Raw genomic sequence first — 72089 nt, 5'->3', positions numbered from 1 at the left:
GCAAAAAGAACATTGCTGGGAGAGACAGAAGGAGGGACAAAGAGGAAGAGAGAGGAATTCCATTGGGAGCAAGGAAAATTGCAGAGAGAGAGGGAAAATAAGCCCAGGGAGAAGGAGACAGAGAAGGGCAGTGAGAGCACAATCCCAAGTAGAGAATGGGGGAGGAGACAAACATTGCTGCCTCACAGCGCCAGGGACATGGGTTCAAATCCAGCCTTGGGTCACTGTCTGTGTAGAATTTGTCCATTCTCCCCGTGTCTGCGTGGGTTTTCTCCCAAATTCCCAAGGCGTGCATTTTCAGGGGCACTTGCCATGCTGAAATATCCCCCAGTGTCCAGAGATGAGCAGCCCAGGTGGATTAGCCATTCACAAAGCAGGGTTACAGGGATAGGGTGGGTGGATGGGCTTGGGTGGGATGCTCTTCAGGAAGATGAGGGGTTGAATAGCTTGCTTCAATGCTGTGGGGATTCCATGGATTATACAAAAAGCCAAGGAGAGAATTAGGAATGGAGAGGTGGGGAGAGACAGAAGGACAGAGAGAAATCAAGGAAGAGAACGTCAGACATAGAGATACCATCGAGAGTGAGTGACGGACAGGCAGGGTAGGGGGGTGATGGGGATAGAATGACGCACAGCCAGGAACAGGAAGATCCCAAACCAGGGAGGGGGAGAGAAAGTTGTGGACAGAGGTGAGCAAGGATGGTTGGAGATCGCAAAGGCTGACCGATAAAACAGCTTGTGATAAACCTGAGGAGGGGGAGAGTGAATGGGTAGAGGGAGGGGGAGAGATTTTAAGGAAGTGGGAGTGACAGGCAACTGGAAATATAGACAGTGAGGGAGATCGTGGGAGAGAGACTGTGCAGAACACCCCTTTCGCCACTTTGCCTCCCTCAACGCAGAACTCATCCTCTTATTGTACAAACCCCAGAAAATGCCTGAGCCCCACAATTTTTCTCCCCCATGAGCATGTGAGTGTGAAAATGAACGACAAGGAGATGGGTTGGTTTATTATGAGAGACAACAAGGTGTAGAGCTGGATGAACACAGCAGGTCAAACAGCATCAGTGTAGCAGAAAAGTTGATGTGTCGGGTCTGGATGGTTTATTATAATGCTTTCTTTCTCTCTCTCTCCATCTCGGGTTCCAGCTCCGGTTTGAGGATTCCTCACTCCAGAATGATTTGATTCCCTCTCTGTCTCTGCATCATCCCGCGTTTCAGCTCCCGGATCAAATCTCCTCGGGGACAATGGCTACGATTAAGACTGAGAGAGAAATGAAATTTGATTAAAATTGTACAAAAAAGCACTGAATGCACAACAGGATCCCACCCCTGGCTGCCTTGTACAATCTGACACTCCCTCCAGCAGCACAGCAAGATCCCACCACTCACTGACTACCAAAATCTGTCACTTTGTCACCCTGCACAACACAATCCCACCACATTCTGGAACAAAATGGGACATCTCAAGGTTTGCAGATGAAACCAATTGGATGAGAGGGTGAGCTGTGATGAGGATGCAGAGATGGATGCAGCATGACCTGGACAGGTCGTGTGAGTGGGTAAATCAATCGCAGATGCAATCCAAATTCGTAAATGTGAGGTTATTCACTTTGGAAGCAGAAACCAGAAGCAGATTACTACCTGAATGGCTATAAATTGGGAGGGGGGAGTGTGCAGTAGGACCTGGGTGTCCCTGTGCACCAGTTGCTGAAGATAAGCATGCAGGTGAAGCAGGCGGTAAAGAAGGTAAATGATATGTTGGCCTTCATTGTGAGAGGCTTTGAGTACAGAAGTTAGACAGAGCTTGGTGAGGCTTCACCTCGCATATTGTGTGTGGTTTTGTTCTCCTTTTCTGATGAATGATGCTCTTGCCCTCGAGGGAGCCCAGCAAAAGCTTACCAGGCTGATTCCAGGGATGGCAGCACTGAGGAGAGATTGACTAGGTTAGGATTGATTTCGATAGAGTTCAGATAAATGAGGAGGGATAGCATAGACAGTTATAAAATTCTGATAAGACTGGACAGGGAAGATGCAGGGAGGATGTTCCCGATGGTGAATGTGTCCGGAACCAGGGGTCACAGTCTGAGGGTTTGGGTAGACCATTTAAGACGGAGATGAGGAGACATTTCTTCACCCAAACAGGAGTGAGCCTGTGGGATTCATTACCACAGGAAGGAGTTGATGCTAAAACATTGAATGTATTCAAGAGGCGATCAGATACAGCATGTGGGGTGAATGGGATTAAAGGTGATGGGGCGAAAGCAGGATTAGGTTATAGAGTTGAATGATCAGCAGGGATCACGATGAATGGTGGAACAGGCTTGAAAGGCTGATTGTTTCCTTAGTCTGACACTTGCCCCCAGCAGCACTGCAAGATCCCACCAATCGCTGCCTTCCACAATTTGACACTTCAACTGCCCAGCCCACTACGGCCCAGAGAATGGAGAATGGGAAGGTTCCTCCAACTGCCCCAGGACTGTCCCAGTGCTTCTCTTTGAGGAGGAGGGCAAGAGAGATATTTAGTCCAGAGGCAGGGATTCATGCCCACAACCCCCCAATCCCCAGAGTTTATTTTCTGGGAGACAATGACTCAGTGGTAGGGAGTCACTCCCCGGAGCCTGCGTCTCTCCTTCTCTCTCTTCTTCACTTTTCTCTTTTTCTCTCCCTCCGTGTTTAACCTGCCTTCTCCAGCTGGTTCTCTGACATTAGAGGGTGAGGGTGAAAAACAAGACCAATGACCTCCTGTGTCCCACTTCCATTCATTGGGCACAGGCCCCGTGCCCACTATGCCTGGGATCGGAGCGGTTTTGCATGAAGTAGTAATATCGAGCCTTCCACTGCTACAGCCACCTCTCTCTGTGTCTCTCCGCCTCCTCTCTCTTTCACACCTTTCTTCCTGTATCTCCCTCCCTGTTCCTATCCAAATCTCCAGCTCAGCTCAGCTGTCTCCTGCTCTGGAGAATTGATAGGTGTCCCTCTCTCTCTCACATTCTCTATATTTCCTGTTTTGGTCGAAATGCCCTCTCCTGCCTCACGTTTGCATGTGTTCCTAATTCACCCCTGTGTCTCAGACATTTGCAATGTCTCTGTCACATTTTGGAGGGTGAGGAGGTGATGAGAGTTGATGGGGGATGCCTGAGCTGGGGAGGGGAAAGACGGTATGATACACGCCACCCACTATCAGACCATCAGCTAACTCAGCCCAGTGTCCCGTAGACAGTGTAGACCTAAGGTGATTCACAGCAAGATCCCACAGGCAGCTTTATGCAAGATTGTGGAGAGATTCTCTCAAAACCCTGTCAGGGCCCATCCCTTACCATCCCAATGACACACAGAGGGGTTGACATTGGAATAAAGGACATACTGCGCAGCAGGATCCCACATGCTGTCCCCAGCCCCTCACACCAAAGGGGACTGAAGTTTTCTGCACATTCACTGCACACGTTCAGAAATATTCACCCCATCCCTCCATTCCTCCCTCAAAGCCCGCTCCACATCAAACCAACATGGTCTGAATTTGGGAAGTGTAGGCCTCTGCTATTATGAAGGAAATGCTGCAGGCTGTACCCGCACAGCAAGATCCCACAGTCTGCAATGTGAAAACATGCCTCTCCCCCATTCAGCCCGCCAGCAAATACGAAACTTTTCCATTTCCAGATGGGAGCTAGTCTTGGACTGAACACTAGAGTGAACACCCCCCTTCCCCCTACATCTATTCATACGCCCGCCCCCTTCCTTTTTCAGCTGTCTGCCTTTTCCCACAAGCAGCTAAATGTACAAATGCTCACTCATTGATGGAGGATGTCAATCTCATCCTGAACATTCACCTAGAGGGAGTGGGGAGCGATTCAGATCTTGCACTTTCTGCCTGTGTGAAATGCTGAGCCCCCTCCCCCCTCCCCTGCCTGAACTGACACCCCATTCCCTCACGCCCAGAGACAAGATCAAGGTCCCAGTCAACGCAACCAATTCCTTCCATCACCCCCAAAGCTCACAGACAGACCGACAGCGGTGGGAGGATGGAATGGGACATGGGGGGGTGTTGTCCCACTCCCTTCCTATATCCTGACTCCCCACCCCACCCTTCAACACCCGCGCCCCCATGAAAATGGCAACACATCCCAGCAGAGTTTCTCCCAGATACTCTGAAGTGAAATACTGAAAAGGAAATAGCTGGATCGAGAGACGGGGAACACAGCCCTCCCCTCCCCTCCCACAGAGCCCTCAGCTCACTAATAAACAAAATTTGAGAGGTGCCTGAACCTTCCATTTGCCCCTTGCCTCCTCGTGGCCCTGAAACACAGACCCTGAGGCACAATGATTCACAAAGCGACACATAGGCTCAGGAGTCATGGCACCCCCCTCCTCACTCCAAACACACACACACACACACACACACACACACACACACACACACACACACACACACAACACACACACACACACGTGCATGCACATATGCATGCACACAATCACGCTCACACATACACACAACAGACACCAACATAAACCCACACACACACACACACACACACACACACACACACACACACACACACACACACACACACACACACACACACACACACACACACACATCCCACCCCACCTTACGCACACACCCCAGGCATTCACATACACCGACACACATCCACATACACCCCACACCCTCACCCACACCCCAACACAGCCCTCACTCCCCCTCACTCACATATATACACATACACACATCCACACTCACACACACACCCATTTGCAATTTTACACTCATACATATTAATTCATAAAATATTATTTTCTGGATCCTTGTGCACAAAACACAGAGAGCTAATGTGGTAGTGACACCAACTATTAGGAGAACAACTGCTGCATTGCCACTTATCACCATGGGGTGGGACCAGGGAAGTGACGAAGTCTTGGTCGACAAAATGAGCTGATGTCTGGTGAAGAGTCCCGAGCTGAAATGTCGTCTTTCCTGCTCCTCCAATGCTGCCTGACCTGCTGTGCTTCTCCAGCTTCACATCTTAATGACTCTGGCCTCCAGCATCTACAGTCCTCACTATTTTCAAGTGAGGTGGTCTTGCTGTGATCGTACAGGGGATATGGACACCATGAACCAACCCAAAAAAGTTAATGGATGAATGTGGCAATATACAGAGGAGAGAGAAACTGGCAGATATGCACTTACCAAGGACCAGAGAGTAACAGGAGGATATTTGGATTTCCTTCAGCTATCAGGTCAGGTCAGCCTTTGAGTTGAAAAAAGAACTTGATCTCGGTGACAATAGTTTGGAAGGTAAATTATGAAGAGAATGTAAGGGATATCCAAACTGAGCGATGTAGAGATGTAAGTGACTGGGTAAAACAGTGTGTGATGCAGTATACAGGAGAGAGTGTGATGTTGGTCAGGAAGAGACTTTAACTGGAGCTGCAGAGGAATCTGGGTGTCCTGGAAAATCAAACACTTTGAGTCAATCTGCAGGGCTGCAAGTGAAGAGGAAATCAAAAGAGTTTTTTTTTATTATTCACTCATATTGCAGGACGTGAGAATCACTGGCAGACTCAGCATTCATCCCCCATTCATACCAACCCATGTAAAGGCGATTGTGAGCTGCCTTATTGAACCAGTGCACTGTATAAAACTACTATTTTTTCTGGAGAAACAGAATTTGGAGAAACAGACGGTTTGGCGTAGTTTATATCTAGAATAGCAGGTAGCCGTGAACGAGTGATAGGTAGGAGTGTGGTCACGGGGTACGATGTGGTTCACATATAAAATAACCAATACATGGTAGTGAGTTACAGACCAGGATATAATTAAGGAGATCAGGAATCTTTTACATACAGAATAACAGATACCCAGGAGTGCATTACAGCCTGAAATCTAATTAAGGGGTTAATGGTAGTTTATCTTATACGATAACATATCCACGTGAGTTACAGATTAGAATCTGATCAAGGGATTGGGGTGATTTGTATACAGAATAACAGATACATATGGGGTAAGTTGCAGACTGGAATGTAATTGAGGAGTTCGGGGTGGTTTGTGTAGAGAATAACAGATGCCCGGGAGTGGCTTTTGAGTTGAATCTAATCCTTGTTTTCAAGGTGGATTATATAAAGAATAACAGATGCCCAGGAGTGAGTTACAGGTTAAAATCAAACCAAGGGGCTCAACGTAATTTGCATCCAAAGTAAAATGTACCACGGAATGAGTAAGAATTAGGAGTAGAGTCGGGGGTCTCAGTTCTCATATAAATAACTCGGACTGAAGAGTGTATTACGGACTGGAATATAATTGAAGAGTTTGGGCTCGTTATTTATGCAATAATGGATACACAGGAATGAGTTACAGAATGGAATCTGATCAGCATGTTCAGGTTGGTTTATATACAGAGTTTCAGATACATGGGAGTGAGGTACTGATTGAAATCTAATTGAAATGTTTGGATGCTCATGTTTGGCTTGCACATACAATAACAGATACCCAGGAATGATTTACAGGATGAAATCTAATTGAGGGGAGTGGACAATTTCTGAACAAAACAACCAAATAGGAGAGGGGAGATAACAGGACAAAGTACCCACGATGGACCAACTCAAAAATGACCAACAGCTCTAGGTGGAGTTTTCCATGTGATCTGAATGATGGCAGAGAAACACACAGACACTTACACAGCGACTAACAGTCTGTGAGGAACAGAAGGATATTTGGATTTCCAAATGGCATCAGATCAAGACAGTTTTAGGTTTAAAACGTGTCTCAGCAGGAACAGATCAGAATGTAAGTTGGGAAGAGGACACCAGGAATTTAACCTATTTGCTCAGCCAACAGTTCAGAGGACAAATGATGTGTTGCCAGATATCATCACAGTTTGGAGTGGGATAGTGAGGCAAAGTTATAAGAATTATCTATATGTTTACAGAGAAAATAAAATTGACCTGGGATCATCACAACTCTGATCTTCTAACAATGGCCCTGTGAACACATGCCCACTCTTTTGCAGCAATACCCTGTGAACTCATCCCCTCTCTGTTACCCTCTCGAAGGCCTGTGAACGCAACCCCACTCTATTCCCCTCAGCAACAGGCTCTTACACATTCCCCTTTCTTCTGATAGGAATTGCCTGTGACCACATCTGCCCTGTACCACAAAAAGCAACAGCCTGCGAAAAATTGCAAGCTGTTCTGATCGCAACAACGTGTGAACTCATCCTTCCTCGGTTCTCTTCGTATCGGCCTGTGAAATCATTCCCACTCTCCTCTCCTAGCAACGACCTGAGAAAAAGTCCCTAATCTGTTCCCCTAACAACGGCCTATGAACCCATCCGTAATCTGCTCCCCAATCAATGCACTGTGAACCCATCCCTCCTCTGTTAATTCAGTAACGGCCTGTGGCCACGTCCCCACAATGTTCCCTGAAGAACAACCTGCAAACCAATCCTCAGACTGTTCTCCTCGCAAGAACCTATGAACGCATCCCTACTCTGCTCCCCTAGCAACAGCCTGTGAACCCATCCCCACTTTCTTTTTGCCCCAGCAAAGGACGGTGATCTCTTTGTAAGTCTGTTCCTCCAGCAACACAGTATTAAAGTGTCCCCATTCTGTTCTCTCAGCAACGACCTATAAATCTATCTCCGCTCTGATTCCTTCAAAGGGGCCTGTGAACACATTCTTAATCTGGCCTGCCACTGGCCTGTGAACCCAACGCCACCCTGTCACCCTAGCAGTGGCCTGTGAGCTCATCCACCCTCTGTATCTCCAGCAATGGGCTGTGAGCCTATCTCGGCTATTACCCCAACACTAACCTGTGAAACCGACTGCGCACTGATCCCCTAGCAATGACTTGCTAACCCATGCTCACTCCAGTCCCCTAGCAATGACCTGTGAACACATCTGTGACCTGTTCTCATTGCAACAGCCTGTTAACCCATTCCCACCCTTTTGCCCCAGGAATGGCATGTGAACCTATCCCAATTCTGCTCGCTCAGCAAAGGACTATGAGGCCATCCTCGCTCTGTTCCCCGAGCAACAGGCTATTACACATTCCCAACTTTTTCTCGTAGCAACTGCCCGTGACCACATCTCCACTGTACCCCAAGAATCAGTGTGTGAAACATCCCCAGCCTGTTCTCATTGCAACGGCATGTGAATTGAAACTTCCTTGTTCTCTTAGTAACGAACTGTGAAGCCATCCCCATTCGCTTCCCCAAGCAATGGCCTGTGAACCAACTCCACTCTGCTCCCCTAGCAATGGATTGTGAAACCATCCCTGCTCTCCTCATCCAGCAGTGAACTGAGACCACATCCCCAATCTGTTTCCCCTAGCAATGGTCTGTGAGCTAATCCTTCATCTGTTCCCTTAGCAATGACCTGTGAACGCATTCCAATTCTATTCCCTTAGCTATGGCCTCCAAACCCGTCCCCACCATTTTGTCCCAGCAATGGTTTGTGATCCCTTCCTTAGCCTGTTCCTGTGACACTGACCTGTGAACCCATCCCCACATTCTTTGCCTAGTAACAACTGTTAATGCTTTCCCACTCTGCTCCCCTTGTCTTGGCATGTGTACCATTCTCAATCTGTGAGTCTAGCAATGACCTGTGAACTCATCCCCAATCTGTTCTCACCGCAGCAGCCTCTTACACCATCCCCACAACGTTGCCCTGGCAATGGCCCATGAATTCATTCACATACTTTTCTCCTCTCAAAAGCCTCCAAACTCATTCTCACTCATCTCCCATAACAAAAACCTGTGAATATGGTCCCACTCTATTCATAGAAATGGTCTGTCAGCACATCTCCACTGTACGCCTTACAGAAGCTTGTGGACCCATCCTCGGCTTCTCCGGTTCCCCTAGCAGTGAATTAAGGCCCAATTCCCATTCTGTTTGCCTAGCAATGGCCTGTGAACCAACCCCCACCCTGTTCTCCTGACAACTACCATTGAACACATCCCCAGTCTGTCCGGAGGGTAACAGCCTGTTAAGCTATCCCAACTCTTTAACCCAGCAATGGCTCGTCTGCACATCTCCACTGTATGCCAAACAACAGCCTGTGGAACATCTCCAAACAGATTTCCTCGCAATAGCCTGTGAATCCATCCTTCCTTAGTACCCCAGCAACAGCCTGTGCAACCATCGCCACACCGTTCCCCTAGCAACGGGTTGTGAACTCATCTGCTCTCTGTTCTTCTTGCAGTGACTTATTACCCGTGCTCATTCTGTTCCCCTAGCAACGGCCTGTGACCCCATCACCGCTCAGGTACCCTAGCCCAAGGCCTGTGAACCTTCAGTGGACTGTTCTCCTAGCAACAAACTGTGAATACATCCCCACTCTGTTCCCCTAGCATGGATATGCAAACGCATCCCCACTCTGTTTCCTGATCAAAAGCCTGTGCACTTGCCCCATTCTGTTGTCCGAGCAGTGACCTGTGAACCCATACCAGCTCTGTTCCCCGAGGATCGGCCAATGATCCCATCCCCAATCTGGACACACAACAACAGCCTGTGAACCCATCCCCGTGCTGTTCCCCTCACGAGTTCCAGTAAACCCACCCCTGCTTTGTACTGTGACACCATATCCCAGCTCTTCTCTGAGTAATGACCTATGAAACCATCTCCACCGTAACCTTAGCAACAGCCTGTGAGCTGTTCCCAAATTGGCCTCGTGTTAACAGCCTGTCTCTTAACCTAGCAATGGCCTATGAAGCCATCCTTCCTCTGTCCCTCAAGCCATGGCCTGTGAACCCATTCTCACTCTGTACCCCGAGCAACAGCTTCTTCAGCAATCCCCAGTTCATTGTCCTGGCAATGGTTTGTGATCCATCCTTACTTTTCTCCCCTATCAATTACTTGTTAAACTATTTCCACTATGTTCTCATTTCGACAACCTGTAACCCCGTCCTCATACTGTATCCCTAGCAATGGCCTATGGACCCCTCCTCACACTGCTCCTGATGGAAATTCAAATTATAGGGGCAGACAAAGTGTTAAATCTCACAATGATCAGCAGTGTGATGTACTGATTTATGGAACGTTACAATAATCATTAGAATGCTGTACCTTAACAGAATGAAGCGCTTGAGCATAGGTCAAGGAAGTGTAAAACAAAGGTAGGACACCTAGGTTATCTATTAACCGCAGCTTAATTAGGTTAATGAAAGCATGTAACATAGAAGTAAGGACAAGCATGATGTAATGGGGTCAACCCGAGGCGAAGGATTATTGTGGCAGATGTAGTAATATATAAGAAACTTGGATACAGGCACAAGATGGCTTCTCGATGCAAATTATCAACAAAATGGCTTCTAGGCTGCGAGCTTTATTAATTCTGCTAGAGCCACATAAATCACTAACTTTTAGACTGCTGCAAAGGAAGACAGTAGACAATACGCCTTTCAGAATACAGCAGTAACCTGATAAGATAGAGGAGTACTAACCGCTCTAACTGACCTTCAAGTGCAGGTGCAATGGCTCTCTGTCGTTAGATAAAAAAAGTGATTTAAGTTTAGTGACATATGTTGCTTACCAGTTAATATGATTGAACTTGTCGTATAGATTAGGTTCAAAGTGGAAAAGCCATTGCAGCAGAAATAGCAGTAGACACCTCAATATAATAGAATAAATTAGAGATAGATTTGATGCAGAAGAAACCATCGTGGCGAGATAAGAAGTGGATAGTCATTACACTACGTATTAAGCAAAGGAGGAAAAAAAATATATTGGCGGGAATGGAAAGACAGGACAGGTTGATTCCATTGGGTCAAGATAAGAAAACTCGGACTGACCCGGTTGGACATGCTGATGAGCTTAGCCAGAAGTTGATAACAGAATGCTATAAGAAGTGCAAGTCAGAGAAGCTCGGGGGCACTCTAAGAAAATACTTCTAGATTGTCAAGGCTTTTATTGCAAATGAAAGTTCTTCTTCTTGAGGAACTCTCTGCGTCTCTGAATGATTTTCTACCACAGTACTTGCTTGGTAATAAAAGGATTTGTGTTTTTCTAAACAGGTCAGTGTCTCGTTATTGTAGCAAGTCCGTGAGAGTCTCCGAAAACGAATTTTACATCACCTTGGAAGCCAGATAAATTTTGGGTCATCCTAGAGATTGGAAGGTTCATGTCCGATGTGACGGAGGACATTGAGGCTCCTGTGTCAATCAGAAATGGATACCATCTCTCCTCAATCTTAAGTAAAACTATAGGCTCCTGTTTGTGAGATATAGACTTCAAAGGAAACTTAGTCAGTCATTGGGAAAAGGGATTACTTGGCGAAAAATCAGTGTATCGTCCCGTGCCTCTTGCTGGTGACCGATTATTTGCATTACCCCAGTTATTCTGGGGGCAGTTTCTAATTCCATAGACGTCCCGCTACCCACCCCTCGCCGATACTCGGGGACAGTCAGGACCGCAATGGAGAGAATGGCCACAAATACAGCAGCCATGGGCCGGGCAGTCACAGACCCAGGGATAAGGGCTGCCACAATTGAAACAGCCCTGAGGGGCTTGCCTGGGACGGACCCACGGCCATCTCACTGTCCTGGCCTCTACTGTGGCGCACAGGCAATTGTTGGGGTCTTTCCTCTAGAACCACAAATTCTGACTTGACGCCGGTCGGTGCCTTGTCCTCCCCTGCGAACTTCCACAGAGCATTAATAGGCTGGTGACGTTGATTAGGGTTAGCGTCAACCCAGTCCAAGTTATTTGTTTAACTGCAGAGACGACAGAGGGTGGCAGACAATTTAGTAGCATTGAATTATATTTGGCATCGGGAACACGGAAATCCAAAGCCCCTTCGCCAGAATAGGACTCATATCACTCCTGGAAACGCTCGACAAAGTCCTCGGCAGATTCCTTTTATTTAGGGCGAAGCTCGAGGATGTGAATAAGGCCAATAGGTTTCACTAGGATGGTAGACATGGCGGCAAGGATTTCAGCCTGTCGCTGCTGTTCCCAGACCACGGTGTCGGCGAGAGCAGCAAAGTCAGTATGACCAATACATTCAGTGAAACGGGCACATTGAGTGCGAGTGAGAATCTGTTGGAGGAGAGCCCACAAGACCTGGGCTTTCCTTAATAGTGGTATTCAGGAAATCAACAAATTGTTGGGGAGCTTTATAGCGATCAAGAGCAGTACTTAGAATGGACATAATTTCATGCGGTTTCCAGGGACAGTAAACACCAGCAGCGGGGTTTTGACCAGGAGCCATAGCCTGGGGGTTTGGCAGTTCCCTCAGAGGGAGCATGCTCCGAGCCGTCAATTCATCATCTGATTCACCACCGGGGGAGGCCTCTGCATGATGAGACTTTTTGGAAGGTTTATAAGATTTCAGCGTCATCTGACTTCAAATATTCCAGGCTACAGGGTCAATATATTGAGAACGAGATGGTATTGACATGCCAGTGGCATATGTCTGAGTGTTACCTACAGTGGCCGAAGTAATCGGAATCTGAGGGGTATGGGGAGAACCGGCGGTGGCGGAGGTGGGGAGTCCGGACAGGAGAACAACAGGGGCTGCCTGCATGAGGGTTTGAGGATTAGGTGGAACAGTAGGTTGGTAAGAAGGACGCTGCATAACAGAAGGAAGAGGGGGTAAAAGATCTGGGGTGGGAGGCATTGGCTGTGTGGCCTCAGCAGCCACTTGGGGTGCGCTGAGATCAGCCTGTGGATCGGGTTGACGAGGAGGAGGTGGCAGCGGCGCAAGGCGCAGATAGGAACATCTATGATCCAAATCAGAATTTTCACCATCTCCCCCACTCAAACCAATGCCACCCATTGAATCCCTGCTCTCTTTTATCGTATCAGCCACCGATGACTTTTCTTTTTGTTTCTGCTGACATTTGACTCGAGTACATTCATGTTTGACGACCTCTATTGATTTTATGGTACCATTATTAGCCAAATCAATTGCCAATTTGTTGGTAGTCTCCAGCCATGAAGCTAATACTGATTGTTTGTGGCTTTCATCACAAAACTGTCGCCACAGACCATTAGTTCTTTTGTTTTCACGCCCATATTTTGTCGCCAAATCAATTGCTGGGCTGATTTAACCAATTGTCTGTCTTTAAAGCCACCTAGTGGACACCGTTCATCCCCTAATCTTTTATTTAGAGTGCCAGAAAGTGTGCGCAGGGCCTCAGGTTTATCCGGATATTCCTCAGGCAGTTTCACCAGTGTAGAAGACGGATTGTCTGTCTTATCTATACTATTACCCATCCTAACCAACAAACCCCCTATAACCTTGACTTCAAGACTTTTCACAACATTAACTGTATATCATCAAACGGCAACTATCAGGTCTCACAAACCTTGCCAATATTCTAAAACTCTCTCAGCCTCGTTATAATGCATCACGATACTCCCTAAAGTCGTCTTTTTCAAACGACTAATTTAAAATAACTGCAAATAATGCCAATCTAACCTGATTTAAGTCTCCTCCTTTTCTACCCGGGGTCCACTACCCCTTATTCTCTGTGCGGGGTCCACTACCCCTTGTTCTCTGTGTGGGATCCATTAACCCTTAATCTCTAACCCACTATAGGCAGACCAGTGAGTTTTCAGGCTGGACTCGGACTGTAGACAGCGAAGGGTCGTGTCTACCACTACCTGAATGAGAGGAAAACCAGATGGAGAAAATACTCACGTCTGGCCGGTCGATTCCTCTACACTCAATAGTGGAGGACTCAAGGCTCTTACGCCGTTGTCCACAATCTGTCCGTACCGAATCCAAGTCACTGCACCAGGTGTAAATCTGGATGCCCGCCGGGGCCTCTCTTGATCCCACAATCGGTCAAAGAACACTCACAGTGTGTCTGGCTCCTTGAAACTTTGCTCTTTATTTTCTTCAATTGGCCGGGTACAGATCATCCAGAATCACAGAAGCTGAGCACTTCCATACTTCTTGGAGGATCTGCACAGCCTAGGTTAATACAAAGACGTTTCATACTTTTCTTAAAGCAGGGTACATGGTGTGATTGCAAAGTGTTTTCAATCAATTTCCAATCAATACATGATGTTGCCTCATTGACAGTTACATAATCCAATTGTATTAACTGGTAAATAACTTATGTCACAATGCTTAGGTTACTGAATTATCCCACCATATCGTGCCATAACATTTGTGACTGAGGGTCAACTAAAATGGTTAGTGCTGCATTATCTTACCATTACAACGTTGTTTATGCTGTAGCCCTAACAGATTGCGAGGTTCCCAGGCTAAAAGAGCAGATCTAGCAGAATTCACAGTTCCCACAGCTCCCAGGCTAGAAGCCATTTGCACCCAACTTACAGACTCACAACACTTTCAGTGATCTCTGGACTTTTGTGCCAAGTTCCTTTTGTTTTTCAGTATTCTATGCGAACCTACTGCCCATTATGTATGTCCTTCACTTAGCATACCTCCCACAGTTTATTACCTCACACTTCTTAGAAGTAAAGTCCATCTGCCATTACTGTGCTCAGTTTATCAGTTGATCAATATCAGACTGTCGTCCTCGACCATTCACCTCACTATGGACAACACCCTCAACTTTCGTCTGAACATGTTATGGATCCTCAGTGTCCTCATTGACATCCACGGCTACAACATCCACGGCTCCTTTGTAAGCACAGATGAGAAGTGTTCATTCAAGACCTCACCTACTTCCTCTGTGGCTCTGTGATCATTTTTCCCTTCGGTTTCTGACAGGCTCCACTCTCCTTGGTAATTCTCTTACTCTAACTATATGTATAAAATACCTTGTGGCTTTTTTTTCCCTGAACAGTACCTGCCAACGATATTTCATGGCCATTGTGCGCTCTTCAAATTTAAGGACCTCCTTTTGCAAACTCTATAATTTTGAAGGGCTTTACCCTTTATCATTGTGTTGAATTTTCTTTATCAAACTCATGACATTACTGCCTTTGTCATTCACACTCCATGGAACACAGCAACCCTGGATTCTCAATGTATCACTTTATAATAGTCTCATTTTCCAAACTAGAATCAACTGCAAGCAGTTCCTCCCCCAGTCTAGATGTGCCAGCTCCTGCCTCATGAGAGTGATAATGCCGAGTGATAGACGTGATGTAATGATAAGTGGCTTTCCTCAAATTTAGATACTTAACTACCACGCTATCCTTGTCGCTTTCCATGATGACATTCAAACTTCGAGTTATTATCTCTATCCCCAAAAAAATTGAGGTAGGAGGAAACTTTATTTGACTTTTCAGATGCATTTTAACAGGGTCCCACTGAAGAAGCGAATCAACAAATTTGACCGCATGGTTTTTGCTGACATGCGTTGAGAATTGTTGAACAGACAGAAAAGGACATACTAGTAAATTGTTGATTTTTGAGTTTGCAGGCTGTACCTTGTGAATTTGAGAAAGGATTCACGTTTGGGCTCTAGCTATTCACAGTCTCTCTCCATGAATAAGACATACAGATCGAAACTAATGTTTCCATCTTTGTTGATGGCAAAGCCATAGATGGTGATGTGAGCTGTGCAGAGAATAAAAAGAAGATGAAGGGGGACATGAATTGTCTCTGAGTTTCGAAGGATATTCATGCATATGATGTGACCATCAGTGGCTTGACCATCATTTATTTTCCATCTCTAATTGCTTTGAGGAGGTGGTGGTGGTTCTGAGCAATATTAAGTTTGGTTTCTCTTTACACATGTTGAGCTTTTCCAGCAACTTCTGTTTTTATTTGTGAGCTGCCCTGATTGACACACTACAATCCGTTGGGAGCATGGACAGCCACAAGTCCAGTAGGAAGGAGTGTGGCTTGGAGGAGCCCTTGGAAATGCTGCTCGTGTCATACACCTGCCGCTGTTTTCCTTCCAGGTTGTTTGTGGTCTTGTGAAATGCTGCTGATGATGATCCTTGTAGATTGTAGTCACTGCTGTCACTGTATGTTACGAGTAAAGTGAGTAATTATCATTACAAACATGAGGCTGCTTTGTGCTGGATGGTGTCTAGCTTATTGAGTATTGTTGGAGCTACATTCATCCAGGCAGGGGGAGAACATTTCTTGATATTGCTGACCTATGCAGTGTAGATGGGCAGCATTCATTCTATGAAATGTTGTTTTTAAAATTCCTTTTCATTGCAAAATATTAGTTCTGTGTTTGGAAGATTTATTTTGTCCTGTGAATGATGAATGGCCAGTTATGAATATGGAGCTGTGCGTTATTTTCTTGTGGATTGTGAGTGCCCGAGTCTCTGCTTGTTTAGTTGTGATTGTTTTCATTCTGTGGACTGCCAGCAGTTGTTCAAGTGTGGAGTGATTTTTTTTTTTGTTTTTGAAAGAAGTATTTGGAGAGCGAACAGCTGGTTTCCTGAGTGGAACAAGTTATTTTTTTTTCTCCAAGTCCGGTAGACTGTGATTGTTCCCTCTTGTGTGTACAGACTGCGTATGGTCAGTCCTGTGCGGGGAGTAGTTTCCAACCTGTGGGCTGCCGTTGGTCAGTCCTGTGTTGTAAACTGCTTTTGTGTGTATTCATGTGAAATAACTGCACCGAGGCCGGTATGCCATCACCAAGTCACCCATTATTTACTCCTGCCCAGTACATTGCCTATGGCCAGCCAGCTCTCAGTCACTCCCCAGCACTCAGGAGATTATGAAAGCACTGTTTTCTTTTTGCTTTCTTCTTTTCTTCTGCTTTTTTTCTTTTCTTTTCTTTCCAACATGCAGCAGTGGGGAGTGGGTTTACACCTTGAAATTGTGTTTGGCAACTTGTGTCTCGGGTTTAGATTTAAAGCCTGGATTTTGAATGGTTAGCTGCATCAATTCAGCTGGATCTCAACTGGTGGCCTGAGAATGGCCAATACTGTCTGGGAAGCTTTTACTTACCTTGCAGACTGTGAGCAGGTAGTTTTTAGTATGGCATTGGTTAATCCTACAGATTGTAAATGGTCAGTTCTGTGTGTAGAGCTTGTTTTTATTCTATTAACTCTGGTCATTTCTGCCTGAAAGCTGCAATTGACCTTGTGGACCCTGGTCAGTTGTGTGTGCAGAGCTGGTTTTAACTTCTCTGTGGGGAACTGAGTTTTTTCTTTGTTTTTTAAATGGTTAGACATGTCTGCACGTGTGTGTGAATCTGTGTGTCTCTTTCATTTCTGAAGAACTCAGTTCTCTACACAGACGCTACCAACCTACGTACTTTCTCCACCATTTTCTGTTGTTTCAGATCTTCAGATTTTGCAGTTGTTTGTTTAATTTTAGAGCTTTAATTTTGCCTGTTATGGCATCGGGCATAAAACAGTACTGAGTCAGAACAAGTCCTTCAGCCCACATGTCTGCGATGACCATGATGCTATTCTAAAGTAATGCTATCTGGCTGCACATGATCCGTATCCCTTTATTCCCTGCCCCTTGATGTATCTGTCCAAATGCCTCTTAAACATTGCTTTCGTCTCTGCTTTGACAAATACCCTGGCAATCTGTTCCAGGCACTGACTAACCTCTGTGTAAAAACTCTCATGTCTGCTTTAAACTTACCCTTCTCAGCCTAAACTTATGACGGTTGTATTTGACATTCTCACCTGAGGGAAGAGACTCCAATTTTTCACTCTGTCCGTGCTTCTCAGTTTTATAAATTTCAACAAGTTGCCCCCCCTACCCTCAGCCACTGACACTCAAGCAGAAACAATCCAAGCCTGTCCACCCTGTTCTTATAGCTAATACGCTCTCACCATGTAACATCTCGTTAACCTCTTCTTCCCTCCTCTTTAAAGCCTTCCCATCCTTCCACTAAAGCATATAGGTAATTCTGTGCGGACTGCTGGTTCATATGTTGTGAATTAAAAATAGTCAATGATCTGTGTGGAGCTTTCATTTATCCTGTGGACTTCAAATGATCAGTTAATTATGATCTAATTTTTATCAAATGAGTTGTAAATAGTCAATGTTGTGTGGAGAGCAGGCTTTTATGCTGTGGAGTTTTGAGTAGTAAGATCACACAGACCAGACATGAATATGGAGATGGTCTTTATTGTGATTATTCGTGTGTGTGGTCTTTGTGTGCTCTGTAAATGTTCAGCTCTGGATGTGTGTTGGCACCTCTTCCTCAAACACCAAAATACTCCCTTATTACTGTGTCTTCGTCCAGTTCCTACAGCATTCCTTATGTCTGTAAATGACAGAAACCCTAACATCCTCCTGTTCTGACATTTCCTCATAATATCAAACCTGTTTAATCACCTCGTGACCTGTTGGTCTCTGGTACACGTCATACCCCGTTGACACTTTCCATCTCTGAAGCCTGTTTTGGATCACACTGTGTGCTTTGCAGTTGTAATGGTCTCCATGTTCCGTTACACTCCATATCTCTTCAACCAACTCCATTATGGGGTCAGCCACAGTCTCATGATAATGCCACTGGGCTGTTAATCCAGAGACCTAGAAAATGTTCTGGAGACCTGGGCTCGAATCCCACCATGGCAGAATTTGGAATTAGAATTCAATATAAATAAACAAGAATGGTACGTCCGTTGTTGATCATCTGTTTTAAAAAAACTAAAAGAAAAAGAAAAAATAAACTCAACTCCATCACAAATGCCCTTTAGGCAACGGCATCCGAGCACGCCTGGCCGACATGTGACTCCAGACCCACAACAAAATGGCTGACTCTTAACTGTCCCCGAGCAATTGCTCAATGCAATCAGCAATAGGCACTGAATACTGGTCCATCCAGTAATAGCCGAGTCCCAGGAATGAAGAAATAAAAGGGTATATTGCCCTCCACACCCTCTGCAAACAGTGCAGCAATTGGTACTGGGTTTGTGACATTGTTCAGGCCCTTGCCACACTCTGCAACACTCTCACTACCTTCAACACTCCTAGTTCCTGTGATCTCATGGAACCCCAACAATGATTCCACTTCCTACCACATTCCTCCTGCGAGGAGACCCCTTGCAATCTGTTTAACACCTACTTCTATACCTCTGTAGTCCGCTGTCATTTTTTGAAGCACATTCTTTCTCTTCAGAATTTTTGGTACTTTTTGGTTGTCGTCGAAGTCATTATTAAATACATCTGATCCTTTATGCCCTGAGTGACATGCACATAGGAATTTCTTGCTGAGGCTTTGTCTGTTTCAGTGGAATATGCATTTTTTGAATATTTTACACTGTTCCTTCAAACGTTGTTTACTATTCATTTGTGGCCATACATTTCAATCTCTTTACCCTGTTTAACTTGGCCAGTTCCCCCCTCAAACTTATGTAATTGACCTTGCATCTGTTTCTGATTGTTGTTTGCAATTTGAATGATCACTTCAAAACTTCATGATCCATTTCAATTCCACTTTTTCATAATTTCCCTTAGGATCTCTTGGTGTGACATTACTCATTTACTTACTTCGTTATATAACGGTCGATCTGGGATAGTTACGTCCCTAGCCTGTTGCGCAACGTGTTATTCAAAGAAATACTGAAAACATAATCTCCAAGCTCCTCTTCAAATGACACTTTCTTATTGCATATGCTTTGTCCATGCTAAAAAGAACATTATACAAGTAAATTTTACCAAATTTCCCCGACACATACCGGTTCACAAATGTACAGTTTTAGTGAAATTCTGTTGCTTGTCTTCAGCAACATCACCGTGCTGCTGTAATGCTTCAGCTTTTGCTTTGGTCTGGTAATCTCCTCTCACTTGAACCCAGTCCCAGCATCCTCTCTGTCAGTTTACAGGCCTGTCCATAAACCTACCGGCCTGATTGGCCAGGACACTGGTTTCAGTTATTATTTATTCACTCATGAAATGTGCGTGTCTCTGCCTGGCCAGCATTTATTACCCAGCCTTAACTGCTTTGAACTGAATGAAATTGCACAGCAAGCCAGAAGGTAGTTGAGAGTCTATCACATACCTGTGGGTCTGACATCACAGATAGGCCTGACCAAGTGAGAATGGCAGACTTCTTTCCCTAATTATGAGTCAAACTCATTCACTACTGTCGTGGGAGGCCTATTCTAAGCATCTTTGCACTATGCCTTCCAAAGATAACATAGGAAGTTCACAGTTATCATTCCAGGCCTGTGCTGTCGTTGTGAGGGTCAACATAACAGAAATGAAAGCAAATCTCCCACAAGAGGGCAGTACATTTGCCTCAGATCTTTCTGCTTTGTGTTCCCCCTCCAGGACTGTGTCTATGTTGACACTTGAGGACCAGAGTCTTCAACGGTTCCAACTCCTCGAACTTCTCCTATTTCTGTAACCACCTCCCCTCTCTGCAATCCCTTCATATACTTGAAATAAACTCCGACTCTCACTTCCATCCTTATCTCTGTAACTTGCTTCAATCTCTGCAACATGTCTAGTTTTAGTCATCTCTTTTTCCAGTAATTGGAGTCATAGAGTTGTGCAGCACGGAAACAGACCCTTTGGCCCAACTCATCCATAAAGCCCAGGCTTCCTGAACTGAACAATTCACATTTGCCTGAGTTTGGCCCAAATTCTTGTAAAACTTTCCTGTCTATGTACCTGTCCCATTATCTTTTCAATGTTGTAGCTTTCTCTGGCAGCTCGTTCCATATACACACCGTTCTCTGCGTGCCAAATGTTACCTCTCAGGTCTCCTTCAAACATTTCCCCTCTCACTTCAAACTTATGCCTTCTACTTTTTGACACCCTTACCCTTGTGGAAAGGTGTTGGCTATTCACCCTATCGATGTTTCTCAGCCATTAATTAACTTGCAAATGGTCACCCCACAGCCTCCTGTGCTTGAGTGAAATATCTTTGCTTGGGGTCCAACAAATTCATCCCCGGTTTGCCAAAAGTTCTCAGATACACTTGATCAAGCTTTTTAAGGCTCCCAACATCATTCTTCTGTCGTGTAGACTCTTTTCAAGATATTACTCTTTATTTCCCTGAATTTACTGGTCTTTCTCCACAGTAAGAACTGATAAGAAATACAGTTCAGTATCTCACCATTCTCCTGTGTTTGCCCATATCAATGGCCTGTTTGATCTGTATGAATTCCTATTTTCTTCCCAGTCACACTTTTGCCCTTAATATCTTTGTTGAATCTCTTTGAATTCTCCTTAACCTTACAGGCCAAAATTATCTCATGTCCCATTTTTGCTCTCCCGATTTCCTTCATAAAGTTTATTCCTACACTCCCATAGTCCTCAAGGGATTCATTTGGACCAGAGCCTCTATATCACGAGTCATTCAGTGTTTCCTACTTCTGTCAGCATCGCCCATCACACTAACAGGAATATGCCAGCTCTGACCTCTCGGTTTCTGAAAGCTTCCACTTGCCAGATGCCCGTTTACCAGCAAATAGCCTCCCCAACCATCTTTTGAAAATTCCCGTCAACCACCATCATAATTGCTCTTGACCCACTTTATAACTTTATTTTGTGGGCCAGGCCAATCTTTTTCCATTGCTATTTTCAAACTGATAAAATTGTGAACACTTTGCCTAAGTGCTGCCCCAATACCACATCAGTCCCTTGCCGACCTTGTTTCGCACGTGGGGGTCAGGTTCTGCCCCTTCTTCAGTTGGGCTGTCTAAATATTGTTTGAGGGAGTTTTGTTTTGAGCACACTTAACAAATTCCTCCCATGAAAGCCCTTAACACTGTGCAGCATCAGCCTCTGTTCAGAAAAATTATACTCCTCCACCATTTCACCCCTATTATTCTGATAGATGGCTAAGATTTCTCAACATATTTGCTCCTCAATTTCCCACCGATTGTTGGGGGCCTGTAACCCAATTATATCAAAGCAATTGCCCACTCTTATTTCTCAGTTCCACAAAAATAGTTTTTCTGGGCAAACCCCAGGAATATTCTCGCTAAACGCTGCCGTCATGTTTTTCCAATTCAAAAATACCTCTTCCCCTCCTACCTTGCCTCCCCTTCTAACCTTCCTGTAGTGTCTGTACCCTGGTGCATTGAGCTGCCTGTCCTTTCTTTCCCTCAGTTTTTTTTCTGTAATATGTTTGCTGTCCCGATCCCATGTCCCCATCCATGTCCTGATTTTATCTCCCTTTCCTGTCAGGCCCATTGCATGGAAATAAATACAGTTTAATTAATCGCTTTTACTTCATTCCCTGCCATGCTCTTGCCTGCCTTGTCTATTTAAATTGCTGTCTTGAACTTCTTTGCCAGCCTCTGCTGTTTAGGGTCCAACACCCCTGCTAGGCTGGATAAATCCTTTCGGGTGCCTCTAACAATTCACCTTGCGAGGGCGTGGCCCCAGTTCATGTGTCTTCACCACCCTGTCCATCTGTGCTGACACCTCCAGGAATCTAAGGGCTTGAGTACCAAGGTCCCTTTGTTTCTCAATACTCTGCCTGTACCTACTGTTCATTATGTATGTCCTTCACTTACCATAACTCCCACAGTGTATTACTTCAAACTTATTAGAAATAAGTTCCATCTGCCATTGCGCTGCTCAGGTTATTAGCTGATCAATATCAGACGGTCCTCTGAGACTATCCACATCAATATGAACAGCGCGTCCAACTTTTGTCATTTACAAAACTACTGCTGATACCTTCTGCTTTCACAACCAAGACATTAACGTACAGAATAAACAGTAATGGGCCTTGCATAGAATTCTGTGGTCTACTGATGGCATTCAATTTTAAAAATTACTCTCCACCAGTTTAGGATCTAGTTTGCCGACTTGTCTCAAATCTCATGTGTTCTTACCTTTTGAACCAGTCTTCCATGTGCGAAATTGTCAAAGGCTTCACTGATTTTCATGCAAACCATTTCATTTATACTGACCTCATCAATATTTTTTGGACACAATTTGAAAGAACACAACTGAATTCATCAGACAGGACCCTTTTGACCAAATCTGTGCTGACTACCCCGATCAATTCCTTCCTTTGCATGTGTTGATTTGTCTTTTCCCTCAGATTTTTTTTCAACAATTTCGCTCCAACTGATGTCAGTCTATCTCTTCTGCAATTGTCTGGCCAAATTTTCCTCCCTATCTTGAAAAAAGGAAAAACATTAACTATCGTCCAGTCATTCAGCACTGCACCTGTGGCCACCACGCGATTAAATATATCTGCAAGGCCTCTGCAATCTCCTTCCTTGCCTCTTATAGTAGCCTGGGATAAATTTCATTGGGCGCTGGTAATTTATCCACCAGTGTGCCAGAAAAGCATTTAATTCTTGCTCCTTATTAATCTTAACATGTTGGAAATCCTCACAATTCTGTGCCACAATAATGCCACCCGAAGGCAGCAGGAACAGCACCTCACATTTTACTTGGGAAACCTGCAGCTCAATGTTCTCAGTGTGCACTTTGCAAGCCTCAAAACCTCCCCACTTCTGACCTCATCCCAAAACCAGAGAAGTTCGTCCACACTTCCTTGACCTCTCCGTCTTTCCTCCCACCTTTCCGCTCATCCACCCTCACCTCCTACCTACCAGCCTCATCCATGCTCCCTTGACCTGTCCATCTTCCCTCAACTGACGGACCCCATCCCAAATCCCTACCGACACTCACCTTGGCTGGATCCAGATCTGCCGCCTTGACTTGTCCCATCTTCTCTCCACCAATCTGCCCTTTCAGCCACTTTCCAACACCACCTCCCCACAATGTATTTCAGAATCCCTTTCCCCTCCCCCATTTCTGAAGAAGGTTCCAGACCTGAAACTTCAGGTTTCCTGCTCCTCTGATGCTGCCTGGCCTGCTGTGTTCATCCAGCTCTACACCTTGTTATTTTATCATGCATTCTATTGTATCACTATCTAATAGTCCCATTTTACGAATATAGACTCAGCTGAAAGTATTTCATCCCTCAGTCGATATGTGCCAGGTCCTGTCTGATGAAAGTGATAATGCCTAGTGGCAGAGGTAATTTAATTATAAGCTGCATTCCTTAAATTTGGACATTTAACTTCCATACGAAATTGTCATTTTCCATGACATTCAAACTTAGAGTTATTATATCTATCTCCAAAAAAATGATGGTAGGAGAAAACTTTATTTGTCTTTTCAGATGCATTTTGACAGATTCCCACTGAAAAAGCAAATTAACAAATTTGGACCACATGGGCTTGGAAGTGATGTGCTGGCACGTGTTAAGAATTGTTTAACAGACAGAAAGGCACATGCTAATAAATTGTTGCTTTGTGCGTTTGCAGGCTGTACCTTGTGAGTGAGAGGAAGGGTTCATGCTTGGCCTGCAGTTGTTCACAATCTTTCTTGATGAATTAGATGTCCAGATCAAATCTAATGTTTATTTTTGTTGATGGCATAACCATAGATGGGATTGTGAGTTGCACAGAGAATGCAAAGATGATGAAGGGGAAATGAATAGTCTCTGAGTTTTGTTACAAGTTCCTGCATGTGATGTGGCCATCATTTACTTCCCCTCTGTTATTGCTGGAGAAGGTGGTGATGGTTCTGAGCAATGTAAACTTTGGTTTCTCTTCACAGATGTTGACCTTTTCCAGCAACTTCAGTTTTTTCTTATTTGTGAGATGCCTTGCTTGACACACTGCAATCCTTTGGGTACAGGGACAGCCACAGTGCTGTTTGGAAGGACCGTGACTTGGGGGCGACCTTTTAAACGCTGCTGGTGTTATGCACCTGCTGTTGTTTTCCTTCCAGGTTGCTTTTGGGCTTGTGAAATGCTGATGATGATGATCCTTGTAGATTGTGGTCGCTGCTGTCACAGTGTGTTATGCATGACATGAGAAAATATCATTCTAAACATGAGGCTGCTGTGTGCTGGATGGTGTCAAGCTTATTGAGTATTGTTGGAGCTGCATTCACCGAGGCAAGTGGACAGTATTCCATCACAATGCTGACCAATGCACTGCAGATTTTCGGCATGTATTCTGTGGGGTGCAGTTGTTTTTAAAACTCCTTTTCATTGCAAAACATCAGTTCTGTGCTTGGGAACATTTATTTGGTAATGTGAATGATGAATGGCCAGTTCTACACATAGAACTGTAATTAATTTTCTTGCAGATTGTGAGTGGCCAGACCTCTGCATGTTCAGTTGTGATTCTTTTCAATCTGTGTTCTCCCAGCAATTATTAAAGTGTGCAATGATTTAATGTGTGTGTGTGTGTGTGTGTGTGTGTGTGTGTGTGTGTGTGTGTGTGTGTGTGTGTGTGTGTGTGTGTGTGTGTGTGTGTGTGTGTATCCCGAATGGAATGAGTCTTTTAAAAAAAAAGTTCTGTGGACTGTGATTGTTCGCTATTCTGTGTGTGCAAACAGCATATGCTCACTCCTGTTTTCAATCTGTGTTCTCCCAGCACCCAGCAATTGCTAACGTGTGCAATGAGAGCAAACAGTCAGTTTCCTGAGTGCAACGAGTCTTTTTTTTAAAATGTTCTGTGGACTGTGATTGCTCACAATTGTATGTGTGCAAACTACACTTGCTCAGTCCTGTGTGAGGAGTTGTTTCCAGCCTGTGAACTGCAATTGGGCAATCCTATTTTGCAAACTGCTTTAGTCTGTGTACATGTGAAATAAGTGCACAGAGGCCGGTATCCCATCACCAAGTCACCCTTTATTTACCCTTGCTCAGTACACTGCCTATGGCCAGCCAGCTCTGAGTCATTCCCCTGAACTGAGGAGATTGTCATTCCACTGTTTTCGTTTTCCTTTCGAATCCCACCATGGCAGATAGTGGAATTAGAATTCAATAAAAATATTCTGTAATAATGTGCCCATTGTTGATTATCTGTTTAAAACAAAATCCCAATTCCTTCACAGATGTCCCTTCAGGAAAGAAATCTGACCATGTCTGACCAAAATGCGACTCCAGACCCGCAACAAAGTGGCTGACTCTTAACTGTCCCTTCGCAATTACCCAATGCAAGTATCAATAGGCGCTGAATGCTGGTCCTACCAGTGACACCCTCATTCCACGAATGAAGAAATAAAACGGTATATTTCCCTCCCCACCCTCTGCAAGCATTGCAGCAATTCGCACTGGCTTTGTAACATCATTCAAGCCCTTGCCACTCTCTGTAACATCATCACCACCTTCAGCGCCTTCAATTCTCCCTGTTCCTGTCATCTCATTGAGCCTCAACAACGTTTCGTCTTACAACTACACTCCTCTTGAAAGCAAACCGTCTGCAACACTTTAACACCTATTTCCATATATTGATAGCCCGTTGTCGTTTTGCGAAACACATTCCTTCACTTCAGAATTTTCTTTATTTTTTGTATCTTTTTTGGTTGTCTTTGATTCAATACTTTATACCCTAAGTGAGATAGAATGAGAATTTCTTGCTGAGGTTTTGTCTGTTCCAATGGAGTGTCTTTTTGTTGAATGTTTTCCACTGTTCTTTCAAATGTTTCCCAATTTTCGTTAACAGCCATACATTTAAATCTGTTTATCCTGTTTGCCTTGGTCAGTTTTCTTCTCAATCTCCTGTAATTGGCCTTGTTTCTGTTTCTGATTGCTGTTTGTATTTTCCCTAGTCATCTTAAAACTTCATAATTCCTTTGAATTATTTTACCACAATTTCCCAGATGATATCTTCGTGTGACATTACTCATTCATTTTTCAGCTTCATTACACAAAGGTCAATCTGAGATAGTTGCGTCCCTAGCCATTTGCACAAACGTGTTATTCAAAGAAACACTTTTAAAAAAACAGACTCCAAGTTCCTCTTGGAAATTCACTATCGCCAGTGTGATGGTCCCAGATTACATGAAGATTGAAGTCTCCCAAAATTATCACAGTGCCTTTATTCCTAATTCCAATGAATTTGTTTCATGTCGCGATGAGCAATGAAGTGCTAATTCTACTCCATAATATGAGGCCAAACGCTTTATCTGGAATGGTTTTGTTATCCATTACTGTCAGGGTTACCCGTCCTGCTTTCCCATTCTGCCTGTATTGTTGAATATTTAAATTCCACTTTATGTTCACCCTACGTCAACAAGTCCCTGGTGACTAAATCTCACTTATCTCTGTGATACAAGTCCATCTAAATGCAGGTATTTGTCCTTTCAAAAAAAGGTACTGTGATTTACTTATTACCACAATTTCCTGTCACACACCTATTCGCAGATGTACAGTTTTAGTGAAACTCTATCTCTTCTTGACCCTTCCTGCTTGTCTTCGGCCACATGGGCTGTTGCTGTTCCAATGCTACATCTTTTCTGTTTGGATTTGGAAAGCTTCTTTCACCTGAATCTTTTCTCTGCACCCTCTCTGTCAGTTTAAAGCCCTGCCCATAAACCTACTGACATGGTTGGCCAGGACACTGGTCCAGGCATGGTTCCCGTAATTATTTATTCACTCGTAGGATGTGGGTGTCTCAAGTTGGCCAGCATTTATTTACCACACAAGCTGCCTTTGAGCTGAGTGCCTTTCTGGGCCATTTCAGAGGGAGTAGAGTGTCAGGCATATTGCCCTGGGCCTGAAGTCACATGTAAGTCAGACCAGGTAAGCATAGCAGATGTCCTTCCCCGAAGGATATTATGGAGTCAGATGGGTATTTCTGACATTATCATTAATTTATGGACTACTAGTCTAGTGAGAGTAACACACAGCCATTGCCTGTCCCACTCATAACTCGTGTATCCCTGAGTACTGAGACCAGTGCACCATGAATCCAAACTCCTTCTTCCTGACCATTGGGTGATCCTGACACCTTCCTGGTGATATCACCAATATCTCTCCATGCAGTCACTGTCAGTGTGGATCTAATTGTTGCATTTGAGTCCAGCTTTTGCACCTATGATGAGATCCTGAGCCAACAGAATTGTCCACTCCAGAGAGATGTGGAAGCAGAGGCCAAGGATGGAGGCTGGGATTGTCCAGATCTCTGCTGTACTCAGTCCCATTCCACATCTGTAGTCCTCACTGTGTTGGCCTAATTTGTCAGTCTGTTCGTGTTTCTGTCTTTGGCAGCTCCTTAAAGTTGCTGACTAAGCAGAATTCCCAACTCCAGTCTCATCCATCACCAGATTGAAGTCAACTGGTCACCTCGAGAGACAACGGACAGGGAGATCTGGACAATTCGTTAGATCGTGCAGTCAGGTGAGATACTCCCATGAACAGAGCAGAAGGCTTAAAACATCGACCCATGACATCTGACGTAGCTATGGTGCTGAAGGGGGTGCATAGAAAGACCCCAGACTCAATCACCACCCTGCTGATGTTGCAGATTTGCTCACTGAGTCAGTACCAAGTAGACCAATATATAGGCTAGCCAAAGAATGATAAGAGAAACTGAAATACTTCATGTGAGGTGTTGATGTGATAACATCCCATTGATTTCTATGCTTCTACTAATTTAAGTCTTTTATCTGCATTTGATTCCTATGCAGAGACTTTAATTTATAGAAGTAAACTCTTATCTACCGACACATAGGTATGCAGGCATTGCTCCGAAGCTTCCTGCCCAGCTAGAAATTCAGTATAAAGCTTTTGTAACTCCTTACCTTCTCACACATCGGTATGCAGACACTGTCTTAAGCTTCCTGACTGAATTAAAATTAGAATCAAACTGTTTCAAATAGGGTTAGGTGGGGAAAAATTATAAAGGTGTGAAACCTCTAAAGCATGTAACTTCTGTCACTGACATAGGGACCAGGACACTGACTTTGTTCTAGCCAGGCACATTGGCAACTTGAAATCAGAATCTGCCCCGGACAACAACTCGAAATCGCCTCCTGCCATTAGCAGCTACTTCACGAGCAATCGATACTATATCCTGGTCTTTTATGTTCTTGTTGCAGTACTTGTTTGGTATCCTGTCTGTGTGTGCTGCAGTAATTGTTTCATGAATAATGTCTTTTGTAAATTGTGAAATTGTTTTTTGTATCATGTCTTCTGTAAAGTATAAAAAGCGGGGACTGTCCGCTGCTCGGGGAGAATTGCTTGCAAGACTCTGCATTCTGTGCCGGGTTAAGCACAATGATTCTCCACAGCTTGTACTTGCTTGGTAATAAAAGGATTTGTGTTTTTCTAAACAGGTCAGTGTCTTGTTATTGCAGCAAGTCCGTGAGGGTCTCCGAAAAAAGAACCTGACACATGGACCACACTACCCACTCAACGTACTCTTCCCAAGAATTCCTCAACATCGTCAAGGACTCCAGAATAGAAGAGGAGGAGATGATGATATCCATTGACATAACAGCACTATTTCCATCCATAAATACGGACCGGGCCCAAGAGACATTGGCCACACTGCTGGATGAAGCAGGATGGCAGATACTCCACGACACAAACAGAATCAACAAGGACAGCACCTTGAAAATGCTGGATACGTGCCTCACAATCCATATATTCAAACAAATCAACGGAAAACCAATGGGATCCCCGATTATCAGGACTGATAGCAGAAGTGGTAATAAAAGGATGAGAATGGAAAACGCTCCCCACTATCCAATCCTAACTCTGTGTCCGCTATGGTAGATGACACCTTGATAATTATCACATGCACGAGAGTAGAAGAAACCCAGTCACAGATAAACAACATCCTCACCAGTTTAAAATTCATAAAAGAAGAAGAAGACAAGAACCCTTCCTCAGCTATAGTGGAATGTAAGAGCAATAGGGAACTCCAGATCATTGTATACAGAATGTGTGCCACACATACGGACCAGAAGCTTTATCACACCAGCAACTAACCACCAACACCCATAAACGGAGGTGCATCAGGACATTATTCAAATGAAACACAACACACTGCAGGAAACTGGAACTGCTCAGAGCAGGCTTGGAGCACTTGTCCAGAGTTTTTAAAGGGAATGGATACCCAAAAAGCACAATCCACTGTTACCTACATGACAGACCACAACACTAAGGCACAATACAGCCAGACACGCCAGTCACCCACCGAAAATCGGAGACTGATCAGAGGTGACCGCAAGATTATTCAGAGCCCGAGGTATCAGGCTTCTCCACAAACCAACAACAACCAACGACTGCTCTTGATGAATGTACGGTATCCCAGACCCAAAGCCAATGCAAAATACCATGCAAGAACAGTGAGAAACATTATGCAGGTCAAACTGGAAGAAAACTGACAACAAAGATGCACAAATACCCACTCACCACCAAGAGGCATGAGCTGTGCTCACTGATTTCAGTACACACGGACAAAGAAGGACACAGACTTGACTGGGACAACGCATCCACAATAGTACAAAGCAAATAGAGACACGCTAGGCAATTCCTGGAGGCCTGGTCTTCCAACCGGAACTCCATCAACAAATACATTGACCTGGACCCGATATACAAACCAGTGAAAAACAAAACGGGAAGTGATGCCAACCACCCCAGCAAACCGAGGCATATCAATAACAAGTGGGAAAGAACACTGGAAGAAACTTCACTGGAGGCACACTGACGATGTTACCTCGCAGGGTGATGAAACATCTGCAACCAAACACACTATCTCAGCGAGCAAGTTGCAAATGTTCTCAAAAACGTCACCACCCTACTTTCATAAGACCATAAGACATAGGAGTGGAAGTAAGGCCATTCAGCCAATCTAGTCCACTCCGCCATTTCAATCATGGCTGATGGGCATTTCAACTCCACTTCCCTGCACTCTTCCTGTAGCCCTTGATTCCTTCTGAGATCAAGAATTTGTCGATCTCTGTCTTGAAGGCATTTAACGTCCCGGCCTCCACTGCACTCTGTGGCTCCTTTGTACTGAACCTTCCATGGACAGCACAGGAAGTTCATGGTTATCAGTCCAGGCCGATGCTGTCTTAGTGAGGATAAGTACAGCAGAGTTAAAAGCAGGCCTCTCTCAAGAGGGTGGTATTGAAACCTGGGATTTTTCCATTCCGTGTACCCTCTCCAACAGTCAGTCAAATAGCAAGTTTACAGATACTTTGTTCCAACTCATCTGCATCTGTGCCTTGCATCCTTCTAACTCCTCGAACATTTGCTATCTAAGTCACCTCCAGCCCTCCCTAAATTCCATCTGTATAATTAAAACCTATGCCAATTCTGACGACTCTTCCCATCTTTGCAAATTGTTCCAGACTTGATAACATGTCTAATCTTGTTATTGTCCTCCTCGTCAAGTGACAACAGTAATGTTACCAGAGATAATGGGAACTGCAGATGCTGGAGAATTCCAAGATAATAAAATGTGAGGCTGGATGAACACAGCAGGCCAAGCAGCATCTCAGGAGCACAAAAGCTGACGTTTCGGGCCTAGACCCTTCATCAGAGAGCATGCAGTAATGTTACCATTTGTCATCTTGTCCACTACTTACGGTCCACCATGTCTCTGTAATATCCTGCAGCACTGACTCACCTCCCCATCTGTACATCATCCTCATATCCCTGCGACACATGATATCACTGTAACCTTCTCCAGTCCTGAGAACACTCCTGCCTCCCATAACACAGCACCACAAGAACTCTGTGACAATCGACCATTCCTACAGACCTCCCCATCTCTCTGAATTTCTCCAGTCAGTAGCTCTTCCTGCCTGTGTAAACTGCTCCAATCCCTGTAACCTCCTTTTTGCATTGTGTTCTGAAGCCACTTTAATCCTCCTCATGTCCGCAACCTCATTCAGTCTCTGCAAACTCCCCTATCGCTACAATGGTCCCTCATTCTCCCTCCTCCAGCCATTATTCGCCTTCCTAAATGTCCAACCTCTTGAAACCACTAAAACCATCAATGCACCTGTAAATTCCTGTTTATTGCTGTATCCAACTCCATTCGCACAGCTCTCTCAATGTCTAACGTCCTTCACTCTGAAGAACCATGCGTACTCTGTCATTTCATCCAGCATCTACAATCCTTTGTATTACTAACTTCATCCAATTGCAAAAACCATCCTGTACTCTGTAACCTGCAGAATGTGAATCCCAGCCTATCTCTGGAATTGGCTGCAGCTAATTATTTCAGAATCCCCCTTCCCCTCCTCCATTTCTGATGAATGGTCTCGGCCTGAAATGTCAGCTTTCCTGCTCCTAAGATGCTGCTTGTGCTGTCGTGTTCATTTAGCTCGGCACCTTGTTATCTCTGATTCTCCAGCATTTGCAGCTCCTACTATCTCTGAATCTTCTTGAGTGTTGCTGGGGATGCACTCATCCAAGCCTGTGGAGAGTGTTCCATCACACTCCTGACTTGTAGGTCAAGGACAGGACTTACAGAATTGGCAGGTAACCTACTTACTGCATGACCCTTGTCTTTGATCTGCTCATGAAACCATGGCATTTATTTGGTTAGTTCAGCTCCATTTCCAGTCAATGATAAAACCCAAGATGTTGTTAGTGGGTGATTTAGTGATGGCAGTGTTATTGAATGCTGCTGGGTCAGAGTCTGTCTCATTGAAGATGGATATTGGTGGCACTTTCTTAGTACAAATGTTACTTGTCACTTGTCAGCCCAATCCTGGCTGCTGTCCACGTCTTGTTGTATTTGGATCTGGACTGATCGGTGATCTGAGGAGCTTGAGAATTGTAGTTGACTCGTGATTGCACATCACATCTGGCTGTATGAAGGAAAGAGCTCAAAGGCTGTGCTTTTTTGTTTGTACCTGCTGCCTTTGTGCATCTAGATGGGTTTGGAAGGTGTTCTGTCATAAGCCTCGGTGAATTTCTGCAGTGTACATTTTAGATGCTATATATTGCTGCTCTGAAGCAGAACTGGGGAGGGGATGAACATTTGTTAATGTGATAATAATCAAATGGGCGTTTTTTTCTATTTTTGGGTTATTTCTGGAGAATATTCCAACACACTTGTGACTTCCCAAAGCCTGCCCACTATCTGTAAGACTGGAGTCAGGAGGTGAGTTATACCCTGTTGGATTCCTTGCCCCAGACTTGCTTTTGAAGTCACATTTATTTATATGACTCACCCAATGCAGTTGCCGGCCACTGGTAAATCCCCCAGGATGATGATAAACATCCTGTCAGATAAAAATAGTGACAGTAATTTCTTTGATTATTAAGGGAGTTGTTTGATTATTGGTTATTTTATTTGCCTGGTTTTTGTGTAGCCCCACTGTTATTTCTCACTTGTTGGACCAAGCCTGAATATGTTCAAGGTTTTGTTACACATGAACCTGGAGTGTTTCAAAGTTTGGGGACACAAAATCAGTGAACATCCCCATGTCTGTCCTCATGAGGGAAGAAAGGTCATTGATGCAACTGAAGATGCTTGAGACTCAGACACTATCTCTCCCGAGGAATAGCTGCAGTGATGTCTTGGATTTTAAATGACTGATACTCACAGCAACCGTTTTATTTTTGCAAAGAATTTAGGCCGAGCAACAAGGAAGTTTTATCCAGATTCTGATTAACACTAATTTTAATTGGGCTTCTATTGTCACAGTCTGTCAAATCATGCTTTGGTATTAAGAATAATTACTCGCACTTCCCTCTGGAGTTCAGCAGTTTTGAACCAAGCTCGGAATGAGATCAGGAACTGAGTGACCCTAACGAAACACTGACTGAGCCTCACTGAGTAGGTTATTGCTGATTGAGCACGTTATCGCTGACATTTTTTTCAGATTCACATAATAGGCTATGCACCGTGATATCAGTGACTGGCTGCAATGAAATTGCCCTGATTTTGTGTACAGGACTTGTTTGGTCAATTAACCTCATTGTTGGTAGATGTCAGTGATCTTGCTGCACTGGAACAGCTTGGCGAAGGATGGGACAATTTCTAGAGTCAGATATTACCAGGACCCATGGCCATTGCAGTTTTTAGTGTCTCCAACCATTTCTTGATATAGTGTGGAGTGAATCAATTTGTCTGAAAATTGTCGTCTCAGATACTGGGGATCACTGCAGGAGTCCAAAATGTAATATCTGCCTGGCACTCCTGGCTTAAGAAAGTTACAAATGGTTCAGCTCTTTTTTTTTGCCCTGATGTGCTGCCTCCCCCATAACTGAGGATTCATTTGTTGGAGATCAGCCACCACCTTCAATGGTTCATTTCATTGTCCACTATCTCTTACAATGAAATGCGCGGGTCTGCAGAGTTTAGATCTGATCCATTAGTTGTGAGTTCACTCAGCACTGTCCATCACTTGCTGCTTATGCTGTTTGGCATTACAAGTCATTCTGCTCGGCAGCTGACGACAATAAGCGCTTCTTCCAGGTTGTCACCTCATGTCTAGGTCTGGCTGCTGCTGCTCCTGGCATGTCCTTCTGCACTGTTCATTGAACCAGGGTGGATTTGTCACTTCCCATTTGTAAAGTGGGATATGTGCTGTGTTGTGAGGTTGCAGATTGTATGAGTCATGCAGAGTATGATGTTGTTACTGCTGATGGTCACTGCTCCTCATGGATGCTTCGTCATAAGTTGTAAGATCTGTTTGAATTATTTCCCGTTCAACACATAGGTTACTACAAAACATGGTGGAGGGGTAGAAAATGTGAAGATTGCACAAGAACTGTATTGTGGTCACTCTTACTGATGCTTGAAATGGAGAGGTGCATCTGCAGCAGCCAAACTGGTGGTGACGCAGTTCATTATATGTTTCCCATTTATTGATCCCCTCATAACCTGCTGCAGAACAGTTTAGCAGCAGCAAGATCCAGCATCAATACCGAACACTATAGTGACAATATACCATGAAGCTGCCCCCTCTCCCTGGCTGTGTCTGATCAGAGTGACAGGAACAAGCAGAGAGGATGGTGATGTTGCCTGGGACATGATCTTGATCTACAGTCCATGTCTGACTGTTTCTTGATTCGTCCTTGAGAAATAAATGCAAGATAACAAGGTGTAGAGCTGGATGAACACAGCAGGCCAAGCAACAGTGTTGGGAGCAGAAAATCTGACTTTTCGGGCCTGCTGCAGTGCTACAGGGCCACACCATTACCTCCAAAACACTGGCCATCTCCTAGATCTGTCCAGAAAACTTCTAAACTGGACTTGGACTGATATTCGTACTGTCTTTCTCAACAGACAGGCTGGAGGCATCCCAGAACAACAAGGAAGTGCATCGAGCAGAAGGGCCAATGGACTAGCATCACAATCAGTGCTGGCCCAAATGCAGTTCAACATTTGTAAAACGTGACCTGCCAATAACCGTGTCTCGCAAATTTATCTGGACTGATGTCTTCTGGTGTACCACCTAACCTCTTTAATTGTACACCTTGGGCCCGATCCTTAATGAAGGTGTTATAAAGGTGATGGACTCCTCTAGCACATGCCACCTTCCATTGAATCCCTCTAAAATCATATTCAGTGTATAAGAGCTCCACATATCAGTGTCCAAACAGAACTGTGCAATGACAATGATGAACAACATGTTCCCAATCCAACATCATTCTGTGTGACTCAACATAGAAATTTCCATGGAAATGTTCTCAGCATCCTTATTATTACAAGCAAAGTCTCATCACTGACAGCTGATATCCTTCGATAATACCCACTTACCACTTGTCGAAAAGGCAGACATCGACCCATTTATTCAGTTCAATTTTATGACAACAATATGAGGAAACACTGCACAAATCACAATAAAGAAGTCTGAATTGATAAATCTTCTTACCACAACCAATATCAAATTATTATTAAGTCCAAAGGCTTTGAAAATATACATTTTTCCCTTGCACGAATACAGTGTGCTAATATTTGCATGTAATCATAATCATGGCAGCAATGTCATGGTGTCAGATCAAACTTTTACGAGGAATCCTCCTGCTGAATCGTCTCCCTTAGCTGGTGGATCAGCCTGTAACCAGTCCCTCCAGCTATTTGATCAGATCACACAAAATGAATGACATTAGTTTAAGGTTGCCACATGTAATGTTAGGGAGTCTTTGGAGGAGGCTGAGATAGATCATCCCATCCACACTTCTGTCTAAACACTGTTGTGAATGCTCCAGTATTACGTATTTTGTTGCGCTGGGCTCTTGCATCATTTTGGAGCTGCCTCCTCCAGTGAGTTCTTTGATTCTCCAACACCATTTACGACTGGATATGACAGGATTTCAGAGGTTTAGTCTGATTCATTAGTTATGATCTTGCTCAGATCTGTCCACCATTTGATGCTTATGCTATTTTACTATTAAGTTGACTTCAGCTCAATTTTGGATTGACCTGCTGCTGCTTTTGGCGCACTCTCCTGTGTTGTTCATTGATCAAGTGTTTATCCCCAGCTTGAGAGGGAGAAGGGAGAATCAGAAGTGACAGTATTGCAGTTGAACAAAGGGAACTATGGAGCTATGAGGGAGGAGCTGGCCAAAATTCAATGGTTCAATATCCTATCAGGGATGGCAGTGGAACAACAATGGCAGGTCTTTCTGGATATAACGCAGAATCAGTTCATTCCAAAGAGGAAGAAAGATCCTAAGGGGTGGCAGGGGTGGCTGTGGCTGACGAGGGATGTTAATGGCTGTATAAAGACAAAAAAGAAAAATTATAACATAGCAAAGATGAGTGGAAAGCTGGAGCACTGGGTAAGTTTTAAAGAGCAACAGAGGATAACTAAAGATAACTAAAAAGGCAATACATGGAGGAAAAAAAGATGAGGTACGAAGGCAAACTGGTCAAAAATATAAAGGAGGATAGTAAAAGCTTTTTAAGTTATGTGAAAAGAAAAAAAAAGGCTAAGACTAAAATTGGGACCTTGAAGACAGAAAGGATTGAATTTATTATGGGGAACAAGGAAATGGCAGAAGAGTTGAATAGGTACTTTGGACCTGTCTTCACTAGGGACGACACAAGCAATCACCCAGATGTAAAAGTGGTTGAAGGACCAAGGGTAATGGACGAACTGAAGGGAATTTATATGAGGCAGGAAATGGTGTTGGATAGATTGTTAGGTCTGAAGGCTGAGAAGTCCCCGGGAGCTGACGGTCTGCATCCCAGGATACTTAAGGAGGTGGCTCTAGAAATCGTGGACGCATTGGGAATTATTTTCCAACGTTCTATAAATTCAGGATCAGTTCCTGCGGATTGGAGGGTGGCTAATGTTGTACCACTTTTCAAGAAAGGAGGGAGAGAGAAAACAGGGAATTATAGATGGGTTCGCCTGACGTCAGTGTTGGGAAAGATGCTGGAGTCATTTATAAAAGATGAAATTATGTATCATTTGGATAGCAGTAACAGGATAGGTCAGAGTCGGCATGGATTTATGAAGCGGAAATCGTGTTTGACTAATATTCTGGAATTTTAGGAGGATGTAACTATGAAGATGGACAAGGGAGAGCCAGTGGATGTAGTATACCTGGGCTTTCAGAAAGCCTTTGATAAAATTCCACATAGGAGACTAGTGAGCAAAACTACGGCACATGGTATTGGGGTCAAAATACTGGCTTGGATTGAAAATTGGCTGGCTAACAGGAAGCAAAGAGCAGTGATAAATGGATCCCTTATGAAATGGCAGGCAGTGAACAATGGGGTTCCACAAGGTTCGGTGCTGGGACTGCAGCTGTTTACAATATACATTAATGATATAAATGAAGGCATTAAAAGTAATATTAGTAAATTTGGTGATGACACAAAGCTGGGTGGCAGGGTACAATGTGAGGAAGATATTATGAGAATACAGGGTGACTTGGACAGGCTAGGTGAGTGGACGGATGCATGGCAGATGCAGTTTAATGTGGGTAAATGTGTGGTTATCTACTTTGGTGGCAAGAACAGTAAGGCAGATTACAATCTAAATGGAGTCAAGTTAGGTAAAGTGTAAGTCCAACGAGATCTGGGTGTTCTTGTACATCAGTCAATGAAAGCAAGCATGCAGGTACAGCAGGCAGTGAAGAAAGCCAATGGTATGCTTGCGTTCATAACAAGAGGAATTGAGTGTCGGAGCAAAGAAGTCCTTCTGCAGCTGTACAGGGCCCTGGTGAGACCGCACCTGGAGTATTGTGTGCTGTTTTGGTCTCCAAATTTGAGGAAGGACATTCTGGCTATTGAGGGAGTGCAGCGTAGGTTCACAAGGTCAATTCTCAGAATGGCGGGACTATCATATATTGAAAGATTTGAGCGACTGAGCTTGTATACACTTGATTTTAGGAGGATGAGAGGGGATCTGATTGAGATGTATAAGATAATGAAATGATTTGGGCACTCTGGAGGCAGGAAGCATGTTTCCGTTGATGGGTGAGTCCAGAACCAGAGGACACAGTTTAAAAATAAGGGGTAGGCCATTTAGAACAGAGTTGAGGAAAAACCTCTTCACCCAGAGAGTGGTGGATATATGGAATGCTCTGCCCCAGAAGGCAGTGGAGGCCTACTCTCTGGATACTTACAAAAATGAGATGGATAGAGCTCCTAAAGATAACGGAATCAAGGGTTATGGGGATAAGGCAGGAACAGGATACTGATTGTGGATGATTAGCCATGATCATAATGAATGGTGGTGCTGACTCGAAGGGCCGAATAGCCTACTCCTGCACCTATTGTCTATTGATGGTCTCAATAAAATTGTCAACATGTGGACAATGGTGTTAAAAATTGACCTGGAGTAAAATTCTGCTGTTTTTGGCGACCCATGCCACTGCATACAGACCAGATTAGAGTTGCCAGATCTATTTGAACTCTGTTCCATTTAGCACAGTGTTAGTGTCACACACGTGTTTGAGGGTCCTCCCAATGGAAAAGTGGGACTTCGTCTCCAGCAATGCTGTGTGCGGCAGACACTGTTACCGATATAGCCATGGATCCATATATCTGCAGCTGGCAGATTGGAGAAGATGAGGTCAAGTATGTTTCTCTCTCTTAGTCAGTTCGTCCCCACCCGCTGCTGCCACAGTCCAGCAACTATGTCCTTTTGGACCCAAACATCTCGTTTAAAAATGCTGCTGCTGAGCCCTTTCTTTGAAATGGACCGCTAAGCATACATTCGCCATGTTTCCCACTCTCTCAGTACTCCCTCCAAATGTTGTTCAATGTGGGGGAATACTGGTCCACCAATTCAGGGATGGGAATCAGCCAGACGTTTCTGTGTCAACGTCTGATCTGACTCCATGAGGCTTTGTTATGTCACATTGTTGCTTGGCTGGTCTGCAAGATGGCTCTCCCAAGTTTGGCACTGGTCCCCAGACATTAGTAAGAATGACTTTGCAGTGTCTCCAGGGCTATTTTCTACAATTTGTTCTCCATTAAGTCAATACGTAATTCTGTGTTTTGAAACTTCCTAGCTGTACCTCTAATTTTCCATGCCATCACTTCCAGCTACTACATCCCTATTCATCTACACTCGTCACTGTCCCTCTGACCCTCTCCAGTCCCATTCACTCTCCCCATCACTCTGACCTCCACCAGCCACAATCAGACTCCTTATCTGTCGAACCTCCGCCAGTCCCCTTCACGCTATGTGTTTCCCTAACCTCTTCCATCCCCACTCACTCTCCCTATCTTTCTAACTTCCCAGTCCGATTCACCCTTCCTGTCTCTTTCCCATCCTCCAGCCCCATTCACCCTCATTATCTCTCTAAGCTCCTCCAGCTCCACTCACTCTCCCTATCTCCCTCACTTCTCAGCTCCAACCACCCTCCCTATCTCTTTCAGCTCCTCCTGTCCCACTCGCCTTCCCTATCTCTGTAACCTCCACTGGCCCCATTCACTCTCCCTGTCTGTCTAACCTCCTTCAACCTCCCCATATCTCTAACCTCCAGCTGCTGCACATCTCCCGCATCCTGTGACTAAATGGGAAAAAAAAAACTAACTTTTTCTCGGATTCACTGGCCTCGTTACCTCTGGAGCATCTGTATCCCCACATTCCAATTTTGGTAACTTCCTCACGCACATAAAATCTCTCACCATCTCCAGATTTCATTCCTCCTTATCCCTGTAACCTCATTCATCACTCCATCAGCTACACTGCTCCCAATTCTGTCATCGCCTTCTTCCTAGACCCATTCCCCTCTCATTAACCACGACCAGCATCTACTCCACTTCATATCTCCTCCAGCACTTTCACCTCTCCCTATTTCTATCATTTTCTCCAGCACCTACACACCTGTACATCTCTGTAGCTTCCCACAGGTCCAGTAACTTCCTAGTTACATCTCTATCACCTTCTCCAGCATCTACACTTGCTCCCTTTCCTTATAACATTCTTCAGCACCTACACTCCTACATATCTTTGTAACCTGCTCAAGCATGTACATGCACTCTGATCCTTGTAAGCTCCTCTCACCACTAAAACCTTTCTCATATCGAGTGGCATGGTGGCTCAGTGATGAACACTGCTGCCTCATAGTACCCAGGACCTTTGCTCAATTCCAGCCTCAGATGACTGTGGAGTTTGCACATTCTGTGGACTGTGTGGAGTTTGAAAATCCTCCCTTTTGTGTGAGATTCCACTGGGTGCTCCAGTTCCTCCCACAGTCCAAAGATGTGCAGATTAGATGGGCTGGCTACGAGAATTGCAGGGATGGTGTAGGTGAAATTTGTCGGTGTGCATTTGTTGGGCTACTGTAGGGATACAATACTATTATCCCTGTAAACTCCTCAAGATTTCACTTCACCCTACCTTTGTATCCTCCTTAAACCCATATGGCTTTGCCTATTTCTATAAGCTGCTCCATTCCCTGCACTCCTCTTCATCTCTAACCTCCAACAGCTATTCCAGCCCTTCAAATCTCAGTAACTTACTCCATATCCTATCCCCCTCCCTAACTCTCAAACATCCTCCAGCACATATATATTGTTCTATGTCCCTGGAACCTCCTCCAGTCTCAACAGCAGTTCTTTACACTGTAACCAAACCAACTATTCCTGCCCTCCCTATCACTGTAACCTTCTGCAGTATGTATTTAGTTATACGTCTCCCTAACCACCTGCAGCCCCCACATTCCTCCTCATCCCTGCAAAGAGAAGTCATCCCTTCCGTTCTGTGTAACTTCCAAAAGCCATGCACTGCTATCTCTGAAACATTCTCTAGCTCCTACACACCTCTTTATCTCTGCAAGCTCGCCAACCACAAGAGTCCTCCCTATTGTTGTAACTTCCACCAGCAACTACACCTGTTCCTATCTCTCAAACCCCTCCAGCCCCAAATCCCTTCCTTAGTGTTGTAACCTCCTCCACACCTTAACACAGTCTCCCTTATCGATGTGGCCTCCTTCAATGCCAACACCACTCCTTATCTCTGTAACCTCCTCCAGCTGCTTGCCAATTAATCTTCCCAGGCTATTTCTCAAAGGATTTTTTTTCCAAAAGTCTCTGCATCTTTTTGATCAATTTTCGGTAATGTTTGGATGTGTTTGTACATATCCCTACCGGGCTGTTGGCTGTGATAAGTTTGCTTATCCTTACTTCTATCTTGTAATTTGTAATTCTGCCATTTGAAGTCTTGTTGCTTCTAGCTCCAGCTTGGTCTTTTCCAATACATGCATTCTTTATCTTTCTTTTCTCTTTTTCTTTTTCCCTCACATCTTTCCCTCTATCTCTTTCCCTCTCTTCTCTCTCTTTCTGTTTTTCTTCTGCTTGTAAATATAATTTAAACTGTTTCAATGCCCTTTCATTGTCTAACTCCAGTTGTGTGGTTTGCAATTAATTTTTCCAGCTTTCCTGCACTTTCCTGTTTCTCTGATATACCTAAATGTTTGACCAGCTCCTTTACAATTTCAACGTTCTTTTAATTCTGAGTTAAACCCAACCTTAGCCTGTATGCTAATTCTAACCATATATCCTCCCTTTGTCTTTCTAAACTCCCTTGGAAAAATTGGGAAACATCTTAAAACCCCAGAAACTCTTTATCAATGTTAAGAACCATTTCCCTCATGTTTAATTTTACCCCGCACAAGTAAGGGAAATTTAACTTTTTTTCTATCTGTGTCCTATTTAATGATCTAGTGCACAAATCCTCCACTCTGCTTAAACCTGTCCAAATGCGTTGATATCCATTCAGATCCATACATGAACGGACCAGATCCTGGAATTGAGTCCCCAATCTGTCAGAGAGGGGAGAAAGACATCCCTCTGATTATTAATCAAAACAGAAGCCCCAGTCCATACAGATTCTCCTGTAATAATTAAGCCCAAGTCATCTAGAAAAGCTCACCCCCACCCCTGCCAACTTCTTCCTATTCATTCGTTGAATGAAGTTCCACTGGTATGCTGTTTCAATAAACGTAAGTGAAAAATAAGTGAAGTAAAACTTAGCATCTCAAAGTTCACACAGACTGCGTCTTCTGAAATGCTCTACCTTCTCTCTCTCTCTCTCTCTCTCTCTCTCTCTCTCTCTCTCTCTCTCTCTCTCTCTCTCTCTCTCTCTCTCTCTCTCTCTATCTCTCTCTCTCTCTCACCTTTATTCTGTTTATCTTGAGTCACAAACACCTTTCTTCTTTGATTCTGCTGCCAGGAATGTTTTCTCTGTAATTTTCTGAGAGAGTATTTGGCTAAAAATGCCATGGTACCCTTTTTGAATAGATGGTACTCTCTTAGAGATTTTAGTGATTTTGGATGTAAGTTTGCTCGCTGAGCTGGAAGGATCGTTTTCAGACATAAACATATAAATAGAAAGCGGGACATAACACCAGCGCTTCACCAGATGCTCACTGATGATGTTACCTAGAATGGTGACAAAAAAACGTCTCAAAACTAACCTTCCAGCTCAGCGAGCAAACTTGCATCCAGAACCTCATCCTGAGCTGCAAATCTTCTCAAAACTCGCTAGTTTAGTGATTTTTTACAGAGCTTAGCAATTTCTTGAAAGAGCTCAGAGCTTATCTGAGGAAGGGTCACCAGACCTGAAACATTAAGTCAATTTTTTTTCCTTCACAGATGCTGCCAGACCTACTGAGCTTTTCCAGCAACTTTGTTTTTGTTCCTGATTTACAGCATCCACAGTTCCTTTTTACTCTTCTCAGCACTTATCTCTCTGGAGACAGGTTTCTCTCCCTTCAGAAGATAGTTGGCTCTCACTCTAATTTTCAAAAACCCTCTGCTTTTATACTTTGGATGGCAACTCAACTTTCTTACGATAGCTTTCGTCCATGGTTATCAAAACCATCAATTTTAAATTCAAATGGTCTTCAGCATCTGAGGGCTAGGTTTAAATTAATTGGCTGATTCAAGCTAGTTACTCTAACATTCAAACAAGCCTAAGGTTTCCAGTAATTATCACCAACTGATGCATATTTCCATTTCAGGACTGTCTATAATCACAGCTGTGTGCAGACATATTTATCTGCATAAATTTCAAAGCTTAGAAAAACGCTTTATCTCTGAAAGGAACCATGCATTTTCCTGCCTTTTTGTTGTTACAAACACCTTCTAGTTTTATGCCTTCCATTTCATGAGCATTCTACATAACTTTGTAACACTGCCTAAGACCCACAATTCTTGTCCCCCATGAGTGTGTGTATGCAAATGAATGGCAAGGAGAAAAAATGGTTTAGCATAATTCTCTCTGCCTCTCCCTCTCTCTGGCGCCAACTGTTGTGTGAGGATTCCTCACGGCACAATAATTTGATTCTCTCTGTCTTTGCATCATCATGAGTTTCAGCTCCCAAATCAAATCTCCTCTGAGTGGGGACAGGTGAGTCTGGCAAGACTGAGAAATGAGAATTGACTAAAATTAAAAAGAAAAAGCAGCACCAAATGCAAAGGAAACACCCACCACTTGCTGCCTTTCAGCCTGACACTTTATTCCCCCAGCAAAGCAAGATTTCCACAATCTGACACTAGCCCCAGCCCTCCAAGCACAACAGGATCCCACTACTGATTTAAACTTGCACAAACTGGTACTTGCCATCCCTCCCCGACCCAGCATCACCTCTGATATTAAACGCAGAGAATGAGGATCACGAAGGTGCCTCAAACATCCTCAGAACTGCCCTGGTGATTCTGTTTGAAGGGAAGGACAGAAGAGATATTTATTCCAGAGGCTGGGACTTATCCTTACTCCCAGAGCCTGTGTGTCTCCACCTGCCTGTGTCCAAGCTTCCAAAATCTCACCCAATTATCAGCACTTTCAATGGATTTTCAACCCAGACAGTAGGAACCGATTTCAACAGGGATCAATGGGCAAATGCTTTCTGACTCCCTCCAGGACTTAGTTTCTGAGAGGCTGAGCAATGAGTTAATGGTGGGGAGTCAGTCTCCAGAGTATATGTTTCTCCCTCCCTTAAAGGTAAGGGGCGAATGGTGGTCTTCTTGAAGCAGATGGAGACCGATTTGTCGGAGGGAAAGGTTGAAGATGTTGGTGAATACCTCGCACTAGTTTGCCTGTATGGAATCTGAGTGCTCGGCTGGGGACACAGTCAAAATCCAGTGCTTTCCTTGGGTTGATTCCAAGGAAGATCGATCTGACATCTGGCGTATTAGTTGCTGTGAGCACCACAGCTTGTGTTGAGACAGAGAGACATCATAGACCAGGACCATGCTCCATCTAGTTCTGCATGACCATAATGGGGTAAAGTCACAACAAAACAGGGACGGGATGTGCTCCTACTGACGACCACTGGGGCAGAGAGTAAATATTTTGCTGATGTGATTCCAGTCAAGCCACTACTTTAACCTGAATAGCGTCAAGCACCCTGAGTGCTGTGCCTTGTCGATAGTGGACAATCCTTTGCGACTCAGGAAGTGCCACATACAATCTGAACGAAGCATATGAGGGCATTTTTGCCACGTTTGCAGATGATGCAATGATAGCTTGGCAGACAGGTGAAGTTGAGGAAGTGCAAGGCTGCAGAAATACTTGGACAGACCAGGACAGTCAGCAAACAAGAGGTTGATGGAACACAATGTGAGCTTACGCACTTTGGTTGGAAGAATGGCTAGAACTTTAAACCAACTGAAATTAAGTTAGAATACTTAAATATGTGTAGATTGAGGTATTTTACATTGCTCAATCCAGACTGCTAAAGACCTGAATGCAAGTAATTATGTATGTTGCAGCAGAGCCATTTCAAAGGTGGATAAAAATAGTGAAGAACAGAAAGTAATGGTAACTAAATTTTTATTTTACTTTTCTAAATATTTAATTAAATTTGCAAATACAGTGTGTGGACATTTTAACCCTTTTTTTAACTCGTCCCTGAATTTACGCTGTGTTCCCACATAAATAAACGGGTTGATGCAGGAACTCAAAAATTGAAGCATATATCCATTTTCTTCCAGAAGGAATGTTGTGTCACTAAAGTCAGAACCTGAGAAATAAGTAACATCAACCACCCGAACATAGACAATTGTGATAAAATATAACAAATATAACAACATGAAACTGCCTGAAATAGCAAAAAGTAAAACAATGGACTTCGCCCTCCTCTGTACCTCTGGATCGTTCTGATCCTCTCCATTTCTTTGTACCTGGAGTCTCCTGCGAGCTCTATTGGCTGACAGAATGTGCCTGACGGTCAGTGCGTTGAGTAGCAATATTAGAATAAAAGGAAGACAAGGAGTAAAAATGACAAGAAGCCAGTCGAATATATCCCAAGCAACTGACGTATAAAATGCTACCTTTATGCCACAGAACCAGGGAACACTGTTAATGATGTATAAAGGTTCATAAATAAAATACAAAAATGTATTCCTTAGACAGCTGAGAGTGTAAATTATTCCGATGATGCGCTGAGCCGCCTTTCCGTTGCAGTATTTTGTTTTGAGCTTCTGACAACAAATAGCCACAAATCGATCAAAGGTAAAAGCAACTGTTAACCAGGCAGAGCAGTCAATGGCTGCATAGATAAATGCAATGCGGAGACTGCATATTGGTGTTATAGACAGGAAACTGAGTGGAAAAAAAATCCCAGAAATCCGATTTAATACTGCACCGGAGATAATGAGTAACAGATCCGCCACGGCCATGGAGACCAGATAGAATGTGACACATTTGGAGAGTCCGCACCTTCTCTTAACCAGTATTACAATAACAGCTAAGTTTGCTGTAAAACAGATAGAAAGAGGGAAGAGAATTTGAGGAAGAAAATATATTTGTACGCATTAAGGGAAAAAGAGGTAGTGATAACAGTGAAAACATGTAAACGTGGGGATGAGGAGCAAGAATTGTCATTCAAACCCTTCAGCCTGTTCCATCATATCATCACGCTGATCATCCCAATCAGGAGCATGTTCCCACTTTCTCTGCACATCTGTTGATCTCTTTAACTCTACAAATTGTACCTACTTCATTCTTCAACATATTCAATGTTTGGCACCTTACCCTTTCTTTGTCAGAGAATGTCATCAGGGAGCTAAATACATTCCAGAATGAAGAACTTCTCCTCATCTGTTTCCTATTTGGTGTCCCATGTAACCCGAGACAGTGACGCCTGGTTCTGGAAAACCCAATCTTTAGGTGCATCGTTCCTGCTTTTACCCACTCTAAGCCTGTTTGGCTTTTATAGTTTTCTATCAGTTTCCCCTCTTGCTTCTCAACTCCAGTGATTATAGTTCTAGCCCCCACAGCCCCAAAAAGAAAAAGACAAATAACCGTGCATGTTGGAATCTGAAACAAAAATAGAAATTACTGAAGAAAATCAGCAGCTCCGGCAGCATCTGTGGAGAGAAAGCCAAGTTAACGTTTCACATTCAGTGTGCTGGCAACGCATTCCATGCTCTCACAATTCTCTGTGTAAAGAACCCGCCTCTGACATCCGCTCTATACTTTCCTCCAACCAGCTTAAAACTATGACCCCTCGAGCTAGCCATTTCTGCCCTGGGAAATAGTCTCTGGCTATCAACTCTATCTATGCCTCTCATTATCTTGTATACCTCAATTAGGTCCCCTCTCCTCCTCCTTTTCGCCGATGAAAAGAGACCGAGCTCAGTCAACCTCTCTTCATAAGATAAGCCCTCCAGTCCAGGCAGCATCCTGGTAAACCTCCTCTGAACCCTCTCCAAAACATTCACATCTTTCCTATAATTGGGCGACCAGAACTGGACGCAGCATTCCAAGTGTGGTCTAACCATAGTTTTATAGAGCTGCAACAAGATCTCACGACTCTTAAACTCAATCCCCGTGTTAATGAAAGCCAAAACACCATATGCTTTCTAAACAACCCTGTCCACTTGGGTGGCCATTTTCAGGGATCTATGTATCTGCACACCAAGATCCCTCTGTTCCTCCACACTGCCAAGAATCCTATCCTTAATCCTGTTTAATACTGCACCGGAGATAATGAGTAACAGATCCGCCAAAGCTTTCAAATTCGACCTTCCAAAATGCATCACCTCGCATTTATCCAGGTTGAACTCCATCTGCCACCTCTCAGCCCATCTCTGCATCCTGTCAATGTCCCGCTGCAGCCTACAACAGCCCTCTATACTGTCAACGACACCTCCGACCTTTGTGCCATCTGCAAACTTGCTGACCCATCTTTCAATCCCCTCATCCAAGTCATTAATAAAAATGACAAACAGTAGAGGCCCAAAGACAGAACCCTGTGGAACCCCACTCACCACTGACTTCCAGGCAGAATATTTTCCTTCTACTACCACTCGCTGTCTTCTGTTGGCCAGCCAATTCTGTATCCAGGCAACTCAGTTCCCCTGTATCCCATTCCTCCTGACCTTCTGAATGAGCCTACCATGCGGAACCTTATCAAATGCCTTACTGAAGTCCATATACACCACATCCACAACTCGACCCTCATCAACTTTTCTAGTCACATCGTCAAAAAACTCGATAAGGTTTGTGAGGCATCACCTACCCCTCACAAAGCTGTGTTGACTGTATTTGATCAAGCCATGCTCTTCCAGATGGTCATAAATCCTATCCCTCAGAATCCTTTCTAACACCTTGCAGATGACAGACGTGAGACTTACTGCTCTGTATTTGCCGGGGATTTCCCTATTTCCTTTCTAGAAGAGAGGAATTACATTTGCCTCTCTCCAGTCCTCAGGTACGACTCCAGTGGAGGGCGAAGATGCAAAGATCTTCGCAAGTGGCGAAGCAATTTCATTTCTCGCTTCCCAAAGCAGCCGAGGACAAATCTGGTCCGGGCCTGGTGACTTGTCAATCTTAATGTTTGACAAAATTTTCAGCACATCAGCTTCCTCTATCTCTATCCATTCCAGAATGCACACCTGCTCTTCAAAGGTATAGCAAGAAATCTCTGATCTTGAACTCAAAAGGAATGGCAATCTTGTTATAGACTTGTTCCTTCACCAGAAGTGTGACGTTTGAGATGCAATCTAACTGGTAAAGTATTGCATTGGCTATGTATACTTGTCTGTGTAATAATCAAAATAACTTGCATGGTAAGTAACATAAACTAGTATAATTGAAAAGAGATCATGCAACTGCTTCAAAAGATTTTTTTTCTTTTTGCAGGGACATTGTCATTGTACCAAAACAATGACAAGCTGTTTTGAGAGTTAACTTGTTCATCTGGAACAAGCTAGATTGAGAAGGGCTGATGTTTTACATAGAGAAGTGTTTCCCTCAAAATAGCATTCTTCCTCAGCACGGTCATCAGTGTAGGCATTAAAAATAAATATGGTCCTTTTTTGTATGCTGAATATTGTATACTGAACCTCAAATGTCAAAGACATTATCAATGTCGAGGCGACTTCACAAATATTGAACAAAGGAATAGAAATGTTTTGGCAGTTATCAGGTGCAGAAGGGGAAAAAAATAACGCACAAACAGTGGTCAATATTGAATAGTCAGCATTAAATAATGTGAAAGAGGAGAATCCGGGAACCAGTAACAAAGTGTTACAGTAGAAATGTTGTTTTCTTGATAGCAGATCAATTACTTGTTTCATTTCAAAACCAAACGCTTCATGCTATTCCTTCACCAGTTAGTTCATTTAATTAGTTCAATAAATCCATCTGGAAGTTTTGTAATTATTAAATTCTCCAAATAATCCGCCATTTGTGGAAATTATTCCATCAGTGTAACCATTCATTCGAGAATAGATATGAAATGCCCTGAGATGACAAAGTCATCATCAACACAACATGACAACAGCCTTCAAACTGTAGAACAGTGTAATACTGCACGCACAGAAAATGTTAATTCATACAATGGAGAAATAGTTGCACCATATCAGAGTGTAAGAAATCGTCAATAGAGTGAGAGGGCCAAAAATATTATGTAGTTAGGTTTGCACCATGAATAGTCCCAAGGAAGAATGAATGTAACACAGCGCAAAAGAATCACGTTCTGAGCACAAGTAGGGCCTAACAGTTACAGTCAATAATACAGGAGGATACCAAGTAGATTCAGAAACAGTAAAATGAACGAGAGACAGATAGAAGATTGTCATAGTAGGGAAGAAATTGTTCAATGAATTGGGAGATTGAATACTCTTCACATCACAAATTACATTTGGGAAATTGAAGCATTGATATGGATCATGATTCCCTTGAATACAAATAAATGTATTTACCTGGAATGCCAATAGCTGCAATGATTGGATAGTATATTGCAAACGCCAAACCCTTTGGTATTCCGTGCATTTCGCTCAGAAAGTCTGCACTTGTTTAATATTGCGCTGAGTGGTTGCCTTTTATATGCCACATGCCAGGCACCAGGGACATGATCAGCTTATTCATCTCTCTCTCTTCAGCAATTATCTTAATGAGCGAATCAGCAGCACTGCTATTTCAGAGGCTGTGATCTATTTTAGCAAAGGTAAAAGTGCTTCAGTGTTAGATTTAGTTGTAAGACAAAAAAAGAAGTATCGAATGGTAGAAATTTCAGATGATGAAAACAAAAAAAATCAGCCGCACCCAGTTTAACCTGCTCAGGACTGTTTATCCTATTTCCCAAATATATGAATCAACAAGATTTTAATTATGGTACTAAAGGCAAAAGCAAATATGATTGCTCAAATTAATATCCAATATGTGTAAAGACATCTCACAAGGAACATGGCTCCAATGTTTTATGAGACCACAAATTATTTTCAGTCAAATTGTAATCATCCAGAGTGACAGAATACAGTTACGTTCAGTTGCATTATGTCTAATGAGATCCACCCCTTCCCGACTGTTTTGAGTTTGAACTAGGCAATACCACCACCATTATATTCAAACCTGTGATACAAACATATGATACAAAAGTCTGGCTAGGAAAATTCATGTTCGTTATGAAGACATGAAATTCAGACCATTAATAATTCTCATGCATAAAATGGTAACAAAATGTTCCATTCAATAGTGTTACATTCTGTTGTACAGTTTCAGATTAGTACATTTATATTAAAGGTACGGAGATCACCTCTAGCAATTCTGAATATGTACCTGGTCAGAATAGCATTAACATGCTTATAATTAATGTGGGCACGCTGTTAAGATATCTTTTGCCTCCTGGACAGCTTTCAGTTTAGTGGCCATAATCTTCTCCTTTTTGCCATTGTTCTATAATGTCCCCGTCTTCACAACACATTCTGCTGGAATCTGAGCGATCTGCAATTTTTTGGGAGAAGGTCAAACCTGTGGCCATTCTCCAAAGTCCAATTACACTTTGTTGAACTCATTATCACATTGAAAAATCAACTATTGGTGTCCACCTATTTCTTTGAAATGGGTTTGCTGATTTGAAACTGTCACGGTTATGCTTCCGAGTGGCTTTTATTGAGTTATGTGAGGCTTTTTTTTCATTTCTAATGATCTTCTCAGCTTTATTTTGTTGTTTTATTTTGGATTGACTCTGTCAATATCAGCATAAGCGAAATATTCCCACAGATAACGTCTTCTACAAAGTGTTACATTTATTCACAAAGATTCCGATGTTCTGTAATTCCATTATTGATATTGTGTGCTTTAATCTTAGCGTTTGCATATGTCACTACTTCATCTGAATTGACCCACACCCATTACCTCACATTTTCCCAAGTTGTATTTCATCTGGTACTATTTTGCAGACTGTCCTTGTCCGTTAAAATCCTTTGGTGGGTTACCCTCTTCCCCAACACGACATGACCCTCCAACCATCTTTATATCATCTGCAAACGTGGCAGCAATAGGCTCAGTTCCTCTGTCCAGATCACTAATGTTGAGCATGAATAGTTGTGGTCCCAACACGGAACCCTGCAAAACTCCACTATTAATAGGCTGCCATCCTGAAAAAAAAGTGACTTTATCCCACTGTCTGTCTTTAGCCCTCCAATCAATTCTCTGTCCATGAAAGTATATTGCGCCAAACACCATTGACTGTTATTTTATTGAGCAGCCTCCTGGGAAGCACCTTGTTAAACAGTTGTGGATATCTGAAGAGATAACATTCTGTAGCCTTCCTTTATCGAAATTGTTCGTTAGATGTTCATAGAGTTTTAGCAGAAAACTTCAAAAACTTCAAACCAGGTCGACAGGAAAACAACACATACGGACCAAATACTGAACTACAGGAGCAACCATCCCAACACCCACAAACGAAGCTGCATTAGAACATTATTCCAACGAGCCACCACACACTGCAGCACAAAGGAACTACTCAGAGCAGAGGAAAATCACCTATACAGCGTATTCAAAAAGAATGGGTACCCTATGAACACAGTCTGCCGATTCCTCAGCAATAAACCCAAACAAACAGACAAAACGGGCTCAGAAACCATAACCACTCTCCCCTACATCAAAGACATTTCCGAAATGACTGCCACACTACTCGGACCTCTTGGCATCAGGGTAGCCCACAAACCCACCAACACTCGAAAACAGCAGCGAATGAACTTAAAAGACTCTATACAGACAACAAATAAAACGAACGTCATCTACAAAATACCTTGCAAGAACTGTGACAAACACTACATTGGACAAACTGGCAGAAAGATAGCCACCAGGATACATGAACATCAACTAGCCACAAAACGACATGACCCACTATCACTAGTATCCTTACATACAGATGAGGAACGACACCACTTTGATTGGGACAACGCATCCATCCTAGGACAAGCCAAACAGAGACATGCACGAGAATTCCTAGAAGCATGGCACTCCAACCGAAACTCCATCAACAAACACATTGATTTGGAGCCAATCCACCATTCCCTGAGAAAAAGAACAGGAAGTGACATCACCAACGCAGGAAATGACATCACCGACCCAAGGAAACCTAACCAGATAAATAGAAAGCAGGATATAACACCAGCGCTTCGTCGGAGGCTCACTGATGATGTTACCTAGAATGGTGACGAAACATCTGGGAACAAACCGGCAAGCTCAGTGAACTAGCTTATATCTGGAACACAATAAAGACCCACTCTCTTGTGGACCGAGAGGAGCAGAGTGCTGTCTTGGAGGTGAAAGGAGGACGTCGGGTTGGCTGTGTACTCTTGCGACCGGTGGATCTTTATGCTGGCTTTGGCCGAACGCTGGTTCAGGGGAGCAGCCAACCTGCAACGATGGCTGCGGCAAGTGCTCGTGCCCCAGGTCAGGGGGTCCTGAACACCATCCGTGTTTCTGTAAAGAAGGTGGATGAAGGCGCACCTGTGGACTGCACCTTCTTCGTGAAGAGGGTCCTGTTGAACTGTTGTGGGTTCGCTGCTGCGGACATTTACTGCCTGCAGGATTTCCCAGGAGGAGGGTTTTACGACGTGACCTTCAGGAGTGCCAAGCTTTGCGAGCGCTTCCTGGAGGTTTTCAAGGAGAAAGGAGGTGAGGGCCCCCTCTCTGTATTGACCGCTGTCCCACTGTTTGTGATGCCAGCACAGAGGAGCCGTATGGTGACTGTACATATGTACAACCCGCATGTGCCAGCAGTTGATGTCCTGACCTTCCTCAGAAGGTACGTAAAGGTGGAAGGGAGCCGAATTGACATCATGGACCCCTTTGGCATCTGGACCAGTAAGAGGCAGGTCAAGGTGACGCTGAGGATGGATGCAGACGGGGATGTCGTACACCCACCGTCCAGCTTCGCGATCGGCGGGAGCAGGGGCTACCTGACCTATGCAGGGCAACCTAAAGTCTGCCATGCCTGTGGTAGGTCAGGTCACGTGGCGGCCGACTGCAAAGCCACCATCTGCAGGAACTGCAGGGAGGAGGGACACCTTGCAAAGGATTGCCCACGAGAGAAAAGCTGCAACCTTTGCGGGGAAGTGGGCCACCTCTATAGGGCATGCCCGCGGCGGGAGACCACCTATGCCCAGGTCGCCGGCAGGGGCAGAGCGGGGCCAACCCCCCGGAGGAGAGGAAGGCACCAGGGCCCAGCAAGGACCCCACTAATGTGCAGGAGGGCCAGGCAGTGCCGGAGGGCCCAGCCCCACAGAATGGGCCCGAGGCCAGCAAAGCACTCCTGCAGGCTCCGATCCCCCCCCCCGCCCCAACAACCCAGAATCGATGGAGGTGGTGACAGGCGACCCAGGGGAGTGGACAACAGTCTGGAAAGCGAGGAGGAAGGTGCGTCGACAGGCCCAGGAACCGCAACCATCAGGCGGGAAGAGGAAGCTACAGGGGGGCTATAAGAGCTCCTCTGACGAGGGGGATTCGGAGAGGGCACACCCGAAGCAGACGTTAAAGATCTCGAGGGGGAAGGAAAGCAGCACCCCGCTTCCAGGTGACGGGAGGCGTCCTGAGGCTCCATCCGAGACCCAGTCAAGTGCCGCTGGAGCACTGGAGGGACCCCGGAACTTCCAGGCGGGAAGGAGGAAACAGCGGGTCCCCAGCCTGACCCGGAGACGCACCCTCCTGCCTCCGCACCCCTGACGGGGGGATGCCACCCGGAAGGCAGCACGGACGGTTTCCTAAGCCTGGAGAGCGTCCAGCAGTTGGCCCGGGCAATGGGAATGAAGGAACATATGGAGGGGCTGGACCTTGGACTTGGGGAGGGTACTGCAGTCACTGCCCACAATGGGGGTACGAGTTGCGAGCATTAATGTGCGCAGCGTCAAGTCAACCGCAAGATGTGTGTCTACATTGGCCTACCTGACCACCATCAAGGTGGACCTCCTGTTTCTGCAGGAGCGCGGGATACCGCACCTCGGCAGGTACGGGAAATGGTCTGGCACCTGGACCTGTGGGCCTTTGATCTGGTTGGGGGTAACGACTGTCGCTCCTCGGGTCTGGCTATTCTGCTGCGGGGGTGCAACTTCACTATCTCTCAAGTTCAGGAGGTGGTGGGGGGCGCCTCCTAGTGGCTGACATCACCTATAGGAACGCTCCCCTGAGGCTGATCAACGTGTACGCCCCAGCAGTACGGAGTGAGCCGTTGGCCGTCCTGCAGCGGCTTCCACCCCTGCTGGCTACGTCCAGGCCGGTCATCCTAGGCAGAGACTTCAACTGCATCATCAATGCAGATGGAAGATCCAGCGTGGGGACAGCGGGTGGGGGGAGTCATCTGGACGTCATGTCCAGATTCCTGATGGGCACGGTGAAGGATGCCAAGCTGCTCGACGTCTTCAGCACCCCTGCAGACGGAGCGCAGCAGGGATACACCTCGTCGCGGCCAGACGGGTCTATCCGCTCAAGGATAGCCTTCCTGTTTGTGTCACGGACGTTCTCGGTCAGGTCCACCGGTGTCGAGCCGGTGTACTTCTCTGACCACTGCCTCCTGCTGGCCGACTGTCACTTATAGGACGACCAGCCGGCCGGCAAGGGGACGTGGAAGCTCAACACGACTCTGTTGACCCCAGAGAACGTCGAGGAGCTTAAGAGGGAGTACGCTGGTTGGAGAACCGTGAAACCCCTCTTTGAGTCTCCAGGCGACTGGTGGGAGACGGTGAAGGAGAACATCAAGAGGTTCTTTGTCCTCAAGGGTGTTCAGAAGGCAAGAGAGAGGCGGGGAAAGCCGTCGCGACTCCATAAAAGGGTGCAGAACCTGCTCCTTCTGCAGTTGATGGGGGGGTCGATGTCACAGAAGACCTCCGCGAAGTGAGGGGCCAGCAAGCCTCGCTCTTCGCCGCAGAGGCCTCCCGGACAATCTTCCGGTCCAGGGTCCGCTCCATGGAGCAGGACGAGACGTGCTTGCGTTTCTTCTTTCAGAAGGTGCACAAAGAGAGCTCTGTGCTTAGCCGGCTGAAGGAGGACGACGGTTTGGTGACGTCGGCTTGACCCGACATTTTGAGGATCAGCAGATCCTTCTATGCCGGACTGTACGACATGAAGCCCATGGACAGCACGGCCTCCGAGTCGTTCCTGTTGTCTATCACGGAGGTCTTAGACGACGGCACGAGGGAGTGGCTGGACACGCCGATATCCCTGGACGAGCTGACCAGAGCCCTCAAGTCCTTGGAGAGGAATAGGACGCCCAGAAGTGACGGCTTACCGGTCGAGCTGTATTCCGCTCTGTAGGGCCTGGTCGGCCAGGACCTGCTGGAGGTGTACGATAGTGCACTTCGGGCAGGGGAAATGTGCAAGTCCATGAGGAAGGGCATCATCACCCTCATTTACAAGAGGAAGGGGAGAGGGAAGAAATTAAGAATTGGCGTCCCATTTCACTTTTGAACATGGACTACAAAATCCTGGCCCAGGTCATAGCCAACCGGGTCAGGTCTGTCCTGGAGTCAGTGATTCACCCTGACCAAACCTGTGCTGTGCCTGGCAGGAAGATCGCTGAGAGCCTCGCGCTCACCAGGGATACGATCGCCTACGAACAGGACAGGCGGGTGGACACCTGCCTCGTCAGCCTGGACCAGGAGAAGGCCTTCGATAGGGTGTCTCATGCTTACATGAGGGACGTCCTCTCCAAATTGGGGTTCGGGGAGGGCATCCGCAATTGGATCCGGCTGCTCTACGCCAACATTGTTAGCGCAGTCACGATCAACGGGTGGGAATCAGACAGTTTTCCTGTTAGATCTGGAGTCAGGCAGGGCTGCCCGTTCTCTCCTGCCTTGTTCGTGTGCTGTGTGGAGCCCTTCACCGCCTCCATCAGGAAGGACGTGAGCCTGAAGGGCGTGACTATCCCAGGCAGCGGAGGCCTTCAGGTCAAGATTTCCCTGTCCATGGACGATGTCGCCATCTTCTGCACCGATCGTCGGTCGGCGAGTAGACTATTGGACATCTGCGGCCAGTTTGAACTGGCCTCGGGTGCCAGAGTCAATAGGGGTAAGAGCGAGGCCATGTTCTTCGGGAACTGGGACGACCGCTCCTTCATCCCCTTTACCGTCAGGACAGACTACCTGAAGGTGCTGGGTGTTTGGTTTTGTGGAGCATGCACTAAGACTTGGGAGGAGCGTATCACCAAATTGAAGCAGAAGCTGGGCAGGTGGATGCTCCGGTCCCTCTTCATCGCGGGTAAGAGCCTGGTTGTCAGGTGCGAGGGGCTTTCGGTCCTGTTGTATATGGCGCAGGCCTGGCCTATTCCCTGGACCTGCGCCGCTGCGGTCACCCGGGCCATCTTCCACTTCATTTGGGGGTCGAGGATGGACCGGGTCTGCAGGGACACCATGTACAAAGACCTGGAAAATGGGGGAAAGGGAGTACCGAACGCCACCCTCGCCCTGACGGCTACCTTTGTGTGCAGCTGCATCAAGCTGTGCATAGATCCTCAGTACGCAAACACCAAGTATCACTACTTACTGAGGTTCTACCTGTCTCCGGTGTTGCGAAGGATGGGCCTGGCCTCGTTGCCGCGGAATGCTCCGAGTAGTTGGACCGTTCCGTACCACCTGTCCTTCGTGGAGAAATTTTTGAAAGGAAACACCTTTGACCACAAGGCCGTCAGGCAACGGTCAGCACGTAGTATCCTCGGGACCCTTCGGGAAAAGGAGAGGGTGGATCCCGTCGTGTGGTTCCCCACGCAGACTGCCAAAGTTGTTTGGCAGAATGCCTCATCACCAGATCTTTCAAACAAGCACAAGGACATTGCTTGGCTGGCGGTGAGAGGGGCTCTGCCAGTGAGATCCTTTATGCATGCCCGGAATCTCTGCACCACCGCACGCTGCCCTCGAGGTGGCTGCGGGGGGAACGAGACTGTTGATCACCTCATTCTGGAGTGTGCCTATGCGCAGGAGGTCTGGAGGGGGATGCAATGGTATTTGTCGAGGTTCGTCCCGAGCAGCTCCGTGACGTGGGATTCCGTGCTCTACGGGCTGTTTCCGGGGACGCACACCGAGACCAACATCAACTGCGCCTGGAGGACCATCAATGCGGTGAAAGACGCTCTTTGGTCTGCCCGCAATTTGCTGGTCTGCCAACTGAAAGAACTGACCCTGACCGAGTGTTGTAGACTGGCGCACTCCAAGGTCCAGGACTACGTGCTGAGGGCTGCGCTAAAGCTTGGGGCAGCCGCCGCCAAGGCGCGGTGGGGAAAGACCACCGTATGAACCCCCTCGTCCAGGATAGGAAAAAGAACCCTATCTGGTAACTGGGCCCAGCTGGCGCCTTCCCCAACTGGCCAGGGGGCCAACTGGGGCTATGCGGGGTGACGACTGCCGGGGTGTTTTCTTTGCTTTGTTTTTTTTTCTCTCTGTTTTGTTTTGTTCCTTTAGTTGGTGTACGTACCCCCGGGTAACCCGGAGTGGCTTGCATGACTGGGTAGGTGTATAAATGTTTTATTTTTTGTACATTCTATGAATAAAGTATATTTTTTCAATTTAAAAAAAGTGACGAAACGTCTGAAAACTAACCTTCCAGCTCAGCGAGCAAACTCACATCCAGAGTTTTAGCAGATATATCAGTCTTCACCTTCCTTTTACAAAGCCATGCTGATTCAATCCGATTTTACCATGCATTTACAACTACACCACAATCTCATTGTTAATAGTACACTTGAAAACCTTGTCGATGACTGAGGTCAGGCTATCGGGAATAAATCTACTGTCTTCTAAATTCTAAAACAGGGTTGTTATATTGTCCATTTTCCATGACTCTCAAATGGTCTGTTAGGCTTCCTATATCTAAGCAGCACAAGAGAGCCAATGACTGTCCATGACATACTCTCATAGCTGACAGACGTCTGAGGAAGTTTGGGGAAAAAATACTTGCATATTGTAGGCCATTCAGTTAGGACAATAGTAGCTCTGTAGACTCAAGGTAACAGAACTGAGATGGAATATGCAACTGCAGTTGTTAATACAAAAGACATCGATAAGAACATTCCAGGCCACATTTATTTAATAAATATTTAATTGATCAATATGTTTGACTAATAGATTTTAGATTCTTCAAATACTAATTGATATAGTATCTAAAATCGTTGTAGATTCACATGCATACAAAAACTCACTAAAAAAATCAGAGAGAAAGATTTCTTTCAGAACTATATGACCCTCTGCAGTAAAAGTAGCCTCCACATTATGACAAGAATAACTGAATCATAGTTGTAAAAAATAGCACACACTGGAATATGGGTGGAATTAATACATTGTAGAGGGCTCAACGATAAAGATAAGGGTGTCCAGTAAATACGGCGAGAAATAAATTTCTCATGACTCATTAGCTGAAGAACTTTCATTCTAGGGATCACCATAACTTCGTTGGAACTGATGGCACAATGTTTATATCAATTGATAGAACCTGATATCCCTTTGTATGTCATGTAGTGAGGTTATTAAACAAGATAACTTTTTTCCAAACATTTTTTTAAAGTGATAGACATGTATTCAATTTATTGTGAGTTAACACAGTGCAACTAGTAAATGACTAGGAAGGAGTGTACTTCAACACAGTTAGCGAGTTTTGAGAAGATTTGTAGCGCAGGTTGAGGTTCTGGACGTGAGTTTGCTCGCTGAGATGGAAGGTTCGTTTTCAGATGTTTCGTTACTTTTTTTTATTTGAAAAAATGTACTTTATTCATAAGATGTAAAAAAAACATATTTATACACCTACCCAGTCACGCAAGCCGCTCCGGGTTACCCAGGGGGTACGTACACCAACTAAAGGCAAAAACAAACAAAGAAGCAAAAAAAAGCAAAGAAAATACCCCGGCAGTCGTCACCCCGCACGGTCCCAGTTGGCCCCCTGACCAGTTGGGGAAGGCGCCAGCTGGGCCCAGTTACCAGACAGGGCCCTTTTTCCTTTTCTGGACGAGGGGGCTCATACGGTGCTCTTTCCCCACTGCGCCTTGGTGGCGACTGACCCAAGCTTTAGCGCGTCCCTCAGCACGTAGTCCTGGGCCTTGAAGTGCGCCAGTCTGCAACACTCGGTCGGGGTCAGTTCTTTCAGCAGGCAGACCAGCAAGTTGGGGGCAGACCAAAGAACATCTTTCACTGCATTGATCGTCCTCCAGGCGCAGTTGATGTTGGTCTCGGTGTGCGTCCCGGGAAACAGCCAGTAGAGCACAGAGTCCCGCGTCACGGAGCTGCTCCGGACGAACCTCGACAAATACCATTGCATCCCACTCCAGACCTCCTGTGCATAGGCACACTCCAGAAGGAGGTGATCAACAGTCTCGACCCAACACCACCCCCGCTCACAGCCACCTCGAGGGCAGCGTGCGGTGGTGCAGAGATTCCGGGCATGCATAAAGGATCTCACTGGCAGAGCCCCTCTCACCACCAGCCAAACAAAGTCCTCGTGCTTGTTTGAAAGTTCTGGCGATGAGGCAATCTGTGAAACGACTTTGGCAGTCTGCATGGGGAACCACACGACGGGATCCACCCTCTCCTTTTCCCGAAGGGTCTTGAGGATACTACGTGTTGGCCACTACCTGACAGCCTTGTGGTCAAAGGTGTTTCCCTTCAAAAATTTCTCCATGAAGGACAGGTGGTACGGGACGGTCCAACTACTCAGAGCGTTCCGCGGCAATGAGGCCAGGCCCATCCTCCGCAACACCGGAGACAGGTAGAACCTCAGTAAGTATTGACACTTGGTGTTTGCTTACTGAGGATCTACGCACAGTTTGATGCCACACACAAAGGTAGCCGTTAGGGCGAGGGTGGCGTTCGGTACGCCCTTTCCCCCATTTTCCAGGTCTTAGTGCATGGTGTCCCTGAAGACCCAGTCCATCCCCGAGGCCCAAATGAAGTGGAAGATTGCCTGGGTGACCGCAGCGGCGCAGGTCCAGGGAATAAGCCAGGCCTGCGCCACATACAACAGTACCAAAAGCCCCTCGCACCTGACAACCAGGATCTTACCCGCAATGGAGAGGGACCGGAGCATCCATCTGCCCAGCTTCTGTTCAGTTTGGTGACACGCTCCTCCCAAGTTATAGTGCACGCCCCAGCTCCACCAAACCAAACACCCAGCACCTTCAGGTAGTCTGTCCTGACGGTGAAGGTGATGAAGGTGCGGTCGTCCCAGTTCCCGAAGAACATGGCCTCGCTCTTACCCCTATTGACTTTGGCACCCGAGGCCAGTTCAAACTGGCCGCAGATGTCCAACAGCCTACTCACCGACCTACGATCGGTGCAGAAGACTGTGACGTCGTCCATGTACAGGGAAGTCTTGTCCTGAAGGCCTCCACTGCCTGGGACAGTCACGCCCTTCAGGCTCACGTCCTTCCTGATGGATGCGGCGAAGGGCTTCACACAGCACACGAACAAGGCAGGAGAGAGCGGGCAGCCCTGCCTGACTCCAGATCTCACAGGAAAACTGTCCGATTCCCACCCGTTGATTGCGACTGTGCTAACGATGTTGGTGTAGAGCAGCCGGATCCAATTGTGGATGCCCTCCCTGAAACCCAATTTGGAGAGGTCGTCCCTCATGTAAGAAGGCCTTCTCCTGGTCCAGGCTGACGAGGCTGGTGTCCACCTGCCTGTCCTGCACGTAGGCGATCATATCCCTGATGAGCGCGAGGCTGTCAGCGATCTTCCTGCCTGGCACAGCACAGGTTTGGTCAGGGTGAATCACTGACTCCAGGACAGACCTGACCAGCTTGGCTATGACCTTGACCAGGAGTTTCTAGTCCACGTTCTAAAATGAAATGGGACACCAATTCGTAATTTCTTCCCTCTCCCCCTTCTTCTTGTAAATGAGGGTGATGATGCCCTTCCTCATGGGCTTGCACATTCCCCTGCCCAAAGCTCACTATCGTACACCTCCAGCAGGTCCTGGCCGACCAGGTCCCACAGAGCGGAATACAGCTCGACCTGTAAGCCGTCACTCCCGGGAGTCTTATTACTCTCCAAGGACTTGAGGGCTCTGGTCAGCTCACCCAGGGATATCGGCGTGTCCAGCCACTCCCTCGTGCAGTCGTCTATGACCTCCATGATGAACGACAGGAACGACTCATAGGCAGTGCTGTCCATGGGCATTGCGTCATACGTTCCAGCATAGAAGGATGGGCTGATCCTCAAAATGTCGGGCCGAGACGACATCACCGATCCGTCGTCCTCCCTCAGCTGGCTAAGCACAGAGCTCTCTTTGTGCACCTTCTGAAAGAAGAAACGCGAGCACGTCTTGTCCTGCTCCACGGAGCGGTCCCTGGACCAGAAGATTGTCCGGGAGGCCTCCACGGCGAACTGTGAGGCTTGCTGGCCCCTCACCTCGCAGACGGACCGGAGCATCCGTCTGCCCAGCTTCTGTTCACCGTCTCCCACCAGTTGCCCAGAGACTCAAAGAGGGGTTTCACGGTTCTCCAACCAGCGTACTCCCTCTTAAGCTCCTCGACGTTCTCTGGTGTCAACAGAGTCGTGTTGAGCTTTCACATCCCCTAACCAGCCTGCTGGTCGTCCTGTAAATGACAGTCGGCCAGCAGGAGGCAATGGTCAGAGAAGAACACCAGCTCAACGCCGGTGGACATGAGCAAGAACGCCCGAGACACAAACAGGAAGTCTATCCTTGAGCGGATAGACCAGTCTGGCTGCAACCAGGTGTATTTCTACTGCGCTCCGTCTGCAGGGGCGCTGAAGACGTCGAGCAGCTTGGCATCCTGCACCGTGCCCATCAGGAAACTGGACATGACGTCCAGTTGACTCCCCCCACCCGCTGCCCCCACGCCGGATCTTCCATCTGCATTGATGATGCAGTTGAAGTCTCCGGCTAGGGTGACAGGACTGGACGTAGCCAGCAGGGGTGGAAGCCGCTGCAGGATGGATAACCACTCATTCCATACCGCTGGGGCGTACACGTTGATCAGCCTCAGGGGAGCGTCCCTGTAGGTGATGTCAGCCACTAGGAGGCAGCCCACCACCACCTCCCGAACTTGTGAGATGCTGAGGTTGCGCACCTGCACCATAATAGCCAGGCCCGAGGAGTGACAGGCGTTACCCCTCCGACCAGATCGCAGGCCCACAGGTCCAGGCGCCGGACCAATTCCCGGACCTGCTGAGGTGCGGTATCCCGCACTCTTGCAGAAACAGGATGTCCGCCTTGACAGTGGTCAGGTAGGCCAACGTGGACACACATCGTGCGGTTGACTTGATACTGCGCACATTAATGCTCGCAACTCATACCCCCATTGTGGGCAGTGACCGCAGTACCCTCCCCAAGTCCAATGTCCAGCCCCTCCGTCTGTCCCTTCATGCCCATTGCCCAGGCTAACTGCTGGATGCTCTCCAGGCTCAGGAAACCGTCCGTGCTGCCTTTCGGGTGGCATCCCCCCGTCGGGGGAACGGAGGCACGAGAGCCCGGCTCTGGGTCAGGCTGGGGATGCACTGTTTCCTCCTTCCTGCCTAGAAGTGCCGTGGGGCCCTCCAGGGCCACAACGGCATGTGGCTGAGTGTCGAAGGGAGCCTCAGGACGCCTCCCGTCACCTGGAAGCAGGGTGCTGATTTCCTTCTCCCTTGAGATCTTTATCTTCTGCTTTGTGCGGGCCTCCTCCGAATCTCCCTCGTCAGAGGAGCTCTTATAGCCCCCCTGTAGCTGCCATTTCCCGCTTGGGCCCGCCGGCGCACCTTCCTCCTCGCTTTGCAGACTGTCATCCACTCCCCTGGGTCAGCTGTCACCGTCTCCATTGACTCCGGGTTGTCGGAGGGGAGCAGAGTCTGCAGGGGCGCTTTGCTGGCCTCGGGTCCAAACTGCGGGGCTGGGCCCTCCTGCAGGACCTGGCCCTCCTGCACATTAGTGGGGTCCTTGCAGGGCGCTGGTGCCTTCCTCTCCTCTGGGGGGGGCTTGCCCCCGATTTCCCCTGCTGGCGACTTGGGCGTAGGTGGTCCCCCGCCGCGGGCATGCCCTATAGAGGCGGCCCGCTTCACCGCAAAGGTTGCAGCTTTTATCTTGTGGGCAATCCTTTACAAGGTGTCTCTCCTCCCTGCAGATCCTGCAGATGGTGGCTTTGCAGTCGGCCGCCACGTGACGTGACCTACCAGAGGCATAGCAGACTTTAGGCTGCCCTGTGTAGGTCAGGAAGCCCTTGCTCCCGCCGATCGCAAAGATGGACGGTGGGTGTACAATGTTCCTGTCTGCGCCCATCCACAGCGTCAACATGACCTGCCGCTTCCTGGTCCAGATGCCATAGGGGTCCATAATGTTGGTTAGGTCCCCTTCCACCTTCACGTACCTTCCAAGGAAGGTCAGGACATCAACTGCTGGCACATGCCGGTTGTACATGGGGGCCCTCACCTCCTTTCTCCTTGAAAACCTCCAGGAAGCGCTCGCAAAGCTTGGCACTCCGGAAGGTCACGTCGTAAAAACCTCCTCCGGGGAAATCCTGCAGGCAGTAAATGTCCGCAGCAGCGAACCCACAACAGTCCAACAGGACACTCTTCATGAAGAAGGTACGGTCCACAGGAGCACCTTCATCCACCTTCTTCACAGAAACACGGATGGTGCTCCAGACATCCTGTCCTGTGGCACGAGCAGTCACTGCAGCCATTGTTGCAGATTGGCTGTTCCCCTGAACCAGAGTTTGGCCGAAGCCAGCATTAAGATCCACCGGTTGCAAGGGTGCACAGCCAACCCGCAGTCTTCCTTCCAGCTCCAACACAGTCACGCTCTCCTCTTCTCAGTCCACAAGAGAGTGGGTCTTTATTGCATTCCGGATGTCAGCTGGTTACACTGAGCAGGAAGATTCGTTCCCAGATGTTCCATCAGCATTCCAGGTAACATCAACAGTGAGCCTCCGACGAAGCGTTGGTGTTATGTCGCGCTTTCTATTTATCTGTTGAGGTTTCCTTGGGTTTGGTGATGTCATTTCCTGCGTTGGTGATGTCATTTCCTGTTCTGTTTCTCAGGGGATGGTAGATTAGCTCCACATCAATGTGTTTGTTGATGGCGTTCCAATTGGAATGCCATTCTTCTAGGAATTCTCGTGCATGTCTCTGTTTGGGTTGTCCTAGGATGGATGTTTTGTCCCAATCAAAGTGGTGTCCTTCCTCATCTGTATGTAAGGATACAAGTGATAGTGGGTCATGTCGTTTTGTGGCTAGTTGATGTTCATGTATCCTGGTGGCTATCTTTCTGCCTGTTTGTCCAATGTAGTGTTTGTCACAGTTCTTGCAAGGTATTTTGTAGATGACGTTCGTTTTGTTTGTTGTCTCTATAGGGTCTTTTAAGTTCATTAGTTGCTGTTTTAGTGTGTTGGTGGGTTTGTGGGCTACGCTGATGCCAAGAGGTCTGAGTCGTCTGGCAGTCATTTCGGAAATGGCTTTGATGTAGGGGAGAGTGGTTATGGTTTTTGAGCCCGTTTTGTCTGTTTGTTTGGGTTTATTGCTGAGAAATCGGCGGACTGTGTTCATTGGGTACCCATTCTTTTTGAATATGCTGTATAGGTGATTTTCCTCTGCTCTGCGTAGTTCCTCTGTGCTGCAGTGTGTGATGGCTCGTTGGAAAAATGTTCTAATGCAGCTTCGTTTGTGGGTGTTGGGATGGTTGCTCCAGTATTTGGTCCGTATGTGTTGTTTTCCTGTAGACGCTGGTTTGAAGTTCCCCATTGGCTGTTCGCTCTGCTGTGCCATCTAGGAATGGCAGTTTGTTGTTGTTTTCCTCCTCTTTGGTGAATGTTATGCCAGTAAAGGGTATTATTGATGGTCTTGAATGTTTCCTCTAATTTGTTTCGTTTAGTGATGACAAAGGTGTCATCCATGTAGCGGACCCAAAGTTTGGGTTGGATGATTGGCAGAGCTGTTTGTTCGAGTCTCTGCATTACTGCCTCTGCTAAGAACCCTGTTATCGGAGATCCCATGGGTGTTACGTTGGTTTGTCTGTAGGTTTTGTTATTGAAAGTGAAGTGGATGGTGAGGCATAGGTCCACTCGCTTGATGATGTTGTCCTTGCTGATGAGGTTGGTGGTGTCTGGTGGATGTGTCTTCGGTTCTTCTAATAGTGTAGTCAGTGTTTCTTTGGCCAGGTTGATGTTGATGGATGTGAATGGGGCTGTTACGTCAAAGGAGACCATTATTTCATCCTCTTCTATCTTGGTGTCTTTGATGGTGTTCAGGAATTCTTGGGTGGAGCGAATAGAGTGGCGTGAGTCTTCTCCTAGTAGAATTAGAGGAAACCTTCAAGACCATCAATAATACCCTTACTGGCATAACATTCACAAAAGAGGAGGAAAACAACAGCAAACTGCCATTCCTAGATGTCACACTAGAGCGAACAGCCAATGGGGAACTTCAAACTAGCGTCTACAGGAAAACAACACATCCGGACCAAATACTGAACTACAGGAGCAACCATCCCAACACCCACAAATGAAGCTGCATTAGAACATTATTCCAACGAGCCACCACACACTGCAGCACAGCGGAACTGCAAAGAACAGAAGAAAATCACCTATACAGCGTATTCAAAAAGGATGGGTACCCTATGAACACAGTCTGCCGATTTCTCAGCAATAAACCCAAACAAACAGACAAAACGGGCCCAGAAACCATAACCACTCTCCCCTACATCAAAGACATTTCCGAAATGACTGCCACACTACTCGGACCTCTTGGCATCAGGGTAGCCCACAAACCCACCAACACACTAAAACAGCAGCTAATGAACATAAAATACCCGATAGAGACAACAAGCAAAACGAACGTCATCTACAAAATACCTTGCAAGAACTATGACAAACACTACATTGGACAAACAGGCAGAAAGTTAACCACCAGAATACATGAACATCAACTAGCCACAAAACGACAAGACCCACTATCACTAGTACCCTTACATACAGATGAGGAAGGACACCACTTTGATTGGGACAAAACATCCATCCTAGGACAAGCCAAACAGAGACACGCACGCGAATTCTTAGTAGCATGGCATTCCAACTGGAACTCCATCAACAAACAGATTGATTTGGAGCCAATCTACCATCCTCTGAGAAAAAGAACAGGAAATGACATCACCAACGCAGGAAATGATATCACCAACCCAAGGAAAACTCAACAGATAAATAGAAAGCGGGACATAACACCAGCGCTTCATCGGAGGCTCACTGATGATGTTGCCCAGAATGGTAATGAAACGTCTGAAAACGAACCTTCCAGCTCAGCGAGCAAACTCACATCCAGGAGCTAATACTGGTGTGATGGTCCGAATGGGCTACTCTTGTTCTCTGCCACTCTGGATTGATCTGAACAGTAAAAAATATTCTCTGGAATGAAGCAATGCATCAGGGAGATAGCAGTGTAGTGGTGATGTATCTCCTCATTATCCCTGGGAACTGAGGCACTGCAGCTGCTGCAGTTTAAATTCGATTAATAAAGTCTTGAATGTTAACTAAATTTCAGGAACAGAGACTTTGACTTTAGTTTCCTGAAATCCTATTCATTTCTGTCTCTTCAGGAGTGAAGTCCTTCCCTGATCTGACACACTAGTGACCCCAGGCCCACAGTAAGGTCGTTGAGCCCTTGCTGCCCTCTGATATTAGTTCCAGATGAATTAGGGATGAACAATAAATGCTGTCCTGGCCAACGATACACACATCGCGTGGGAGAATAAGGAAGAATCAAAACACGTTCGCAACAGGGTAAAAAAATGAGTCTTCTCTCTGCACGGACTTGAATTCACCTGATCGCCCAATCTGAAGAGAGGCAAGGACACCCGCATCAGGGAAATGTGGGGATTCTGGGTATGGAAATTGATATGACAGTGTGTCATTAGATTAATGGAGCAATACATAGAATCATGTTACAGATGAGCACAGGCTGAAAATAATGGTAGCATGAAACGATAGGTTAGTCAAATCACGTGATACATGAGTATTATGTTAAAGACAATGGTGGCATGTTGTGATAGGTTAGTGTAGAGTAGAAGACCCTTGTGGCAGAGGATGATTAGTTCAGAAAGACAAAGCAAGCTAATGTGATTGGTTATGCTTGAAGAACAATGAAATGTGCTGACTGGCCATTGCTAGGTTAACACAGTGGATATAGATTCACAGCAACTGTTGTGGGTACAGAGTGGGAAAGTGTTCACAGGTATTTGCCATTTTTTAAAATTGGGATGGTTTCACAGGCCATTGTTAGGAGAATGGAGAGGGGATAAATTCACAGGCCACTGCTGCAGAAAGAGAGTGGAGACTGGCTCAGAGGCCGTTACTAAGAGAACAGAGGATCAGTTCAGAGATGATGGGAACTGCAGATGATGGAGAATTCCAAGATAATGAAATGTGAGGCTGGATGAACACAGCAGGCCAAGCAGCATCTCAGGAGCACAAAAGCTGACGTTTCGGGCCTAGACCCTTCCTCAGAGAGGGGGATGGGGAGAGGGAACTGGAATAAATAGGAAGAGAGGGGAAGGAGGACCGAAGATGGAGAGTAAAGAAGATAGGTGGAGAGAGTATAGGTGGGGAGGTAGGGAGGGGTTAGGTCAGTCCAGGGAAGACGGACAGGTCAAAGAGGTGGGATGAGGTTAGTAGGTAGATGGGGGTGCGGCTTGGGATGGGAGGAAGGGATGGGTGAGAGGAAGAACAGGTTAGGGAGGCAGAGACAGGTTGGACTGGTTTCGGGATGCAGTGGGTGGGGGGGAAGATCTGGGCTGGTTGTGTGGTGCAGTGGGGCGAGGGGACGAACTGGGCTGGTTTAGGGATGCATGAGGGGAAGGGGAGATTTTGAAACTGGTGAAGTCCACATTGATACCATATGGCTGCAGGGTTCCCAGGCGGAATATGAGTTGCTGTTCCTGCAACCTTCGGGTGGCATCATTGTGGCACCATCATCTCCAATACCATTCACGACCTCATCACATCAGGGGACCTCCCACCCACAGCCTCCAACCTCATTGTTCCCCAACCCCGCACGGCCCGTTTCTATCTCCTTCCCAAAATCCACAAACCTGCCTGCCCTGGTCGACCCATCGTCTCAGCCTGCTCCTGCCCCACCGAACTCATCTCCACCTATCTGGACTCCATTTTCTCCCCTTTGGTCCAGGAACTCCCCACCTACGTCCGTGACACCACCCACGCCCTCCACCTCCTCCAGGACTTCCAATTCCCTGGCCCCCAACACCTCATATTCACCATGGACGTCCAGTTCCTATACACCTGCATTCCGCATGGAGATGGCCTCAAGGTCCTCCGCTTCTTCCTGTCCCGCAGGCCCGACCAGTCCCCCTCCACCGACACTCTCATCCGCCTAGCTGAACTCGTCCTCACACTCAACAACTTCTCTTTTGACTCCTCCCACTTCCTACAGACTAAGGGGGTGGCCATGGGCACCCGCATGGGCCCCAGCTATGCCTGCCTCTTTGTAGGTTACGTGGAACAGTCCCTCTTCCGCACCTACACAGGCCCCAAACCCCACATCTTCCTCCGGTACATTGATGACTGTATCGGCGCCGCCTCTTGCTCCCCAGAGGAGCTCGAACAGTTCATCCACTTCACCAACACCTTCCACCCCAACCTTCAGTTCACCAGGGCCATCTCCAGCACATCCCTCACCTTCCTGCACCTCTCAGTCTCCATCTCAGGCAACCAGCTTGTAACTGATGTCCATTTCAAGCCCACCGACTCCCACAGCTACCTAGAGTACACCTCCTCCCACCCACCCTCCTGCAAAAATTCCATCCCCTATTCCCAATTCCTCCGCCTCCGCCGCATCTGCTCCCATGATAAGACATTCCACTCCCGCACATCCCAGATGTCCAAGTTCTTTAAGGACCGCATCTTTCCCCCCACAGTCATCGAGAACGCCCTTGACCGCGTCTCCCGTATTTCCCGCAACACATCCCTCACACCCTGCCCCCGCCACAACCGCCCTAAGAGGATCCCCCTCGTTCTCACACACCACCCTACCAACCTCCGGATACAACGCATCATCCTCCGACACTTCCGCCATTTACAATCCGACCCCACCACCCAAGACATTTTTCCATCCCCACCCCTGTCTGCTTTCCGGAGAGACCACTCTCTCCATGACTCCCTTGTTCGCTCCACACTGCCCTCCAACCCCACCACACCCGGCACCGTCCCCTGCAACCGCAGGAAATGCTACACTTGCCCCCACACCTCCTCACTCACCCCTATCCCAGGCCCCAAGATGACATTCCACATTAAGCAGAGGTTCATCTGCACATCTGCCAATGTGGTATACTGCATCCACTGTACCCGGTGTGGCTTCCTCTAGATTGGGGAAACCAAGCGGAGGCTTGGGGACCGCTTTGCAGAACACTTCCGCTCAGTTCACAATAAACAACTGCACCTCCCAGTCGCGAACAATTTCAAATCCCGCTCCTATTCTTTAGCTGACATGTCCATCAAGGGCCTCCTGCAGTGCCACAATGATGCCACCCGAAGGATGCGGGAACAGCTACTCATATTCCAGTTGGGAACCGTGCAGCCCAATGGTATCAATGTGGACTTCACCAGCTTCAAAATCTCCCCTTTCCCCACCGCATCCCAAAACCAGCCCAGTTCGTCCCCTCCCCCCACTGCACCACACAACCAGCCCAGCTCTTCCCCTCCACCCACTGCATCCCAAAACCAGCCCAGCCTGTCTGCCTCCCTAACCTATTCTTCCTCTCACCCATCCAATCCTCCCACCCCAAGCCGCACCTCAATTTCCTACCTACTAACCTCATCCCACCTCCTTGACCTGTCCGTCTTCCCTGGACTGACCTATCCCCTCCCTACCTCCCAACCTATACTCTCCTCTCCGCCTATCTTCTTTTCTCTCCATCTTCGGTCCGCCTCCCCCTCTCTCCCTATTTATTCCAGAACCCTAACCCCAGCCCCCTCTCTGATGAAGGGTCTAGGCCCGAAACGTCAGTTTTATGCTCCTGAGATGCTGCTTGGCCTGCTGTGTTCATCCAGCTTCACACTTTATTATCTTGGATTCTCCAGCATCTGCAGTTCCCATTATCACTTCACTCGGCCTACAGTCAACTCTCACAAGCTACCATTTCCCTTCACTTTTCCTGTCCTCCCCTCTATTCTTGTTTTAAACTGATTGCACATCGGGCAGTTACAGCTGGCATTGCTGATGTTGAACTGCAACATGGAGTGAATCAATTTTTACTGGTCAATTGCATAATTCTGCTTCTAAAAATCATTCAATATTTCGTATTTATTACTGTGAATGATAACCATTAACAGGTTATGACAGTGAATGCACTGTGTCGTAATCACTGGACTACCAGGAAAGTTTTTTTTTATCACTCAGGACACTGTTTGATTCGACCTTGCATTCTCCCGTCTTTCTGCACGTGATGCCCCTCTGCTCTGTTTTGGTTTTGTTATGTCTTGGTTTATTCTTGCCTCCATCTATCTATTACTTTGTTGTTTCTAAAGCATGAGACCTTGATCTGGACCTGTGCAACAGGTTCCATAGCTCTGTGGTGAGAGCACTGGCCTTGTAAACCAGTGGTTATGAATTCAAGTCTCAATGGGGCCTTGGGTTGTTTTTGCACACCCGCTGTTTCCAAGATTGAAAGGAGCCCTTAAATTACGATCTGAAATAGTGACAAAATCATTTTCTCCAAAGGCCAGAAATGTACTTGAAATTTTGTATTGCTGTTTGTCTGTCCACGTACTTGAGGAAGAGCATTTGGAATGGCAGGAAGCAGCTGACGTAAACGACATTTGGTCAGAAGAACGAGGTGAAGCAGGAAAACTGCAGAGTGACAGATGACCAATGGGAGAGGAACACAAACCCGGGGCAGCGACTGAATGCTTCCATTTGTTGCTGTAAACAGGTTCTAGTTTTGAAGTCTGAAATGGGACAATGGAGCCAAGTGAGTGACACTCTGCTTTCTGGAAGTTGTTCCCTCCTCTGGCACTCTCGGTGGAAGGTGTCCTTGTTAGTTTTCTTCTATGTGTGTACATGAGGTTCGCTTCCCTGAGGGGGCATGAACACAGTTTTACCATCTCAAACTTTAGTCTCATTGGATGTGATGCGTGAGATTAAAATGTTACGGGGAAAATAACACTGAAATGAACACTTGAAACATGGGAGCACACAGGGCTAAAAGGCCAAGTGCTGGAAACTGGGGCTATCGGCCTCTTTCCATGCTGTAAAAACTCAACGATGCGATCATTTTGCAGGAGCAACTGATTACCAATGAAATAAAAGCCAGAAGCTGTGTGATTGAGAAATGATGCAAGTCTGCTTGTTCTGCTTGGTCTCGTGGTAAGGATACAGTTTCACCACTGTTGCCTGGGCTCGAGCCCTGCTCAGCGAGGGAGGATTTACTGTCCTCCCAATAACAGCGCAAAAGGCCCGGCAGTGCCTGGAGGGAATCCTTTTAATGTCTCGGATCAATGAATGTCCTGGCCCCTTAAAGAAGGGAGGGTAGTTTCACTGTCTCTACTCAGTCGGACAGTTCACCCTTCATGTGCCTCTGGTTCCCCGGTCTAAAGATTCACAAAGTTGAGACGATTTTTTTTTCAATTCTGTTTCCTTTCCATTCAGAGGAGCTGCATCGATTGGGTAGTTTGGGAAGTTGAAAGGTGTCAAATGGCAGTATATGGCACTGCTTCAGCTTCGCCTCCTCTGAAGACACTGGGACACTGACTCCAATGTTCTAAGTGGCATTTACTGATATGAGGCAGTGACAGGACTCCAGTTCCTGCAGATCAGATTCAAACTTGATCAGGGCTTCAGAACAATGAGAATGATGAGCTTGGAATTTTAAAGAAGTTGCAAATTGTGCTTCAGCAACAGAGATGGGGAGAGTCAGGTCACAAACCCATGACATAATTCTCGTGCAGAAATAAGCCGTTCAGCCCATCGAATCCCCGCTGACTCTCTGTCGCTTTTTATCCCTCTGAGGTTATTCACAATCGGTGATATCTGTTGTAATAATGGTCAAATGTGTCTGTGCCGTGATCTTGTCTCCAAGCGATTATTCGCTTGTTATTCATTTCTGAAACAGTGTGTGCAATTACTGCAGGTCTTGGTGGAGTGGGGGAGGGGCGGTTGCTCGAAGTAATATGTTTCAACTACACAAGTTTCACCCCAACTTAGAGAAGACCAACGGTGAACAGGAGAAAACTACTGAGATCTTGACAAGTGTGTCACCTCACATGTGTACTAAACTGAAGCGTCAAATCACACATATAAGGAAGAGCAGAGAATGGTTTTAATTTATTGACCTCAGGGTTATGCTCCCAGCATACTCCCACTGTGCCACCCTACTTGGCAGTACTGTGTGCTTTTTAGGCTTTTCATTTGGC

At 46.2% G+C, this 72089-nt stretch overlaps 1 protein-coding gene across 1 annotated transcript; it reads right to left on the bottom strand.

The window, feature by feature from the left end:
- Positions 1 to 32279: 32279 nt before the first annotated feature.
- Positions 32280 to 49253, bottom strand: LOC132206623 (probable G-protein coupled receptor 139). Its single transcript, XM_059641006.1, has 7 exons — positions 49174 to 49253; positions 44855 to 45719; positions 44430 to 44629; positions 44044 to 44175; positions 36163 to 36268; positions 32771 to 32821; positions 32280 to 32400 (listed from the first exon to the last, which is right to left on the bottom strand). Exons 1-7 carry the CDS (start codon positions 49241 to 49243, stop codon positions 32280 to 32282), a joined length of 1545 nt encoding a protein of 514 aa, XP_059496989.1. The 5' UTR covers positions 49244 to 49253.
- Between the last annotated feature and the right edge of the window lie 22836 nt (positions 49254 to 72089).

Source organism: Stegostoma tigrinum, chromosome 39 (assembly GCF_030684315.1).
Source record: "Stegostoma tigrinum isolate sSteTig4 chromosome 39, sSteTig4.hap1, whole genome shotgun sequence".
NCBI lineage: Eukaryota > Metazoa > Chordata > Chondrichthyes > Orectolobiformes > Stegostomatidae > Stegostoma > Stegostoma tigrinum.
This window is presented reverse-complemented; position numbering and strand designations above follow the sequence as displayed.

What these genes read in the sequence shown, in the direction of transcription:
- LOC132206623 (XM_059641006.1), bottom strand. Translation starts at nt 49,243, where the DNA reads ATGCACGGAATACCAAAGGGTTTGGCGTTTGCAATATACTATCCAATC. An exon ending in TGCAGCTATTGGCATTCCAG is followed by an intron (nt 45,720 to 49,173) that starts GTAAATACATTT and finishes TCTGTTTTACAG; the next exon opens with CAAACTTAGCTGTTATTGTA. An exon ending in TACAGGCAAACTAGTGCGAG is followed by an intron (nt 36,269 to 44,043) that starts GTATTCACCAAC and finishes GTCTTTATACAG; the next exon opens with CCATTAACATCCCTCGTCAG.